This window comes from Hetaerina americana, unplaced genomic scaffold, assembly GCF_022747635.1.
Source record: "Hetaerina americana unplaced genomic scaffold, ioHetAmer1.1.p SCAF_8, whole genome shotgun sequence".
Taxonomy (NCBI): domain Eukaryota; kingdom Metazoa; phylum Arthropoda; class Insecta; order Odonata; family Calopterygidae; genus Hetaerina; species Hetaerina americana.
Window position 1 is genome coordinate 18708381 of NW_027287427.1, and position 72089 is coordinate 18780469.

General features: G+C 36.8%; 1 protein-coding gene and 2 long non-coding RNA genes across 3 annotated transcripts; 1 reads left to right on the forward strand and 2 right to left on the reverse strand.

Moving 5' to 3' along the window:
* Positions 1 to 11974: 11974 nt before the first annotated feature.
* On the reverse strand, positions 11975 to 20653 carry LOC139697724 (uncharacterized). The gene is made up of 4 exons (XM_071596548.1): positions 20414 to 20653; positions 17495 to 17702; positions 14242 to 14412; positions 11975 to 12756 (listed from the first exon to the last, which is right to left on the reverse strand). The coding sequence occupies exons 2-4, from the start codon at positions 17609 to 17611 to the stop codon at positions 12655 to 12657; spliced, it is 390 nt and encodes a 129-aa protein (XP_071452649.1). The 5' UTR covers positions 17612 to 17702; positions 20414 to 20653; the 3' UTR covers positions 11975 to 12654.
* An 8194-nt stretch (positions 20654 to 28847) lies between these two features.
* On the forward strand, positions 28848 to 33047 carry LOC139698037 (uncharacterized). Its single transcript, XR_011702841.1, has 3 exons — positions 28848 to 28956; positions 29343 to 29429; positions 32111 to 33047. It is a non-coding gene; the product is annotated as an uncharacterized lncRNA (long non-coding RNA).
* A 2264-nt stretch (positions 33048 to 35311) lies between these two features.
* LOC139698110 (uncharacterized) lies at positions 35312 to 38477 on the reverse strand. The gene is made up of 3 exons (XR_011702851.1): positions 38384 to 38477; positions 36688 to 36828; positions 35312 to 35482 (listed from the first exon to the last, which is right to left on the reverse strand). It is a non-coding gene; the product is annotated as an uncharacterized lncRNA (long non-coding RNA).
* Between the last annotated feature and the right edge of the window lie 33612 nt (positions 38478 to 72089).

Below are 72089 nucleotides of genomic sequence, written 5' to 3' on the forward strand. Positions count from 1 at the left end.
AGAAACCAAGGCACAAACACACTCGCAGCCAGGCCTCAGCTCTTTCAAGGCAAGATGCCAAGCATTCGAAAGCTGCGTAGCATAATTTCCTAGTTTCACACCGAGTTCTTTTCCTTAGGCATGTATTTACGTATCCTTTTTTTATCCCCCCCCCCGAAGATTCGTTTCTGGATGAACTTTAAAGGTTGATTGCTCGCAGCCTCAGGTACTTTCTATAGCAAGATTTCTGATCAGTCATCGAGTAAGGAAGATTACTCTTATTGGTGCGGGAATATGCGTTTAACTTTCTCCCGTGAAATGCATTTGCCTGTGCTACAGCGGGAGGCAGTTCGCAGATGCTGATGGGTGAACGTACCAGCAGATAAACGGGGGAGTGGTATCATTAACCGCAGAAGCTCAAATAATAGTTTGCCATTATTTTTACGTCCATTGTAGTTTTTTGTTGTAAATTTTTTTTCTCTAAATGTACTGGTCGAGCACCCTTTTGGAACTAGTATGACAAGAAATAACTTTCACCGCGTAGTATTTTTTTGAGAAAAATTTTAAACCGTCTAGAATAAAAACCTGTTAATGATTCATATACTGCTAACATTTAGTTCGCTTATTTAGAATACAACCAGCAATTTTCAGGAAATAAACTGCAGTTTACTTATAACTAATATTTAGGTCAAATTAATAGAAAATTTACGCTTGCACGCTGCCTCGTTGGCATTTATCATTTTTTCGTTTCCACTGCTGAATCATTCGTGCACTTGATCGTATTACACGCAAATTGAATCTAAACCACACAATAAAACAACTGTTTCCAGCGAGCGAGAGGACTTTATTCTCATGGTCATGAAGTTCACTGGGGAGCACTCCAACCACATGGGCAATCCAGCAGCTTGCTACTACCGTAGATTGTTGCTTCCAATTTATATTATTCCGTTTACTTAATCAACTTCTAATTGTTCCGTAACTATGCAGTTCGTTTCAATTTCATTCATTTAAGAGCAACATTTTTTTTTGAATTACTATTCGGAAAAGATGCATAGCGAAGATTTTTTTCGGCATCCGAGACACCTGTGGGATCATCTCAACGCTAATTTTTCTTGTCACTTGCCAAGTGAAAAGTCCGCTGCCGCTGGTGAAACAGTGACTACATGGCTACATCGGAGGTGAATCCTGGGCACTGCATTACCTACCTGATTTTCCGGTAACGTGTTTCCGGCGGGTAAAGCCAATGCCGCTCCGAACAGGAATCCTCCGACGAGCAGCATCAGCAGCGTTAGCGTCCTCATGGCTTTCCTCTCGAGGCACCGAGCAAACAACCGAATCCGCCCCGCAAAAAAAATACGGCACACTCCCTCTGCTGCAGCCTCCGATCCCTGCGATGGGTAAAAGTCCCCGGTCTTGGTCCTGACTTGGAAGACTGTCCCCGATTCTGCACGGCGCTCGCGTATTTATAGAAAAGAGAGAGGGTGTTTGGAAAAAGTGGCGGTTTTTGCCCCTCCCCACACCCCTCCCCCCTCACCCTCAACTTCTCTCTCTTTCGGAGGCGCACCAGAGGGGGGCGCGACGGGTCTGCCTGGGCGTGGGACAGCGAGGACAATCCCTGGGCAAAACCGGCGCTCTTCTGCACACTTTGTTTATTTTTTCCTGCTTTGCTTCCGTCCGCTTGCAATTTTCTCCTTTCCCTTTCTTTTCTCTTCTCCTCCGTGACCCCTTGCCGCTCAGCTGGAGAAAAAAAAATATGAAGGCCTCGACGAGCATCCCACCACTTTCTAATAAGCTCATGCATGCGAGTTAAGCTAGGAGTCAGACAAGAATAAATACTGCGAATCTATGGGACTTTTATAATTCAGGTTTTTCTCGACATTGTGAAATATATTTTTTCCTGTGCTGGACTACTTTGTAGACGTGTCCAAGACTATCGAAATGGTTCGTTAAGTTTTCCGAAAGTTCACTCGTGCTCTTTGATATTAGGCGAGTGGTTAGAACGTATACCTATGTAGGCATCGCCAGTTCGCGGTCTCTCGAGTTTATTAAATGTTTTATGTAAGATTAACTGATTTGGATACACCATGCATCAGTCGCTCCCTCTCTATTATATCTAAAGTTTAATATGTGAAAGGTGATTGATTACAAATTTTGGAAAATAAAATTTCGGCTTCGAAGAATGAAATTTTTTATCTCTCGCATCAGAGGTGTGCTTTACCTTTAATTTATTTGAATGTTATTGCTCTAAACTCTTGTAAGTAAATCATGGTTCACATTTTCATTATTCTACTGAATATATTTTTTCCTTCTCAAAATTATAATATTTGAAATATGGTTTGTTGTGGCTGAAAGGATTTGGGCTGTCGCATTATCAGAATAATGTCAACATTTATTGGACATACGTACTGGAAACAATATTGGCAGAATTTCGTCAATAGCTTTTCCGTGTACACTAAAAATACATATTAAATTTGTAGCTAATACATTTTATGAAACTTTCTGTCTAATAAAACTCATAATAATTTGATTGTGAAAATGCATCCATAAAAAGATGAATTAATAATAACATGATATGCCATGAATTTTTGAAAAAGTGTGTCAGAATTTTCATTAAATGCTAATTACTGTTAATTGAATCTAACAAAAAGACATGCTGGCCTAATTAAATAAAGAATAACACCTCCGATCGAAGTTAAAACAGATTTTACAATTATTGTTTCAAAAGGAGAATATAATTCAACCCACTAATGATAATACACAGTGCGTATGACCTCATTTAAAACTAGGTAACGCCCAGAGTAATAGTATAGGTACCTGGTCGTTTTTGTCCAGAAGTAAGGAAAAGAAGATGCGCTCAGATGTGCATTATCAATTTCGAAAGAACATGGCGTATACTTCTCGACTCAGATTCTTTCATACTTTTCTGTTCTGTGTTCCATTCCACCAAATGCCAAAGTGAGACAACTGACTTCATGATTGCCGAAAGAACCCAACTTATGAAAGAAGCTTCAGTTATCAAATTATTTTTGCTCCATTTGTATAACCTTAAGGGCATTTTTATATTTCATTATCTTATTTTTATGTTATCGTGGTTTAAATGAAATAATCAATGGAACGTTCACTTATCATCCGTTATTCACCGTTCAGATGTTCATGGAGGGAGTGCGATTTACCTAATTATCGTGGAAACAAAGTGGTCGTCCTCTAGATTTTTCCTGTGTGAAAAGGTATCGGAGGAGCCAGTACCTGTAGCAAACCATCGAATTCATGTCACTCATACGAGGGTATTTTTTAGACTGTGTGCTCAATTGTCTTTTCTTGAAAAACCAAAGGATCTAGAAATAATTTTGGTGGTATAAAGACTGAGATCGAGTTTCGGATTGAGAAGGTATCATTTAAAACTGCTGATAAGACGAGGTAGAGCACACCTAGTAATAAGTCCAACATCGTGTAAAATTCACCCAACAGAGGAGGGGGGTCAGTTCCCCTCCTTGCGCCGACCTTCGGGTTGATGACCTACTGTCTTTTTTCATTTTAAATTAAAGTTCAACAAAGTTGGTTGATCCGCCTATCTCGCATTCTAAGACAGTGTCCCTGTCAGCAGTTTCATTAATTCTGAATGAGATGACCATGATTATTAGTGCCTAAGGTGACATGATTGACCTCATTGAGGCGACGGCCACTTAAAATGGTAGCGACTCGTGCGTTTTTATGAAAAATAATGACCACAATTATTTTATGACACACTTTTATTGCTCGTCATCTTCTTCTCAACTTAGTGCTTCGACTTATGATTTTCTTGGTTAGATTTTTTCGAACTGCCATTAGTATTAGGTGTATTTAATTTAATTATTATTTCTTCTTTACATAATCCATGAATTAATAGTCATCTTATCATAAGTATCATTTTCACTGTGACAGGTGTTTGCTATTCATATTTTCCAACAAATAATGTAATATTTCTTATCTTCCTCTAATAGCGCCAATATTGCCGACCATTCTTCACACGAAAAATGGCATCCACATGAATGCTGGCTCCTTACCATTGTCATGATTAATGTATTTATACACCGATTTGTTAGGTTTAAAGGAATTTCTTATAGGGCTTTCAACTCAAATTTGCTGACTTCAGTTCTCCACTTGAAGGAACGATATCGAGGTAAAAATCTTCGGATCATTTGCGCAATAGCATCGGCCGCAGCTTGTTCGACCGAGGCAGTCGCTAAGGGCAGACCGAATCTAGTGCTCCCTCTGGGCTAGGTGTCAGGGGGGCAGACTGGGCCCCGGCCAGCGGCGGGGAACGGCAACCATGACCTCGCTCCAAGCTGGAGCCGTTACGCAAGCTGCGGAGCCCGATAGATGGGAGCGGGACCTGCGTTAGAAAGGTAGCAGGTCACCAACCAGATTCAGCAAAAAGGGATGGCGAAACGCTACTTGTGTCGCCGTTGAAAAATCAGTCTCGGACTGGCGAACTTCGAACAGTTTTGGCGTGAAAATAGAGGAAAACTTCGCGAATGGCAAAAGATGGATCTCCTTACATATCGAGAGATGCGACATTCTGCACGTACATTGATCAAGACTCTCCGTTGGGCTTGGTGGGACCATGGATAGTCTTTGGACTCATTGGCTGCTAATCTATTGCTAATCCTTTGCATTAGTTACTTGATTTCCAATATTTGATTATGTGTCGTACCTAGGGCACACCCTTAATTTTTGGTGATGAAATGGTTTATGATTAAATAAATCGATACGTTAACCACTTAAATGTTTTACAAAACTAGATGAAAATTCTTAGAATGATTTCCTTGTAAATGGTAATGTGCAAATGGTGAATCAAGGGCAGGCTGGGATAATTGTTATTACATGTAGGTGTGAAACTTCGATATGTTATGCATTGTATGGTGCCTTTTATGAAATTAAAGTTAAATATTGCAGTACTGAAGAAGTAATTTCTAGTTCCTATTGTAGAACGAAAAATTTATGCGTTGTAAGATTATTATCTCGTTGGAAATATTCGTTTGGCGAATTTTGCTTAGACAGAATACTAGGAGTCAAAGCAGTTGCAACGACGACCTTTGCTTTCGGAACGGATCGTGAGTTCCTTATAACGGAACAGGAAGCTATCATTCTTCCTCCCAACCGTGGCTCTCTTTTTCCAAATTGTTTTCTCGCCGACATACGCCCCTCTTTTCATTGACTTTGCACCTGCACGTGGGCGATGAAATGTTGTTTTGATGCCCCGAACTCTCATCATGCCTCCCTGGCCCTCCATCCGCGTATCCGCATTCCGGAGAGCTGTGGTTGTATATTCATCTTGAACTCTTGTGTTTGGTTTATTCTTCTGCTCATACATCTCAAATTCAGACGAGAAATTCATTGATTTTTCCAGCTATTAGGCATATTTCTTAGTATTTTTTAGCATTATCGCGCCTTTTTTCCTGCATTTGATATTATTTTGTGGACTATCAATTCCCATGCAAATATAGGACATGAAATTAGTAAGGCATTAGTGCAATATACATAAAGGTAACGACTTGGAGTTCTTTTAAATGAATGCACATACAAGAAACACATCAGTCGGTTTGAAATTATTAATTAGTCAAAGTGGTGTGATTTTCTGGATACCAGAACCTTACGGGATATCCATGAGTCAAAGGCAAAGGGACTGTACTTCTACTCCGAATTTTTCAATTCGTAAATCTCATTGGTGTAAATGAATCTCGATTATATTGAATTCGGTTTTCTGATTTATTCCTGTGGTATCGTTATTAAAATAGTAAAAATTATCATCTAAAAGTCCCTGGATATGGAAATATGTAGATTATTTCGTTAGTGAATCATGTCATTTAAAAAAATATGGTTTTGCCTCTACTACAAGGTTTATTAAAATAGAATCAGCTCTGTTTTGTGCCCAACCCTTATTTGACGGCGGATTCCCAGTCGTATTTTGTCGTATTTGCAGTCGTATTTTGAGGCATGATGAATTTTAAAATAGTCTGTGAATTTCCCGCTGGCCCATAATCGTAATGCTACAACTGAGTAGCTTAGCGAGAGTATTGACGCACTCCACTTAACTCGAGTTTATAGAACGAGTAAGCGCCTTGCAAATGGCAGCTTTGCGTAATTCTTCCACGCTAAATTGAAGTTGAGGAGTCTCGCAGGATCTTGCACGTCTCTTCCCAGCGGTGAGGAGTCGATCATCCTCTCGCTGGTGAAAGTGGATATTTTTGTGATTTAAAGAGACGGAGTGAGATAAGTCGTGCGGAAAGTCAAATGGAACATGCGCGTCAAGAAAAAGATTGTTAAAGATTTTCAATGGGTGCTCTCAATCTTAACAAGGGAACTGAAAAGAGGGACTTGGGAGTGATTGTGAGAAAGGATTACAAGTTAACATGTGAAATAATAATGAAAATAATATGTTGCCCTCCTATTTTTCTGAGGATTTCTGAGGAGAAAATCGTTAAATGATATCGACAGAAAGGATAAAAGAAATTTAGTTTCATCCCGTTCTCATATGAAATATTTTTGTAAACAACTGTAAAAATCTCTAAATTTACTGCTTTCACTTATTTAACTTTGTAGTTTTAAAATACGGTTCCCTATCTGGTTCCTAATCCCTCGTTGGACTTCCGTTCTTAATGTTTAACGACGGATTCTATGGACGAGCAAACCGAAGCACTTCCAGAAATTTATTATTGTTTTTTCTATATCCACTCAAGCGAAAAAAAACAATATTTGGAAAAGAAGTGAAAATAAATATTGGTATGGGGTATATTAATGGCAGTATTGACAGAAAAATAGGTCGTCGAAGACTAAAGAATGAAGAATTTGGATACTTGGGAAGCCGGAAAAAAAGAGGAAAACACCAATTTAAGTGATTATGATGAATGAAACAACTTTGGAGAATATCTATGGCGGCAATCTGACATTAAGAAATTTTATCAGCGGATAATTACAAGAAAGTGACCGTAAAAAATTAGCAAGACTTTAAAATAACCTTATCAGCATTAAAATCTAAATAATATTTATCATACCTGTATTCATCTTGGAATTGAGCTACTGGCGACTTAATTCATGACCTTGTATAATTTAGTATCAATATATACAACAATTTCAGAGTGTAAAAATCATTCGCCTTGACTGGGATCCCTCAATATCCGGTCGAGTGCTTTAGCCACTTAAGCTACCGAGGCGTCCTCTTAAACTCTGAAATTTTGGGGCTCATCTGGGTTCGCATCCCAGTCAAGGCGAATGATTTTTACACTCTGAAATTGTTGCATTGAAATGCACATTAGCGGATGACTCCGTTAAAATTTACTGTTGCGGCATCTCCCGCAGTTTCTTTGGAATCAATATATAGTTGTTTACCACCTGCCATTTGCAATGTTGTTTAGTTTTCCAGCGATTGATTCACGTGGGTGCATGAAACATAGCAATCGCTATAGTGTTCAAATTGTGCTCTCATTCTTTATGAATTTTTTTAATTTTGTAAAGTTTTATTTATTTTAATATTTTTCTCCTGAACCTTAATGGCTTCTACCTGAGCATAGTGTGCAAATTCAAACAGAAATCTCAATGTTCTATTTCTTTACCCCACTTTCACTTTTTCAAACGGAGTGCTCTTGTGAGAGCTGAAAAAGATAAGCGACGCCATATCAGGCGTTTTAAGTGTTTGCTAACAAGTGAGCAGTTTTTTACGCCAACATAAAACTGAAGAATGTTTCAGTCAATGGGCAATTAAAATTTTCAAATCAATTCAGTGCATCAAAAGGTTTACCTTACGTGCTGAGAAATTAATTCCTAAATTTATAATAAATGTAGACATATGCCTTAAAATATGATATAATATGATCACATTTAAAAAGATAGTTGAAATGCTACTTAAAAGGCACTCCCATTCATCAATTCATAAACACTTTTCTGGGAAGCATTCCTACTGTTGTGAAATTTCGATCGAACAGCTTTCACAGACGAAAAGAAATCATTGTAACTAATTCTTTTTTAAGGTTTCAGTGAAATTCTTCACGTATGGATATAATATTTCATCGTACCATACTTAAAAAGGCTTATGATGTATCGAACAAAATTAGAAAGTTTCGCAATGTAAATTTTTTTGAAATGGAACGCGTTTCTATATCTCTGGCAATGGAATTAAAAAAACAACACAACTTCTACATAAATTACTATGCCACCCACGGTTTTCATTAATCCGATTGAAAAATCCAAGTGAGAAAATATTATCAAATTATACGGAGACTGATAACAGATTTTGTGCGTTGTAATAAATGTTATTCAGGAGTTAACAACGCATACCATCGTCGCTACTTCATACACCAATACTATTACGGCTTCACGCAATGCGCAGGGCAATGAGTCCGAATCTAATTGCACTCTCCTTTCATCACTGTAGTAGTATATGACCGCCTTCAATCGAGGGCACGCTGTTTATTTTACCGCCCCTTCCCGTCCATGACGAACACTTTCGCAACGTGTATTCTCAGGATCAACAGACGCGTTTGTATTATTTAGCCGCTTTTATCAATATTCACAATAATACTCGAGCACCCGGGGTGTTGAACTCAGCGCTTATAGTAAATGCAATAATGAAAAGGATAATTAGATCTTCATATAGGCAAACTCTTAATATTTATGTTCCTTAACACTTACAGTTTTGTATATTTTTCAGTTGTGCATCTTTAAATCCGTGTTTAAATGCGTTTCTTCAATAAAAAGATTCATTTCAATGCATTTGGCCCTTCTGTGGGTTATATTTTTCAAGTTGTGCGAATAATTCCCGGAATTTATCTTGCATTAGTTTCGACGATTTATGCTAGCCTTGTGATATAATTTCTTCCTAGATTAGTACCTATGTATTTTCTAGTCATGCGTGTTTATGATGAAGTAAGAATCAAAAATATCTATGGCACTACAACACAAAGTAACTTATTACTTCAATTTGTAATTAATAGTGCCATGTGGCATTTAGTTGTGCGTTTGCTATTAATTAAATTGATCTTGTAGGCTTGCATTGATTAAGAACTAGCGTTGCTTCGCTTTTTTATCTTTATGTTAAAATTAGCCTGTGAGGAATGTATTTTTGTATGCTTAAATATTTGTTAGAAGTTATTTTAATATGATTAGGAAATATGTTAAAACTAGGTTAGTGTTGGAATTATATATGAAAATGAGCCATCCACCTCGTTAGTGATATTGCTCGATCAACAACGATATTCCATCAATGAATTGGAAAGTTATCTCTTTTTTAAATATGATATTTCAAATAACTATTGTCCACAATGAAACAGTAGAAAGGGGAGAGCACACCTACTCTGGAAGTGAGCTCATTTATAATTCCTCATGTGAAAGTCATTTACGCATAAAAACTAGGCAACAGTTAAAAATATTTTTTAAAGTCACTGACGTGAGACTTATTCTCATTTTACATCGCAGTTTATGAAAATATCTTGGACTAGTAAACGCAGCAGCAGTGAAGCATTTAATTAATGCAAATGTTTAGTGAAGCGAAAAATAAAACGACATAGTGAGAGTATAGGCGTATATTGAGCAATGAGTGCCATTTGAATGCCTTTCTCCTTAAATGGGTGATATTATCCTTTGGCGTAGTGACGATACAATGTATGACGACTTCATCTAAGCTTCGAATACTATATTACAATAAATTTTCGATGTTTTTCATAATTGTTCTTACCCAATGAGCCACACACTATTTTAAGTCTTATATAAAACACTGAAAACATAATATAATTTTATGTTTGGGTGTCATTCTAGCAGACATGAACGTAAGCGTACATAAAATTTTGGAGTGGAGTTCGATGAATGATGGGTGGGGAGTTGTATAATTGTAATTGTAAATCCATAAATTGTTTCTTAATTTTAATTAGTTTTTGCCAGTTACTTTGAACATTAAAAGCTGATGACTGCTGGCACATTTCTGATCGCCTTCGAGTTTAAACACCGCTCTATTAACGAAGCCATCAAAATTTCATTGTAAAAATATTTCAGTATTCCTTTCTTGAGGACCTTTGGTAGGAAAAGGTGTTAAATATAAAAATAAGTGAAATAACTAACACACTGTAGTATTCGCTTCAGTGGGTAGTAGAAGAAGTTCTCTCGCAATTCAAACCCTTCCTTTCAAGCTTGTTATCGTGTTCTACCAATGAAGATATTTTAATTTCGGAATTCAAGCAAGAAAGTACTGAGCTACAAAGTTTTATTATAAACATTTTTGGTGATATGAATAGCGAAGGGCTAATAGTTTATCGATATTTTGGAGGTATACACGTGTATTTTTCCACTTTCTCTTCTCTCTCTCGCCGCTATGAAGTGCTTAATCACTTCATCTGAGATTCTTGCGTTTCCTGATGATTTTTCTTCGAACTACCAAGTTTTGGTGCAAAGTGAATGCGCCGAATGCTATGCCAGTTAATTTTTTAATTTAGATTTGAGAATGGATTTAATATTTGAATGCCTCTTGTTCCATCCGATAAACTGCAGCCTATTGACAATGCTTGCACTAATGCTTCATTATCCAATTTAAGTTGAGCGTATTAAAAATATAGTTCCTAAAATAACATTAACTTGACTTTAGTGTTTGAAAACGTAGTGAAAATGGCTCTGTTTTTAAATTAGGCTAAAGTCTTAGCTTAAGCTTAGCTGTTCTTAGCTTAAGTACTAAATGTTTTGCTTACGCAATAATTCTGTGGCTGTAAATATCTACGGGGCCACATTTAATGAGCCAACCGTCACGTAATGGAGTTCAAGTGCTTCGACGATGTTTTCTGTTTACTATTTTCGACTTACATGGAATTGCTGGGCTAACAAACCGCCGAATAAATTCCAATGCCTCCCAATGGGAAATAACTAGAATTAAAATATTTTTGTTAATGGTTAATAAAATTCGGATTCGAGACACCCACAATATATTATGCGTCTGATTATTTCTCGAATGTAAACATACCCATAATACAATTTTCCTATGGGTCGGGCCTGCTTTATTTGATAAAGTCACCCTGAGATAATTTTGTATTGTAATAAAGTAAGCAAGAAATAGGTAATGAGGGGTGAACTCCTACAGATTTTCTAATGGTTATATCTTTATCCGGACTTGTTCTGGCACCGATTACTTACCATCTTTTGATAGAATTGTACTCTTTCAAAACCCGAAATTATCTTTGGTTGCATCAACGGTGAAATTTGGTTTGGTCCGAGGTGTTTAAATTGCAAAGAAATGAGCAAAATTGCTCCTTATGCCGGAAGTTGCCATTTTTCACAATTGCTGTTAGTTGTAGCAGCCCTGTTGATCCGAAACTGGAGAGGTCATTTTGTCGTAATGCGTTGGGGAAAACGTTATTTAGCAATGCATACTCACCTTTTATATGTTTTTATGTTTGGACGAGGTCACGAATTTTTGTGCAAATTTTATGCCTTTACTACAGGAGGAATAATCGACTTTAAAACATGGACATATCGATTTAACCGCTGGGGAGTCATATAAATTCCTTTTTCTCGGAACGAAAGCTCCAGACACGATTGCTAAGAATCATTCATTCGGAATTAAATTGATGCAAATATCCTTTTGATGAATGCATGGAGAAGTATTCTGTGATTTTTTTATCTTCATAAAATAATTCTAAAATGCAAGTGAGTATTTCCTTGTCTATTTGAATACCGTATTGAATGTTTCCATTTCTTTTCTTTATCCATGCTTTACAGCTAATTTCATAAATTAAGTCATTAAATAAAGAGTAGACAGCAAATACCTTCAAGTTATACATATAATTGATTCTTGAAACTAAGTCCTTTTTTTGTATACGGCATTTAAGGATTTAGAACGGCAAAACTTTGCATTGGATATACGATATCTTCCAAGATTGTCACATATTTTGAGGCGATACTCCGTAATTTATATATTGGTACATATCAACACAATATCAGTGTATATAAATACAAATTATGCTCCATTTTATCAGAAGTATTATAATAATTTATTGTTCTTACATATTTACATAGTTTGTATGAGTATTTAGATGAAAAGGCGAAAATATGTCGTGATGATGAATGAATGCATGGAGTCGAACTACAATTCGAATTTCATGCAAATGGATTCTGTTCCTCCTACATGGAACAATGATTATACAAGATTCTACATTCAGAGCTTTCATTGAAGAAGCAATAAATTACTTGAAAAATGCCAAAGAGAAAAAAATTGTCTTCGATTGCTGGTATATGTTAATAATTTACATTTGCAATAGACTAATAGAAAGCTTGGATTGTTACCGATACAATTAAGGCGCATTTACATTGACGTTCCGTTAAATTACTAATTTTGGTGAATTTTTCAAGAATTATAGAAGCGACTTCAGCGTATCCCTGTTAGTAAAATTTCTGCCGCCAGGTGCAAAGATGGCAATTTAATGTTAGCTACAGCTATCTGAGGTTATCCTCTACTCTATCGCGATTAGCAAGTTAACTGAGTGGCGAAAAATGCCCAGTGTAAAAAGTTCGTTCACCGAATTAATTGGCGCGCTTTAATCATTTTTACGAGTATTTTCCCCACGGGTCCGTCACGAATTGGTGCCATTTTAACTAACAGCAGTATTAGCCGCTGTATACGCCATTGACTTATTTGTCTGCGCATCAGTGCACATAACACGCTCAACTAAAATCGCCGTTTTCCGCGGGCTTTGCTCCTTTGAAGAGACCGCCAACGACGCCGTTCATCAGGCCCTCAACCCCAGTTGCCACCGTTCCACGAATCTGAAATGATTTTTGAAGAAAGAATCTTTTTAGCTCTTCCATGAAAAAAATATCAAATAATTGAAAGACAGTAGTTATTTCATGAAATAAAAATTAAAGGTTGGAAATATTATTGGTGCTCTCTATCTACAAATTTTTCTCAAACACTGGAAACTAAGCTTTGATTTAATCCACTACAAAGGGAAAACCCCTTGGTGGAATATGGACTTTGGTTATTTTGCATTAATTAGACCGTAATCATTGGTAATTTACTCTTAAAGAGAGGAAAATTACTACGTTCCGCTGGCATTCATACTCATTTCATTTCAAGTGACCGCTATCTCTTTAGGAGTTAGTAAATCGATGTCTGCCTTTCATAGGGTTTTCACTCTATTGTGTAAATAAGACAATTCTCACTTACTAATTGATTGCCATACATTCATTTTTCAAAGACCATCGATTCATTACCTGGGGTTATAATTTCAGATGTGAATAAAAATGCATCGAATAGCATTTCCAAGAAAATGGGACACAATAACCATATAGTTTGAATGCACACTTATTGGAACGGTAGACTTCACCGACGAAAAATTCAAACAATAAAATCCGGGAAGTATAGATGGGAAAATTGACGCAGTAATTAAAGTGAGTATTCCAACGTGTGTGGGTAATGTTTTTTTTATATCTGTCTTGGCAATATCGCTCCACTCGGGAAATTTTTTAATGAGTAAATAAGATAAAATAAAGTACTTACAATATACAGGTTTGTATGTTTACCACCTAAGCGAATTGAGCATGGCTAACCCATGACTCCAATAGCTGCATACCATTCTATTATTAGCAATGGATAACTTTTTCCTATTATTATTAGGAAAATGACGTGGTTTGGTAATGAATTTAACCAATGTAATCAGCATCATTTGTTAATAGCTTATTATTGGTACTCTTAATAAAATAATATGAATGTAAACGCTTGATTTGGGAGTAAATTTCGGTAAATTAAGAAGTAGTAGTATTTAGGGGAGGCAACCGACAGCTGAGGTCATTTGCGCCATTATGGATTGGCAGGAAAGGATGAAGGGTGGAGAGAAACCCGGCGTCGGCGTTAGCCTACTCTTGTCGAAAGGCGCCGAGGGGTCCGCAGTTTAACGTCCCATCCGACGGACGGTATGCTCACTCAAAGTGCCCTCCATAAAGCATCTCAAGTAGGGATCAAGATACCACTGAAAAATATCTCTGGGTGGGAAACCAGCACGTTAGCTACCGCACCATCTCTATCCCCTTGGCAAATGAATCAATCAAGCTATAGCAGTTCTGCCTAAAGTTACTATCGCATGGCAGTACCTATAATATGTGCATGGTACAGTTAAAGCAGTCACACGCTATAAAAATGTATTGAAGAAAAATTTCGAAGCAAGCGATTCAATGCATCATTGTTTTTATATGTACGCAATTTTGTTACCAGGTGATATTTTTGAGAATAGAGTCTATTAAAGTGTCATTTACCGCTAATACTGTTTCCAGAAATGCTCCCAATCCTCTTTTTTCTTCAGTTCTTTTTATAATCCGTCTCTCCTTCCATGCGTCTCCAGTGTTTGGTTCATTTTTGGACTTATCTGTTGTTAAAACCACTCCTGATATCAGTATCGAAGGCCCGTCTTCTTTTTCCTTGATTTTCTGTATCAAATAAAAATAGAATTTAGTGAACTATCTCACTCACATTGATTGCATTTATAGTTAAACAATATTGTGTACTAAAATAAAATATATTAAATATAGTGCTATTTTCAATAAAAATTTCAAATTACCTATTATTTTACGATTAAAGCAGTAAGTATTTTATTTATAAACATCATTTATTAGTTTAGTAATTGATAAATAATTATTTGACAATAATCGCTGGGCAGAAGTAGTAATACTGAAGGGTTATTGTTGGGAATATTAAACCACGTAGATTACGCAAGTAGATAGTGTTACACATGTTTATTAATTACACTAAGACCATTCAAGAAGTTCTCTCGTTTACGTCGGTGTACTGCAACCGGGTCAGGTTGCAGTACACCGACGTTTCGATAGCTGACTCTGCCATCGTCTTCAGGGTGAAGTGATATTCCCTACAAGTGACTTCACCCTGAAGACGATGACAGAGTTAGCTATCGAAACGTAGGGAAAGTCACTTGTAGGGAATATCACTTCACCCTGAAGACGATGGCAGAGTCAGCTATCGAAACGTCGGTGTACTGCAACCTGACCCGGTGGGAAACCCGAGAGAACTTCTTGAATACCATACGCCGGGAAAACCTGAAATCCTACACCAAGATCATTATTTTTTGACACAAACCAACGAATTAGATATTAGAATAGAATATTTCGTTTGCATTTATCCTCTTGCGTTCACGTTTATGGCAATTGTGTATATCTTTGTTTGAAAATGTTCATTTAAAACTGGATTAATGTCATATTCTGAGGACCAAGGAAAGGAATGGCATAATCTATTGCTCACATATACATAGTATTAATTAAGCTGCATATGGAACATTTTATGTGAATAGATTTGGATCGCCTATTAATATATACTAAGTTAGCAAAATAAGGGCTTTTTAAGTCTTGATTTTACGTGTTTATGAGTAGAACTTTCCGAGGCCCTTTTAATCCGATGCTTTCTCTCTGTTGAGAGCCAGGAAAACAACCTTATTTGTTTTTAAAACCAAAAACAAATCAAAAGATAAAGATATTTATTAATCCTGCATCAATTTACAAATATTTACAAAATGAACGAAACTACGGGAACAAAGTCTCCCAGGTTGCGGGATACACTGTCAGGGAGTTCATTTATTTAAGACTAGCCCATATTAATAATTTGATACTAAGATATCTTTGTGAAATACATATGCTCGGATTTCATTAATTCATGCAGCAGAATTGGTTGTTTTTCGAGTGAACAATGATCACTCGGCGTTCGCCCTCGGTTAAGAAAAATTCGCCAAACCGTCAGGACTCCGATGACCTGTCTTCGCTAGTTTTACTTCGCTCCTTAAAAATTCTCACATTTACTCAACTTTCTTCATCATCCTCACTATTCTCTTTCCTATAAAAATAATGTCTAAATACTTCGAGTAAAACTTATTTACCAGTTTTGATATTTCAAGAGTATACATTCAAGTCTTGTCTATTACTGCACGTATCAACTTCTGAAGGTGAAGTTGGACGGAGAAAAACCTTCGTGCTCAAGGACTTTTGGTAGAGATACTAAGAGATGGATCAACTTTTATATTATCAATTTCATTTACTTTTGGAGAGGTATTGTGAGGAAATGGAACCCGTTCACTTTGGTGGAATAAAACACGTTCAGGTTTTCTTGTTGCTGATAACGAGGAATCATTCCAAATAAAAGACCCTTCCCATTCCCAAAAATTGTTTTTTCCCTGACTTTTTATTTGGCTCACTCTATTTTACAGAGCAAATTATATTGCTCCACTCTTTATGCACAACTTTATTTTTATACGCTAAAAGAAAGTGAATAAAACAATTTCTAAAATTATTTTCTCTTGGTCGAGTGGAATTTTCACGGCCATTCTATTTAAGCCGTATATATTATCGAAATCGTTATTAAGGTGTTAGACTTATCATTATTTTTCGAAAACAATAAAAAAACTAATGATGTATTGTAGCGTTAGGGACACGTTTTGGCATTTGGGGTGAGTTCACACATCGCAGGGGAAGGGTTGAGGAGTAATACGCAAGGAGTATGTTTTTCAGCACATCAGTAGACATCCAGAGGAGACGTCCGACGACTGACATCAATAGGAATTAGTTGGAAATTGGTATGGTAGATAGGTCTTTTAGGGAAATGGGGAAAGGGGAGAGAAACCCGGTATCGGAATTGAGACTTCTCTGAACGAAAGGTACCAATTGGTTGGCATATATTAAACGGACGATTTGCTTGCCTATGCGACGGGAGGAGTGGGAATTGAACTTGTGAACGGTCAAGGCGAGATCGGAATATTGCTGAGCTAATCATACGCCGCTGAGATACGAACTAGAGCCCTCAGAATGAATGGTAAATACTTTAACCTACCTTACCCACCAAATTCTTAAGTATTTTCCTCAGAGCAACAAAAATACTCGTCAGCCAGAATAAACACTTCGATGGAGTTCAGGAAAAATAATATCTTTGCTCTCTACAAAATAAACTTTATTCGTTGACTAGTTTCGTTTACAGTGTAACATCATCAGTACTAGATGTTACAGTGTAAACGAAACTAGTCGACGAATTAAGGTTTTTGTAGAAAGCAAAGATATTATTTTTCCTAAGTTAAAAATGGAATTCTACAAAGTTGAGGCCTCAACCATTCAGTGCATCAACTTCGATGGAGCTTTTTTACCTGCCCTCGGCTTCGCCAACTTCGCGATATTCATGCTATTTTCTCGCATTAACATATGCCATCCAGCAAATGGAAAAATAACAAAACAATTTGACGCCGAATATATTCACCCTCGAAAAGTCAGTTTTGGTATCTATAAGAGGCGTGGGTGATTAAAAAAAATATAACTACTCAGATATAGGGAAAAGGATGTGGGATCAGTGAGGGTGGATCTTAGTGAGGTGCGAGGAAGGTCTTTCGGACCCTTTTGGACCAGGTAGCCACGCAAGATCTCTACTCGCTCCAGCCTTGGGAGTGGGGTCGCGTGGTGCGTCATCATACCGCCACGCTCACCCGCGTCATCGAGCAGGCAGCGACGCGGCTGGTTCACTAACCTTCTCGTCCGCCGCCGCGGGTGGCGTCCCTAGGGCGCCCCCGAGTGACGCGGCGAAAACTGTCGGGATGATGAGGCAAGAGAGCGCGAGGAGAGCAATGGATGACTTGGGGGTCATTTCTTTCCCGATCTCTTTCTCGCTCAGCGATCCAACTCGGAGTGGCGATCGGTGACTGCTGACCTCAGGTCTGATTGGCGTCGTGGCCTGACTGTGGATTAAATATATCAAAATAACTGTGATAATTTTATAAGATATATTCAACCAAAGGCACTCAGGTAGTGAAACTTGCGCAGTGTCAGGATTCTGTCAGCGCTTGTAAGAGCTGCGTCATATTAAGTAAATATTTGTCGCCACTTGCATTATTGTAAACCATGGTTTAAATCTGCATGTTCACCTTTTCCATTCACGCCTGAAATTTACCTCCTTATTATGCAGGTAACCCAGCGTTCACCTCACTATATCATATTCTTCAGCACCCCGTCTGTCACAGAATGTCCTTCATCCCATTTTCTTTCCTTCCAACTTTTCCCGCGTCCAGCTCCTTTCCCCTATCCAATGGTAGGACTTTTTCCGTTTGCCTTCTTTTCATTTCACACATGTCATTTACGATATATAATTGATATATATATATATATATATATATATATATATATATATATATATATATAATTGATTATATTTAGTAAATATGACTAAAAATAGCCTCATTACAATAGGTATGCGCATGACGCAATTTTTACCGTCACTTATTGCACGCAGAAAATTGTGTTCTCAAAAGTAGATCTAGCATCTAGCACTCCAATGCTATGTGCGAATTGAGATCAGAAATTATAATTTCAGTTGCTAATAATTGGTTGCCGGTGTTGGAAGTAAAAGAAGGAAGGAAGAAGGAAGAAATTCTCTTCGTATCGAGGTTGATGCCTATGTTTCTGTAGTCCCTCTCGCAAAAATCGAAATCACGAAAATATTTTTCGAGCGTTCAGGCGCACTCTTTCAGGTTAATCTGACTGGCATTCTCAGCACAGCCTTTCTCTTCTGGAGATCCCCCAAGTGAAACAGCGTGCGTGTAATATTCTTATTTTTAATAATTTAATGTTGCCAATACATTTGTGTTAGTAACAACCTTGAAGTTGTCAAGATGTTTATTATTCTTGGAGTTGCTATGGACTGGAGTGGTCGATTACCTATTATTTTCAAACTCTCAGAGTATTCCACAATTAAATTTCCAATACCTCTCCGATAAGTCACCTTTTTAAAAATCACTGAAACTAGTAACTTTTTAATTATTTGTTGGTGTTGAAAAGTGTAATTTGTCGTTGCATTGTGAGGAGCGCCGGTGCAGTGATTAAACTGCTCAGCCCCGAGCGTTACATATCATCATACTGACTTATTTCTAAAATAAAAATATTTGAAGTATAAAGGAATTCCAAACCATTCCATATTAAACAGTCCATGACGTTGGTCTTACTCTAGAAATAATACCAACCCCAAACGTTAATGCAAGTGCCACAGACGCGTAACTCATCACGTGGAATATATATATATATATATATATATATATATATATATATATATATATATATATATATATATATTTTTTTTTTTTAAGGTAATCTACCGGTTAAGGTAGGTTTTTGGATGGACACAACTACCAAACAAATATTTTATAACTCCTAACAAAACACAAAACCCATCATCCTACTCTATAGCAGGTCCCTCTTCATCTCTGAGTACTTTCTTCCTCCCTTCATCCCGTGCAACATCCCTATCCTGTTCCTTCCCTTTCCTCTTTTGCCCAAAATTCTACCCTCTATCACAGTCTTCAACATCCCATTGCCGGTCAGCACCCCCTTCATCCACTTTTCCTGCCTCCATAGGATTGCTCCCAGCAAACCCCTCTCTTCGCCCACCATACCAAGTACTTCCTCGTTTGTTTTCTTTTCTGTCCATTTCACCTTCTCCATTCTTCTCCACACCCACATTTCAAAAGCCTCCAGTCTACGTCTATCCTCCTGCTTCAATGACCACGTTTCCGCACCGTACATAGCTACGCTCCATATCAAAGTTTTTACGAGTCTTTTCTTAACATCCTTACTCAAAGTCCCTGTCATCAACTCCCTCCTCCTTGTGAAAGCCTCTTTGCCTAGCGCAATTCTTCTCCTTACGTCCCTACTACTTTGACCGTGTTGGTCGAAAACACTACCGAGATACGTAAACTGTTCTACCTACTCTAGTTTTTGCCCTCCTATTTTAATGTTAAGCTTGGCCTTTTTCTTTCTAGAAAATCGCATAACCTTTGTTTTATTAATATTGATTCTCATCCCATACCTGTCGCACTGAATTTCCAATTCACTCAGCAATGCTTGCAGCCCCTTGGCTGACTGACAAACTAAAGGGTGGTCATCAGCAAACCTAACTGATTTTAAGAATTCCCCGCCCACTTTCGTTCCTACCTCTAGTTCTTCCCATGCCTCTTTGATCATTTCCTCCACATATACATTGAACAGCAACGGTGATAATGGGCAACCTTGCCTTACACCCCTTCCTAACACTGCCCATCCTGACTCCCCGTTTCCCACCCGCACCTGAGCAGTCTGAGACATATACAGGTTGCGGATTAGCCTCCTTTCCCTCCAATCTATTCCTATTTTCTGCAATATACTCATTAGTTTTTCCCAATTCACTCTATCAAACGCTTTATATATATATATATATATATATATATATATATATATATATATATATATATATATATATATATATATATATATAAGCCTGCATTGGTTCACGATGATGGGTAATATTTCAATTTTTTGGAACAAAAATTAAATGCCCAAGTGCGGGCTAACAACACAGTTTAATTTTAAATGTGATATTTTAGGTTTAAAGCACATTACAAACCTGACAGTGACAGCGTACCTGATGTTCCAGATCCCTCAATCCTTTGTTCGGCAGCTGCAGCCCGTACTCTTAAATTTTCTCCCGTGTTTCTTCACACTGTCCTATTGTTCTCCCCCGTTCCCTCGAGCAGACTCAACTGCTGCTGCAGTCTCCTTCTTTTAAAATTATGAAGCAGCTTCCTTTCAGTCTACTGTTCTTGTGAAAACTTCGGTTAAGAATATCGCGAACGTCCTCCCGCTTTTAACGCCAATCGGAGGGAGTCTTAATGACGCCGACGGTTCCCCGCCCACTTTTTGAGAATCCTCCCCCTTCGTGAAGCCTTTTTCTAAGAAATATAGGGCTTCCGCTGAGCCGCTTGCATTTTTTTTCACTGTAAAAAAGGAGTCCTCCCTGTAACCTGATCCTGCTACGCCCACTTTGCTCCTCATATGAGTCATACCCTGGGGAGTCCCACAACACATGTTTGAGAATCACCTTGTACCATGCCCGGGGAGGTATTTATATTTACTTCAGGTAGCATCTCTTAATTCTGGTCTAAAGGTGATATCTTCTGGTTAAATTTACTCAAGATTACTTTTCAAAGATGATGAAGGATACAAACATCGCAAAATGCGATTCTTTGCACATACTTCAATAACATTTATAATGCGTATAAGAGAGCGATGCAGCTGGTGTAGTTGATCGGTATACTGTCCTGAAACAGGTTTTTTTTCGACGTTTAAGAAATTTTAATTACTATCCACCGTTGCAACAGCGTGCTCTTAAATAGAGGGAATGTGAGTATACGTAAAAATTATAATCTTCAATAGTTGCAAAAATTTCATTATTCCCTATAGCGCGCACATATTCATGCATTGACCTGTAGAGAATGCTCCGATTGCAGATACCTTGCATCCCACGATTATTATTGCCTTTTCTATCGCCTATCTGTTATCTTTGGACTGTCTATACTTTCTGGGTCGTAAAGTGCTACTTCATTTTCGTTCTAAATAACCTCTTCCTTTGATTGATAAATGTGAATAAACACTATGCTATTTCTGTCTATTTTTTCCTTAATGTTTTAACATGTAGGTTGACGTATTAATTATATGATCAAAGAAGGATTATCGGATCGTGTAGCTTAATGTTTAGATACTTAATATATCCCTATAATTCAAACAGGTCTAACCGAATACATACGCTCATGAATTTTGACCAGTTCTCGTGAACACATGCAATGGTTAAAAGAATGGTCTTCTCTATTTGCGATTCTTTTTTCATCGTATAAACATATGAAGTGTAAATCATCTTCCATGATGCTCAAATTCATACGGGCTGTTCTTTGCTCATGTAGCGCAGAAATACGTAGGCATGATGGTAATAACCACATCGACTATTACGTCAAATTATTTTGCTCTGCCCGTTAAATACTCATGCTCCTGACCAGAAGTTAAGAATTTTTCAAGGTTTATTGTACATCTACCAATGTATATGCATTAAATTCCGATTACTAGTTGAGGGCCTATTCATTTTTATCCAACATTAAAAAGAATAATTGTAAAAAGACATTAATTATTTGCTAAATTTACAACTCTCCTATTTATGTGGAAGTCGAGGCGAGATAGATGGGTTAACATTTTTTGCTAATATCATTTCAAGAGTTTAGAGCTATAGGAATTTCAAACGGCGAGTGCTAAAACCGCCCACATTTCTTTATCTCTGACATTACTCGTGCGGGTAAATCTTTACTCGTCTATCACTTTTCACAACTTGGATTCGGTAATCATCCGAGTTGGATTAGCATGCAGGAACAGCTTACGTCAGATAAATGTTGCACTTCACTCCCGGCGCTCCCATTGCAGGCAGGCGGAGTCTAAATGTACTCACTACGATGGGGTCGATATCCTCAAGGTTTCTGATCAAGGAATTATCATCTTCAAACTGGTGACGACTGTTATCAAGCAGTAGGGCGCGAGCTGTTGACCTATCCACCACGCGATGGGTCACGCCACTAATCGTTAATAAGAAACCAATAGGAACGTTTTCCCTCGGGTAACAAGAATACGCTCACTATCACGAGTGGATCACTTGGGTGCGGTCAATAGTGCGACCGCACTTGCGATGGAAATTCCGAATGCTGGAAAACAGTCGCCCAATGGAATTCGTTGTGTGTATTACTCATGCACCAACTTGGAGGCTCCGTGGCAAGTTTTGAGAGAGAAACGCAGTATCTGAAGTCATTATCTCGGAAAAACAGAACGCTTTCCAATTGGGAAACGTGTTTTTCTTGTATTAAATATTGAGGTTTTCTGTTTTCGTGGATTTTGTACTTTCTGCTTGGAATAGCGAGCTGGTGTCCGTAGAGTGTGAAAATCTCCCAAATCAAGATTTTTTTAGACATTATTCATCTTCTCCAAAAAAACTTTTATCGTATACAAATGATGATCGACTTAAATATTATGGCTAAAATATTTTTGATTGCTGAAATTAAATATGTTTCAAACGTTCCCTGTGACATGATCGTAGAAATCACCGTTATATTAGCTCCACACTCCACTCTGACCTATTGCAGTCAATCTGAAGGGTGGAAAAGTAAATATAATGCGTGCGTATTGTGAATGCGGCCGACTCCCAAATATCAGATTACATTTTTTGGAGTAATTATTGGTGATTTTTTGACGCTGGGATTCCCATGGATTCGTTGAAAAACTATTGAATTGATTGAATCAAACGATTTAACAGGAAAAAAAATGGAAATAGATGCAAGTGACAATATTGAATGTCATATTATTGGCATACCTGTATTTCGTCGATGCAAAAAGATATCATAAGTTTGCGAGGCTTTCTTCTTACGAGAAAATTTATTTTTTCAAAACCCTTACCCTGCCGTCTAAGGACATTTATGGCTGTGTGAAAGAAAAGCCTGTATAGGATAGATGATAAGTATAGATGAGCGATAGTGAAGAGGATTAAAAGAACGTACCTATTTGAAAAGGATGCAAAAGTTTCCCGAAGTACGCGACCGTAATTTATGTAAGTGAATGGCTAAGGCCTTTAGAAATGCCTAAGACCCGAGAAAATGACCATAAATAACTACTGAAACTATCAACGACGATATGCAAACCTCACAAATAGGCAGTATAAGTATACTTTTGCGTAAAATCATTGAAAAAATATGGGTCGAAAAGAAAGAAGACGAATAAAATTTAATAAGAACGGTAAATGGGAAACATTTAATGATTACATATATAGTCCTTTATTACATGCATCATAGGTAAAAACTTCGGATGTAGCCACACACCATTTAGGTGGTATTCAGTGACAATTATTTTGGATCAAAGTGCTGATTATTTTCAAATAAAAATTCGAAATTATTATAATTAAGGCTTTTATTCTACCAATTCTATTTTATACTCTCATTTATTATGTAGGTCAAATACTAGGAACGGTTAGTAACAATTGTTGCCGTTTTTTATCAGTATATGTGTTTGAGGAATTGATTTCGATTTTGAGTGGCTGCCATTGTTGCTTCTTTGCAGAATTGGTTTTAAATGTTTTTATTAGATGAGTAACTGCTTGGATGCAATGCAGTCGTAAACCACGACCGAAATCTACAATAAGTCGTCATTATTTTTCAACAACTGCCTAAATTACCCTAAACGAGCCAATAAATTATTTACTGCTGCAAGGGCTGCTCGAGGAATCTGAAAATAAAGTAAGCATGTATTAATAACGAAAATTCATCATCGGAATAAGTTAATTAGTATTCTTATGTATTCTCAACTTGATTTATTTGGGATTATCTGAAAACTTTAACTACAGTCTTTTAAATATGGGTCAGAATAGGAAATAGCGATGGACTTTTGGGATTGAATACAGTACTTACATTTACTTCATAGCATGAAGTAAGTTGAAAATCGTTAGCGAAATTATTTAATATGCAAAGCTTGTTGAAAACTTAATGAGGATATTGCAATATTTTATTCATAATTAATTTTGCAATTATTTTATTCAGGAGAAATGTGACCTTAAAAATTTATTTTTCGCATTCTAATTGCCGTTTATACCAGTTTTATTCGGTAACTATTTAAATTTATTGGCAAAAAGAAGTTTAAAATGCAATTTCTGTGGGATGGTTTGCTTACAGCCAGAGCATTGTCAGCCGCTGTTTGTGAGTATATTTCAGTGGCCGGGATTACTAGGATGGGGCTTTGTGGAGCAGCCATTGCCATCAGTAAGATGGAGGCTAAAACAAATATCACCGCAAACTTGGGAGCCATTTTCATCTTTCCTCCAACTGTAAAAGAAGTTTTGAACCCAATTTTTAATGATTTTCACAAAAAGAAATTACAATCTCCGGGAAAAGGAAAATAATGAGTCAGGCCATGAGGACCAGGCCACTCCATGGTCACATTAGGACAATAGCCACCACTGACCGTTCCAGAAAAGGAATGGTCCGCTCAAATTAAGTGATCAGCATTATACGCTATAGATATCTCTGAATCAGATAGTCAGATGCAGTAAAAGTGAAGAAAAATAAAGGATTGGAGTGATTGCTAGATAGGAAGAGATGCCAAGAACAAATAATAAAATTGAAGATTTTAATTTGGGTGAAATAGTTGCTAAACCTTGAAATTTAATAATCTATCTTTCCTCAAGCTCAGGCTTTGTGTGAGATTTTTGTGATCCATCATCCAATATAGTGGCCGCGGAATGATTGGTACCGCTATATGACATATACTATTAAACCTACTGGCATGCTTGCTATATTAAGTTATTGTAACACATGCATAAAACTGTTTCTTTGATCGTTCTATTGGAACAGAATTGTTTACTTCCGTATTGTCCCCTTTGTGACCAATTGGTTCATTAATAATCGCCTTTGAAGTTCACATTGCTTCGGGAAGTATGCCGTGGACCAAAAACATTTTTTCGTTTAAAGAGAATATAGCCCTTCAAGCGTTATAGTACCCTGTGCTATAATCGAAGAAAATTTTTCATCGTAAGACAGTAATTCGTCATCCTCGTCGGCGGAAATGTTTCTGAAACTCATTAGCAGTATCCTCAAACACAATGAGCAAAACATTCAATAAATATGAGTGTGGAAATCATTCTCCATAGGAGGGACCCGGCATGTGTAGGTAAATTGTCAAATTTTGATTAAACCGGAAAGCATCAACGAGGTTGAGTCAAAAATGGTAGAAGGGGAAGGCGAATTTCTCCCCATTTGTTCGCCAACAAATTCAACTGTAAAACTTGTGTTTTCTCCCTGCGCCTGGCTTACGGGTGCCAACTATGTTAATCTTCCTAAATCTCCCCTTTGTCTTTTGAAAATACGATTGCCATGAATTTTCAAACTGACCACGGAATTTGCAGGAGCTCTATGATGTTTAAATATGTATTTTTCCTCTAGTACAGCATAATTAGTATCATTAATGCAGATCAAAATACATTTATCTTGAAGTAAAGTTAGTATGTATTGTTACTGTATCAAAAATTTAGCACTTGATGAGGTTCACGCATTCAAGGCTCAATTGGTTCCACTGTGAATAGAGGGTATTGATGGTGATACCATTCCTCGGCATTGAGTTCTGAGTACTGATTAATCCGCAGTGGCTGTGTACACATATGACCTAAGGTCGATGAGTTAAAAAAAAAGATTACTAAAGGTCGTATTTGTACGGTGGCTGTTTTCGTGGCCTCTTTTTGAAACAGAGTTGACAGTGTTGTATTATATTTCAACGAACAGAAAGCAATTATTTGCGCGATAACATATGCGTATCTGTGCTTAGCATCTTTCGTTTGCGTAGGCTAATGCGATGTCGAATTTCACTCAGTTCACTCACACCACCTTATTTCAACGTTTTCTCCACGATTCTTCCCCTCTAATTGATGGCGTGGCACCCTAATCGTAGGTAATTAAGCCTCTGTTCACATAGATAACCTGCGCGTTGTCTAAATAATTGAACAAAATCAAATTAGAGGAGACAAATGTTTGCCATAATATCAACCGTTCTCATTAGTGAGACACTGACGGAGGAACTTGTCAAATTAATAAAATCAAACTCAATCATGTTTTTCCGCGAGTGGAGAGTATGTCTAATTTTATTTTTACTGCTCTAATATGTTAATCAAAGAGAAATTAAGAATGTGGAACTTTCCCATATTGTCTTTTTTGATTGAAGGAAATAAGGAAAGTACTTACCCGTACAGAGGATGGTAAGTCCCGTGGATGTGCTCTCTGACTGGCTCCTTTCAAAAACCGAAATCAACTACGACCTAAAATGTTTAGAGTCCAGTATTTATTTCCCTTCTCCTTGTCCGATGCTTGCTAATGCGTCTGTTAGGACTTTCCTCGCTCGTAGTTATTTCCCCTCGAGCTAGTTCTGAGGTGGGCCAGACAGTGGGTGATACGTTCTATATTTGAGTTTAATTTTACTCTGAGGTCATCCCGTAGCTTGCTAACCGTTTTCATCCTTTTGTTTTGTTCTAGATGCTGGAATAAAATACATTTATTTTATTAAATTATCGGCTATGAGTGACGCTTTCTTCGTGTAAATTATCATTCAGGCAAATTTTGACGCACTAGCAGGTGTTTTTCGGCTGGACCATCACCCAGAGCTTCCTAAAATTTCCACAAATAAGGAAAATCTGGACTTTACAGGTATAGGGAGACATATGACCTTTAACTGATTTTCTCGTGGAGAATTGTGCCAGTTGATTTTTCGGGAATTCTAATTACTTCAGAAGTTTAAGGAATTCATGAATCACCAAAATATTTCCTTGTTAACATGTTTTCCCAATAACCTGATTCACGTTATGGTGTTGTGATGTCAGATTTTGATGCTAAATGGTAAGTATTCATGGCGATGGTCTAAATTCTATCGAAGCAAAACAATCTACTAAAGCTTACAAAATGGCTGCACCATAAAAGCTTGACGAAGGCTTCAGGCTTTACAGCCTTCAAGTTCATCATCAATGAATGTATCTGTCAGCACTCACTTAATGCTCAGCTTTTCATTAATGTTATCTTAATCAAGTAGCGACCATGGAATGTTACATCAGAATAGTTTGCATTCACGAATTTTAAATTAAGGATTACCGCCCTTACTTTGCATTTCATCTTAGTAGGGTATTTAAAAATGAATTTATAAGATTCATATCTTACATACTTGTTTTATAGTTCCTAAGAATTCGTAAAATTAAAGCAAATGTTTTCATACTACGGAAGAAATAATGATAGGATCTGCTGATGGACGTCGCCTTTGAGAAATAATACAAAAAATGCAGAAGGATAAATATTGCTTATGATGCCATTTTACAGATGTGTTCTAATATATTTTTGAGGTATGTTTCACCTTAAGGTACGTTAAAATTGAATGGATCTCTTATGAAATATAATCTAAGTATTTTATGAGACCTTTTGTTCGAGACTGGTAAACGGCAGTAACTGAATATCAGTTATTAATTCCCGCCGGATATCTTGAGAGTCACTGAGGTGAAAGAAAAGAGTTCCTTATCATCATTGACTTTTTATTGAGCTGCGAATAACTTAGATTGCATATATTTAGTCTTATCGACACGGAATAGAAGGTTTAACGAACCAAACTATTGCTGCTATGGTGAAAAGTTGATCGACACAATGATGCATATGCATACTGCTTTATTCGATTTTCTATTAGCGTGCACTTTTTGACCCTTTTCTTGGAAATTCCCGATTGGGAACAGGTTGTCAAAGGTTCATGTCTACGGCAGCTAAAAAGGCTATTAATTTCATTGACACACACTGTAAAGTTGATGCCTTTAAAAATTTTGAAATCTGATTAGAATTTTGTTGGAATCGAGCATCCGAAAGTGAATATTAAATGGATGTTGAACGATTTTGTTTCCTTACAGATTTTCTTGTTTCAAACTGCAGAGGTGTTAACATTTTTTTATATTTAACTGAGAAATAGTTATGGCAGTGCTTTACCGAACAACTTATTTGCCGTTCGTTTTTAGGTAAATCTTTAGGATCTATTTTTCTCTCTTCAACGAAATGCGAGAGGAAGAAGTAACGGAGGAAAAGTGGATGTAGCGTCAGCTAGATGATTACATATTTGTGTCAAGATTTTTTTCGTCACTTAAACGTAGTTATTATAGGTTAAGCCTTTAAATTCAGGAGCAATCGGCGTGAAACTATTCGCGATGTAAAACAATTTCAAATGCTTGTCTTTGGAGCAATTTCTATATTCTTCACTGACAATGGCCTCGCGGTCCACCACAGTATCCTCATATTTCCTGCATCGCGAGTCGCTTGGAAATTCAAGGCCATTGCCACGGACCGACTCCAGCTGGATACTCGATTGGAACTGGTTTAAGGATTGCCTTCAGCCGTGATTTTGGTGGCATCCCTCTCTTTGAGGAGTAATTGACCGTTCATATAAAGAGGGCGAGGACAGGCATCGATTGCATTAAAGCACATCCTCTAGGAAGAAGAGGACATGCCTTCGACGTTCCTGGTGTTTGTGGTCACAATGGCAGCGCTTGCGTATTTGGCGCAAACGGCTCCGGTGCTGCTGATTCGAAAGGATCCTAGTGTGGCAAGTTGAATTAGTTATTATTTTTAACATTTTTCCGCCAATTTATTATTAAACGCATTAAATCTCATAGCTTAAAAAATACTAGTTTACCATAATTTATTTTGAAGAAAAAGCTATCGATAAATCATTTTTTTATTTTTAATTTGTTGAATGTAACTGTATATTTTATCTGAAGAAGGTTTCATGCAACGAAATAGAAATATGTTTTTATTAATGCATACAGGAATCTGGAAATAAATGTTTTTGATTTCCTTGATAAACAACATTCCTTCCAAGCAATCTTGTTTACTTGTATTTTTTTCCGCGTACGGTTTAAAGGAAAACTTTCTCCAAATCTTGTATCACGATGTAGAAAGTGAGTTTTGTTTTATTTCTGGAAATTTCAGGTTTATTTAAGCCAGAACGAAGACCTCCCTGTACAAGTGCAAGGGAAGCAAATTCCAGTAGACTTCATTATAAATCAATCGCTCTCAGTAAGTATTTGATTACATTTCAAAGTATTTTTAAGCGGGTCATAGATTGTGCATTAAGATTTACCATCAGTGGACTCTGATAGCGGTCAGGAGAAAATGACTCAAGTGAATCAATTAGTGATATCGCTTCGTCCAATATGAAATTTGTGCATTAACACTTCTCAAGGCGCCGCATATTTGCGTAATTGCGCAGTTTGTAAATATTTGTCCTTGCAAGTGGTTTTGATACAAAACTATTGTGGTGTGTTTTCTTTTGGGTTAACCTGGGTCATTTGGCGCTGTGAAAAGTCTAGTGTGTTTCTTATGAAATATTCTTGGATTCAAGTGGAGTTGGTGTTTATATCTTATGTTAAATATTCCAGTGGGAAATCTGAGATCGCTTTTAATGTAACACTTTCAATTCAAACCCTTTCACTTCGCCCCTTTTATACTGTGTGGCTTGAATAAAATCTTTTAATTCATGGGGCTTCAGTCATGTTTTTGAATAGCCTCGACATTGAGGTCAACTCAAGCTTCAGTTAACTTTCATTACTCGTGCATGGAATCGAATTATTCTTCCAAGATTTACACCATTTTTTGTCAATCGTTTGCTCAAATGTCCCTGTAGAATAAAAGTTATTGAATATCATAATTTTAGTAAGACTACCGTTCTTTCCGTGCGTAAATGTATTAAAACTAAGGCAAGAAAAAATATCGCGAAAGAAAAAATGTATAAGTGAAAGACAGTGTTTAACAGAAGGAAAACAGAAGTTTTATATGACTTGAGTAAGTGGTTTATTCTTGGGTTTACGTTATCAATGAACTGTTTATGGTAACCAATTTTGTAAGACCTTAAAAGTAATTGGATGGCAATGAAGTGAATAAAGATATTAAATAGGATTATATAACATGACAGGATTATTTTGATTATGCGACTCATATGACGAAATTCTTTGGGTGATTCATTTTTACCGAAATACAGGACAGTCTGACCACCAACCCGTAGACGGTCTATTTCCTAATAATCGACTCATATTTTATAATTTGATCTACACGTGCTAAAAATTAAGTTTTATGCAATTAGCCTGCTTCTATGGAGTTATCGCATGGGCTTAAAGAATGTTGCTGAAACAAGAAGAAATTACGCGTCTGTCGCTCTAATTGATTTATTTTATTTTAATGTTTAAAAGAAAATGGGGAGATATAAATGTGAAAGCATTTTAATTCGGAGAATTTTCTACGAAAATGACTATGGTGTTCTGCAGGAGAAATCATGCACGTTGAAATGCCGTCATGTACCTTAGGTTTAAGGATGATCTATGGAAATTCGTCATTATTCATGTGGATGGAAATACTTTTGATGAGCAGTAATGATCTTACTTTAAATTCTCAACCACCTTACCATATACCTCCGGGTTCTGTTATCATGCCTACGCATTGCAGTTAGTACCGGGTGTCTAGGTGAAACCTTCTCCGCACATTGGAATTAAAAACATTCCCAAGAAAGTATGATTTCAAATAGAACATCAGCATAGTATGAGTTTTCCATAGAATGTTACGAAGAGGTCCAAAGCATCGTAATCTTTGTGTTACTAGGTACTTTAATTCCAAGCCATACAAGAACAATGAGTTCTAAATCCAATTATCTGTAGCTTTTACTAATTTACTGTAATTTTCATTATTTACCGGAGTTAGTGAAGCTCGAAGTCGTTTCGGAATGCAGAAAATTCGTCTTGGAGTATGCAACATTGCTTTGCCATTAGACGTCAGGATGAAATATCAAGCATACAGTTCGTCTTCCTCCCAGCCGTGGGCAATATGAGAAACGTAGAGACTATTTCTGATAGAATCGAATACTATCCTATGGAAAGTAAAGTTTTCACCGGACGGAACGATGAATAAATTCCAACGCCACTTGTATGGCTAGAGACTCGGCACACGGCTCGACACTGATAACGCCTAAAGAGAGTGAACATGATCCCGTTTTAACAACTGTAATTTCTATCAGGTGCTTGCCATCCCCACATATCGTGAGATACTTGCTAAATGAGATATACTTTTGCTTGCACGTAAGTTTTCTTGACACTTTTTGGCGTGTCTGTTGTGCCTTGAACGATTTACAGAATGAGAAATGGTGCAATCGAATAAATTTAGCACCTCGTGCAAGGTTTAGCCATTCTAAAAGACTCACGAGTGCATTCCAGCGTTAAACCTGTTTCCAAAATAAATAAAAATATTTTCTCCCATGATAATTTTATTCACTTCACGTTTATTTCTTCTTCCCATTTAATGCAAAAAAATAATTAAAGTACGTAAAAGCTATTAACGGATTATTCCTCTTATTTCACTAACATTCTATCATCAGTCCCTGAAAGATAGAAGGTGACTACCCCAGTAAATCCCTTCAAATTTAAGTGTGACTGGTGAGTCAATTGACGATTTAGTATATAAATATTAACCGATTTGTTTTAAATTTTATTCGCCTTATTAATGTGATGGAAAAATGTCCAAGGCATCCCTAATTTCAGTAAAAATAAATCATCCTAATTGGTATCCACGATGCCGATGTAAAACTTTTAATATGATATTCGCAAAAACTTCATTTTTTAGGGCATGTAAATTTTCAAACAACTTAGAATGATCTAAATTTATTGTATTTTTAATAATTGAGTCATTGATTATTTTTTATTATCTTTTTTCAGATACCGATTGCAATTTTGCAATCACTACAAGTATATCTCACCAACATCACAAAATCAACGTCTGCTCATGCCGAGAGTAACCGCCCGCCGTTTATGTTATAATAAAACATTTCCAAAGATATTTTACATCAACTTTATTTCGTCAACTAAATATTTTTGGTATCATCAGCATGGAAAGTGTGTTTTCTGTATTTGAACTTTGACTGCTGTTAATTTGGAATATTTTTCATTTTTCTCTAACTCCCACAAAATCCGTGATTTCACAAGCATTGCGTGGTATGAAGTGTCACAGTAAGAAGTCATCGGGCGCTATTAATGAATCCGCTGGGTAGCACCAATGGCCATCTGGTAGCGTGAAAATTAATCGATACGAGAATTTCTCTCACCCATGTGTGTTACTCGTAGGAGGGGTTTCATCTCACTCAGTTTCATCTCACCACGAGATTCGTCACTCCCCGATGGGCCTCTGTAGCGAAAGGCTCACAAAGAGGTTGAGCTTTCGATTCGATTTTTTCTTGATGACCATTCGTGACGAAGGCGTCGGGAGCGAGTGGTAGAGAACGTGAGCAGCTTTTTGACTTGAGACAGGGAATTTCTTTCAATGCCATCTCGGTTGGCAAAGCATCCTTCTCAATGGCTTCGTCTGATTAGAAAAAATTCTCTTGCGAAAAAGGTTATCATGGAACACATTTAATTATTTGTCTTGATGTTTTTTTGCAATTCTAGTTTATACAGAGATGCTTATTCTGTTAGGAAATTTGTTTTCACACTTGTATCGAGGCCGCGATTAATGTATTATCTTCTTGCTTAGTCTTTAGTTATCTTCATTATATCTAAGTCACTTGAAGCATTTGGCGTGTGAAGGCAGAGACGTTTCGTTGGAAGCAAACTCAAGTGTCATTGTTCCAATACAATCAATGCAATAATCTATAAAATAATTCAAGCACCCTAGATAGATATTGGAGGTATGAGTTCGCTGCTTATCTCTATTGTGTCCGTGAGAAGTGAAAATACCTGACGTATTTGATGAACTAGTCAGTTGACACAACATTTTTATCGGCGCACTATGACATTTATTTTTTCGATGTCATTTCCAACAATAAAAAATGCCTAAGGTGCATCTTTAATCAGGACCGATGGTTTATATAATCCGTTATGTGATCAGTGGTACATATAACGTCATATTATCTAAGTACTGAGCCAAAAAAACGTCTACTGTAACCTCAACAATTAAACTTCATAGAGATTGCTTATATAAAAATGTATTTTAAAATCCTGGGACTACAACGGCCAATGACCTGAACAAATTTTAAGCCTTTGATATGGAGAATGATCTGGTACTTTCCCGGCGAATAATGTTTTCCAAGATTATTCGGGTCTCCCACCGGGTCCACGAACGAACCCTACGAACGTGGACCCGGTGGGAGACCCGAATAATCTTGGAAAACTTTGATATGGAGAGTAACGTTGAGCTGCTGAATTAGTTCCTGAGAGAAAAGTGTGAGCCTAAATTGTGTATATATGTTATGGTAAACGTAGCAAAAAATGAGATAGGCTGAAAAGAAGTGAGAGAGTAAATGTATGTATGAGTTAATATTGGAGAGATAGAGGAATTTGTGGGTGAAGCGTTTAGGGGTATCTGGATGCTGAAGGCTGTGACGGGAGGGAAAATATGAAGAGAGAAGGATCTGGAAAATGATCATTCCAGTTGAGTGATGACAGTATAAATTATTGAGAACTAAAAAAGGTAAACTTAAGATAATGTTTTTTTATTAACCAGAACTTCTTCAAAACCCCTCAAAGAAGCGTTCATGCAACTTAAATTTCAGATAAATTCCAAAACCAACCTTCTCCTTGGTAGGTTACCTGTATTGATTATGCTTGACATTATTATTTACCTTCATTATTTGATTAATTTAATTTTAATACGTTTGGTGATACTTTAAGAATTGTCAATTGAAATATATTGCAGAGATATATGAAAAATTCAAAATGCGTCCTTGAATAATAATAGACAAATATCATTTTCAATCGAGTTATTTGCACTAAATAGATATATTGAGTTTGGTTTACTTACCCTCTCTTCATCTCCGTTTTATGCATATTCTGAAACTATTGTAATCATTGTACTGGAAAAAAATCTTATGGAACGCAGAATCAAATCAGTAATGAGAGGCGAGGAGATACATTCGTTATTCTCCTCACCCCTCAATACACTCACTCAGAATGAAATCAAGACGCTGATTTTCTTTCTGAATGAATCCGTCCCTATCTATTCCATCTCTTACCCCTCGCTTTGTTTGATTATTCGAAAAATATTTTGACTTAGAGTGTATGTGAAAAGTAATGTTACATTGTGTTATTTCCCTTTTCAGCCATGGCTTTAGCAATCTGTTTCTATATTTTAAGCGTAGCTTAATTTCAAATTTATCTTTTTCTGTTACATATAGTAGTAGCCTGACCAAGATCTAAAAGGTGTGATAGTTGTTTTTTCCGAAATTTCAGCACTCGTAGGTGACCTTAGATTTGTTATTATTAATTGAAGAATGCGACTGTCATTTAGCAAATTTAGTCGCATCCTTCCAATATTAATTAATTTCCTCTAAGATGCATAAATTATTTGTTAAAGTTACCGTAGTAGACGATGTAATTTTTATGGAATATCGAATACCAATTAAATAAAAAGATACGAATTTCAATTAAATGGCATGATATTAGTTATTTAATGAATATCTGTTGTTGAATTTAAAAGGAAACAGAGACAGTTACTTTAAACAAAAACCCTCGAGACTGGGAACTATGCATATTTTTTAAATAGACTCTCTCTGTCACTTTCCAGTTTAATTTTCAAACACTCCGATGTCTTAAATTATTGATCTTACGCATTGATACTCCAGTGCGTGGTATGACCAATTGACGTTGTAAAATGGTTCATGGGTTTATATTTTTCTTAATGAAAACATATCTATATAATTTTCCACATATGTGATTAATTCTCCACTAGATCAGTTTAGAAAAAAAATAAATAGAGCGTGGAGAAGTAAACGAATAAAAAAAATTAAATTTCAAATGATCAGTATTTTCCTAGTTTAATTCCAACGGATTTGGCACAAGACAATTTATCGTAATGAGCTGAATTATCCAATAAAACAATGGCTAAAAATTATTATTTAATGATTCTTAAAAAAAGAACTGTACAAATTGATATTAAATAGCAATGCTGGCATTGATAAACCTAAGCCGTACTCATATCTCTGCTCCGCAGTCGACTCTCCAACATCCATACTTTCTTCCACCATTTCTTTTTCAATATTTTGGAGAAACCAGTTTTTGTAGAGACTGCTGAAGTGATTGTAGGATGCCTATCGGTATCTGCAAGAAAAATGTTTATGGATCACAGTTTTGCTGTAATTAATTCGGGTGTACTCTCTATTAATGTACTAAATTCTTAGACATTAAATCACAGCATATATTCATTGCAAAATCAAGTTATTTTTGTCATTTCAATATTGAGGAACGCAAATTATTTTTCTTAATTACATTTTAATGTTTTTAGTACTGTCATCGAATAAATCTTTACTCGTTTAGACTTTCAAAAACATGTTTGACGTATAATTTGATTTAAAAGTTACATGGAAATCAGTTCAATCGGAACTAATTTTCATGCGGTGAACTCAGTACGGTGCGGTACACTCCTGAAACAATTAAAAAAACAAGAATAGGAATGAAGTATCTAATGGAGAATGGTGATCATCACAGATAGCAAGGAAGAATGTGTATTAATATGGAAGTTATCTTCAGTCGAAAGAATGCGGGAAATTGCGATTAAAAAGGCGTGATATAATTCAGATAAGATTGCAAAGATACAGTCTAGTGAATGACCTCCTATGAAAGATATAAAATTAAAGTACAATAGATAGATAACGACCACTTGAAACATATTTAGGCGAGCACCGAGCCATTTCAAGAGTAAAACGGGCATGGTATGACCCCCACCATTGTTATTTTCATGTAATTAAATAAGTGGTGCAGTAATAACCAACTGCTAAGCAAATATGACCTTTATCGTAAAAAATTCACGTTTATAAATCGGTGTGTTCAATACTTTTATAAAAAATAAATATTTACACTGCTGTAATTTTTTTCAATTTCATTATGGAGTATTCCATGACATCCATGCATGAAAAAACACTGCGCATTCGTAACTATTTCAATAAATTTTACTTTAAGCGATATTTGAGTTTAAATTATAATTTGAGATCCGCTAATAATGAACCACACTTAATGCTCATTAAAGTCATTTTTTTAGCTGAATATGCTGTTAGTTTGTCATTTAATGAATTGGTTTGATTTTATATTCAACTCGTAAAGAACTGGAATAATTTTGGCTGAAGGGTACATCATCATGGATTTTTTTCTTTTAGTGATCATTAATTTATTTCATTCAGTTCAACTTGCTTGTTTTATGAAATAATGTGAGACAAATTTGCATTCTATTTTTTTCGACCACTTATGAGAGAGAAAATCACTCAAAAAGTTCACTCAATGGACCAGCCCTAGTGGACCGTGATACTTACGGCAAGTGCAGATCTCACGATGCTTCCTACTGGGTTACTTTCGTCGTGTCCCGCAGTTGGGTACTCTGGGTTATTCTCTGGGTAGACGGGCCCCGGCGGGTATCGATTTGTGGGATCGGAAGGGTTAAACTCCCTTGGGACCTGCAAAAGTGCATTTCATGAGGAAATCAGCAGGCCTTCAAGTTTAGCCTTCGAATGGCCTTTAAGTAGTTTTTGAAAGCGCTTAATGCAAGAGCACCTCTCCAAGGCAGTGCGATATAAGTGAACCACATAAAATGAAACACGAACATTGGTATATAATGTGATGAACTATTTCATTTTTAGAGGAGTTTTATGTTCTATTTCAATAGTATTAAACCGAACTTGTTTCTTGCCATGTCCGACTTCATCCCATCTGTGAAACGTCAAGAAAAGTGTTGTTGATATGGAAATTGTCGTCGGTAAATATTCCTAACTGTGACGACGTCAATTGAGAGTTTTGGGAGTATTTTATCGAGATATATTTTTATTTAGTAGCCTACCAGTGCTTATCCGTGGATTTATTTTCATAACTATGTAGTTACGTCCTATAGCGTGGAGTGGAGCGTCATTCCAGTTTAGAGAACTCAACACTCGACTTTCCTGCCTAGAATTGTTTATAAGCACAGGCATCGTGCTCGTTATTGGTTAGGAAAAAGCAATGAATTTATGTATCTATTCATAATTAAAATTTAAATAATTCAGTGCCTGAAATATAGATTTAGAATTAAAGAACATGATGAAATACGGAATAGAATTAATGCATTTTTATTAATATGATTATAATAAGATGATAGCGAGAAAAAAATTTTAACTGTTCAATTTCTCAAAAAATATTCATTCTTGCAGTGGCTCATCAAGACTTGTTCAAGCGTATTTCGTGAAAGTCGGAATAGCAAATTATTCCCCAATATGCTGCAAATACCTATTGGTACATCAAATAGTTGCAAAGAAGGGTGAAGACAGAGTTTTCCCTTTCTCCTACTTATGGGAATGCTCCTGTGCGTTTGGAACGCATAATAATACCGGGAAATTCAAATGATTAAATTACGCTGGATTTAGAATGGAAGAAAACTTAATTTTCTCTCTTATTTACTCGATGAGTCGCTTAGTGTACTCGGTAAAAGGCAAGTCTTTAGAAAATGTCTTTTTAATGATTGCTGATTGTTAGTGGTTGCAAAGTCCTAGTGCTCAGTCTTAAATGACGTATTCTTTAAGAAAGAAAACAATGGCTACTGATGTATACTTCAAATTATTTACCAAGAACTTAAGAACTATGTTTTGGGACTCCTTTTCACTGACGAAGTTTTTCTTGGCATGTAAACGTATCATGATGTTGTGGTAACGGTGTATTTTGAATAATTTCTGAGATTCCAGATAAGAATTTCCAAAATAATTTGAGTCAAAGTTTTGCGACGGTATACGGATGTTTTCGCGCATACTTTGCTATAATAATGCGGCAAAGAACGTCAACCTTCGAATGTAAATTTTGTCTGGACATCACTATGTTTTCACGAGGTTTTATCAAGAATAAAATCCAATTCCGGTCTCAAACAACAAACAAATCCGTCGGAATTGATCCGAAGGCTAAAAAGCTTCACTCTTAACACTCCCCTCCTTCCAATACGCTCAGCGAATTAAAGTTTATTTATATATCCCACTGTTCAGGAATACTCACCGCGTTTAAGTCCTCGACCGGTGTAGATTCAACGTGCATTAAGGCGACCGCCACCACCACAAGTAGCAACGCGAACTTCGGAGACATGTCTTCTTCTTTCAGGAGTAGGCCCGTCAGTGGATTAAATCCTGGGCTGTTCCTTATATATTCTCTGGGACTCACCAAATAGACTGCAGGGGCAGAGTGATCGAGGTAGTGTTCAAAATCATCGGAGCACAAAAAATATTAAACCTGTTCTTGAGCGAACTTGAGGTCCGTTGTTGGCCTTGACTGTCAAACGCCGCTGGTTCAGAAGCCCACGGAGGTGACGGAAGATTAAGGAGGAAGTCTTTGTAAATCTTGAATTTATATCGTCTCATGTACCAATTAAATGAAATCATTGTGAGATTTTGGTTAGTTCGGGTTCTTAATTCTGATAATGATTGTACCAGTTGCCCTTGTTCAAGTAAAAGTAAATAGTTTTCCCTAAATAATTGGAATAATCACTGAACCACGAAAGTCTGACAAGTTTGCGTGGTTCTCACACATTTGTACTACTTATCGCGTGAGTTCTATCTTAATTAACTACTTTCTGTGACATTTAAATTGCCCCTGGGTGAGAGGCACTGGATTATCACAATGATCATTCTAGAGAACTGATTTGTATCGTTATAATCCTCTCTTCCCAAAAATTCGTACAAAGGTTTTCGTAGCGTTGAACCGCTTGTCTCTGCATGTCCTTCTCCCTTTCCTAGTATATTTATTTTCGAATGTATTGATTAATTGGTTTATTACTGACTCCCCTTAAAATAATTGATTCTATGCCCAGGACATCCAGAGGCATCTTTACATATTATTGGTGCGTCTCAATGCAACAAATAAAATAAGTAGATGACATCCTTGGTATTTCGCAGATCTGGTACGCAGAAGAATTAAATAGTGTGCTCATGTATGTACTCTTTTGTGCTATATTTGGTATCTTCCATATTAAAATTACCTTTTTGTGAATACTTCCATGTCAATTATTGTTCTATCCGGATAGTTAACGGTGAAAGAATAAGGAAATAGTTGGAATGCATTGGGCTTTGATCTCGATGACTGGTGTTGGTGAATCTTAATTAGCGAAAACTTTTGCGCATCTTGTATCAATTTTTAGATGAATATTAGACACAACATCGAGGAAAATTCTTTTTTAGTGGGACTTACTTCACTACGAATTGACTTATAAATATTTAATGACATATACCTATTCTTGTATTAAAACTTGATTCTTTGCTTTGAAAGAGGGTTGAAAAAAGTCAAAACGAATGGATAATCCAACTTGAGACTTGTTTACTGTTCTTGTCGGCGAGCAATGTCACATACGCACAAACAATGATGCTCGTAAGCCATAGTTACCCTTAAAGATAGTGTTTGGAACGAGTGAAAATTCCAAGAGAAATTGCGTTATTTCGCTATTTATTCCAAAGTTTTAACTTTTGCTTACATTCTCCGCCGTTTCTATGTTCATGTTTCCACCCCTTCTTGGGGGAATACTTGTTCACCCCTTCTCCCAATCTTCCCGACCCCCTCGCCCCCGCAGACAACCTTACAATCCTCAACGCAGCAATTTCGCATTCCATCTTTTCTCTTCTTCATCCCTCTCCCCCTCCTCCTCTCCCTATCCATCGGAATGCCGAGTCATGGGACGGAAAAACCCAAAACCCTTTCTGCACTCCCTCCCCTCTGCATCCGGTAAACACGCTGCACTGTGTGGTCTCACCACAGCGGCGTAGAAGACGGGTTAATCACCCGAGCAAGCGCTGTGCGAGTTTCTTTCGTTTTGTTTACGTTTCTCGCTCTCTGCCCATAAGACGCTTGTGTATTGCCGCACCGCCGTCTGATACTTTATTTTTTTATTTATTTATTTTACACAATTACGTTGCAATTAGGCAAATTTCCCGGTGGCAACGGTCAGGTTAGGTCAAAGATAACTTTAACAACGAAAATTACATACAAACACATAAAAACAGTAAGAGACAAAATATTTTTACATAATGACACTTCCACATCACATACGAAATGCCGTCCACATCACATACAAACAATATTTTCATAACTACAATGAAGTTTATTACCCAGTGGCTGCTTTACATTTCAACTTAAAACTTCTAAAAGTACTTACTTCAACGGTCCATGTAAGACCAGGTCTTCTCTCACCTAGGTCTCAAGACCACCATCAGGACAATAAAAATAACCATGAACATTATCTTCACGTTGCTCTCTCAACCGCATCGATACGTGTATATTGCAGAATACTGAATATTTTTCTGAAACTTACTTTCTCCAACTGAAGCGCAACATACGATCCTTTATTTAAAATCAGTATTCATCTATCCATTTCTTACCATTTTTAATTTAACTTGTATTGTTACTTCATATCGTTAACTTTGACGGTTAACTTGAGAAATCTATGTAATCTGTCTGACTGCATTCGGGTTCATTCTTTTCTTTAGCTTTTTTAAATGGAGGTGGCACTTCATTAGCAGAGCTTTGGAACTGCCCTCGGATACCTTTTCCAGTCCTTTATTCGGATTCCTAATTCTCTGTTTCAAAGGAATATGATACATATTGTCTTGCATCTCTCGGCATATTCGACGCATCGTTTCCGTGGGTTGTTCTGAAAGTGTCGGTGGCTGCGGCCAATATTCGCTGTTCTCAGAATTACAAATATTTCTCGTCCTTCATTTCGCTTGCCTTGAGCGTATATTCCTAAAAATATTTTTATTTATAATATACGTATATTTCATAAATATATATAAATGCTTATTAGGTAGGGTGCGTTCCGAAAGAAATGCAATCATTTTTAAAGATTAATTTATTGAAAATATTTCCACAAACGCATAACATTATTCAAAGCACTGTCCTTACACTGGGCCTCTACACATTTTTTCCAGCGACTCTGCCATGCAAGAATTTCATAATTGTGGGTACGCATAGGATGAAATCACCAAGTAGACGAAGTAAATATTCCATGCTCCGTTCCCTGTCACTAAACGGATTCAAAATTTATACTTTCCCACTAATTAATTGGCCAATTAGCGTTTGGATGAAACTCTTATTCCAACTGTAAGCGCTCCACCGATGAATTTTTTAAAATCTTGAGATTTTTCAAACAGCATCTAATGAATCGGCCTGTCTTCGCCTCATTGATGTATCTATGTTATTAAGTTAGTGAATTTCTGATGAATTGAACGGGGAAGTTTGGCTCTACAAAGGAATCTAAGTTTATAACCTCTACCAAATACGAAGTTGATTCAACGGTTCTATGGATTCATAGACTCAGTTGGTCTATCTGATTCCTAAAATGTTTGGTGCATAAAAGGTTTTCTCATGGGGGATTCCTGCGTGAAACTCGAGCTTCGTAGAGACTCTTTCAGATTTATCGCTCTGTGATACACGAACCTAATTCATATCCCTGTCTCCTCTGGCCAATATTGTATGCCTGTATATTTATTTCCTAAATAATATTTTCCCCTTGGATTTATACGAAATTTGAATTACAATCTCCAAGATTAATTAAATTTTCTTGCCACTTTACATATTTCATTACCTTGGCGATATCGTCACATCGTACATCTCCTCCACTTCGCCGGGTAAAATTTACCCCTTCAGTATTCATGGGTTTTGATGCCATCTTCACCATAAAGAGTGATTCATTGCGTCGTAGGAAGCTCTTCACTCTCAACCCAATATTCTTCCGCAGTATTATGCCTAATCGCTAATTTCCATTAATGGAGTCTACGTGAATGATCCTGTATCTACCGAAGACCCCATTATATATGCGTTTCTTTCCTTTATTTTTCTAGCCGCTGCTCCAATTCTGAGTTTGTTGACACCTTTGACTGGTGTACTCTTTCGAGTAGTCCCCGCCCAAGATCAAAAGATCTAGGAATATAATAATATTATCTCCAGAAAAATTTAAATGGTGTGCTTTTGCGTTTATTATTTAAGTCAATAACAGAAAAAGAACTTACGAGCTGCTGCTCTTCGAGATATTTATCTGTCGGTGGTCTGTTGCCGCTCACATCACTACACTGCAGTCGATAAAGAAAATGAAGGGTGGAATTTACAAAGGGACTAAGCGCCAAAACTGGTAAAATGAATATTGCCTTACAAAAATATTCACGTGTTCATTGTTAAGTAGACAAAAATCATCGGTCTTCACACAGTGATATGAGGAAAGGTACTTTATAGCACAGCTACTTTAATTGAACCAGTGCGAGTATTAGTCATTTGTAAAATAAAGCAAAGAGAAATTCAAATAGGGGCTAAATATCCTCTCTCTTCAGACGTAAATAGAAGACTTTATCTCATAATAATACGGGTAAAGCAAAACGATTCCCGCAATCATATCATCATTAAAATCATATTTTAACATAGTGAAAGCAGTATTAGTTGCAAAAAATTTAACCATACTATATATCTCAGTATATGTCAGTGATTCCCGAAGGACATAGGACGTCGAAATTATTGAACTCGTCAACTGACCCCTTTTGGAAGTTCTCATTCCCGTGGAGATAGCATCAACACCATTTTTAGATCTTGATATCCAACTAATCAGGATAGGTTGGCACTTACATCCTTATCTGGCACTATTAGACATTGGCCTTGGTCCGTAGCTCCCACGCACATGAGGAAACGCTATAATTTTCAAGAAATGACATTTTGGAATTTTCACCTTTCAGTTGTAATCACATCTATAGTGAAATTATTGCTGCCGCACCGACCACTGTCATTACCAGTTTAACTCATATAAAATAGGGTTGCTGCCCATCTTCGAGGTAATTAGCGGCATCCCCGTCACGGAGCACTAGTACCCGACAATGTACTGCAGCCCTTAAAGAATGAACAATTTAGTCGGGAGAGGTGGCAGGATTTCAAAAGATATGTAAATGCAAGCTAGCTCTAGGGCCCTTAATTAGATATGTGGCTGTTGGTGGGAGGGAGGAAATACTAGATACTTTGTACCAATGGTCGACATTTTTGCTGTAGTTAGCTGCGTGTCTGGGAACTGGGTGGGAGGCGGATGGTGAGGATAGGTTACAGGATACTCAGTGGTTATTAATTCTAATATATAAGGGCGTGGTGCATTGACAAATATAAAAATCTGGGCAGAGTGTACATTGTAGGGGGTTATGATTTTTTAGAAATGCAGTAAGAAGTCGGAAGGGTCGGGAGATATTTGAGCAGGTTTTTTGCGGAAGGAACTTTGTTACAGCGATGTAGCAGGTTTTACATCTGGCCTGATTGTACGGAGTTGGAGTGGTTTTGCTAATTGGAATGATTTTAGAAAGAGACCCGGCGGATTTGAGAATATTAGAAAGATTTGTTGAACGTTTAAATGTTAGAGTTGGGTATTTGGAGGTTAGGTTTGCGGTGGTTTTGCTGTTGGGGAGGATGGGAAAAAAAACCCTTTTGGGAAATGGGAAATTTTTATTTTTTAGTAACATTTAAACGCCCATAAAATATTTAAAGGTCTTCAATTTACCAAATAACCTCGTCATATATCTGTTCGAAGACATAGAGCGGGTTTGAAAATAAGCAATATGACGGATTCTTTGCATATATCAATTTCCGAAATTTAATTTTTATACTCTGATTTCTTGGAAGAATCTTTTTATTCGCTGTAGAATGGTGGACGGTAGTGAATCCTAAGTCATAAAATATGTGATTTCTTATTCTTTTTTGAAAAATCCTTTTTGGTGAGTACTTTCCTGACCTATTTGTTAACTTCTGGCTGTTTAAATACCAGGTATACATTTCTTCGGCTTAGGATTTTTTCTTCCCGTGTGTATTTTTCGTTATATTTTCTTCATGTATTTTTCCGTGAATCTCATTAGTGTCATTTTCAATTTTCATATTTAGGAGTTATTCTATTTTTTCATGTACGACGTTCATTTTACATGTACGACAATGCTATCTTCCTCCAGAGCGGTAGTCTAAGAAACTACAATAGAATGGGATAAGGTGGAGAACAAATTTATCAAAATTTGACGATGATACATGGGACCGTAATGAAATGATTAAATGACGTAAATAATAAATATGTTTTCAAAAGTTGTTTTTATGTAAAATATTTCATAACTGAAAATACAATGTGGAAATGGTAATGTGAATCTAAATGAAGTTTATATGGAAATGCATTAACGTTGTGATATCATTACTGATATATCTTTGGAGTACATGTGTATTAAACTGGTGATATCGTTTCCTTTCATTCCTTCTTCACGTCGACCATGGTCCTCGATGAAAAGAGGTTATTCAGCAAGCGCTGAACAGCTTCAAGTGCAGCAATAGGAATCTGTGAAAGGAATAAAATCATTGTGATTGTAAATTTCGTCGGACATCCGTGAGTACCCAATTCGTTTGAAAAGTCAGATGATTTCGCTACTTATCTAATTGCATGCCTAGTAAGAATGTCGAATAATCTATTCCCAAAACAATTTTTATTTAGTTTTATTTTCATTATGTCAGCAGTTTGAATTTATTATGCCATGACCCTAGAATGTGAAAGTTATAAATGTGTGCTATGCAATGTAAGTTTGTCAATTTTTTTGACGTTCAAACATATACTACAAGTCTATCGAGATTAAAGCAATTATTTTGAATAGCGTAAGAGCGGAGCTAGTGTTACGACATACGTGAATATTAGTTTTAAAAATTTAATTGCAATGTCTCTCTAGTTACTTTTGTCACGCATTAAGTTTATAAAATTACAAAATATTAGTATAGCAATTGAAAAGAATGCTGGCCGAAGAAATAACGATACCTCTCGTTTACTCCCGCCTTGATTCAACTTGCTTGTCCTGAATTTGGCGAATGAATCTTGCCCTTACTCTTAAATTATAGTTATCATAACTAGAAGAATTGTTGTATCGCTAAAGAACCTACTTTTTCAAGTCATTAACCACTTTCTGAGATATTGAATTTCTTGGAGTTCATTCTGACTCAAATTAAAATTTTATGTTGCATAATGTCTGAATTTACCCATGTTTATGTATATATTCATTTGATATAATTCATCACAAAGAAATTAACTTACATTCAAGGCATCCTCCACAGTCTGTCCATTGTCAGCTCTCTTTTGAATTTTACGCAAATCAGTCTGGAAAGAAAATATTTTATTTTAGTCATTATCAGAATAAAATATTCATTCTTGCATTTGCAAATTCATAATGTTCAATTTCAATGTCTGAATGTCTTGACATTCACTAAATGAGGAGTGAAATTACAGCCGTAATTTCCGTATTTTACAAAGGCAATAAAATCATCTCCCTGGATAGTTTGAATATTTATGGCTATCCTCCCTCATAAGAATTGGAAGAATTAAGATGGGGGTACTGGTTGACCGTAGGTTTAAATACACGTTACATATTCTGCTAAAATTTGAGGCAAGTCATCTATCCAAGGATGTTAAAGACATATTAGAGGCCGCGACTTACTTTGGGAGAACAAATCACGTACGTAAAATCTGGGAGATAGATAGTGCAATAGAACGAATGCATTAACAATGTCATTTTTTCATCGTGCGATTGGAGAACAAAATATGTATGACTGCAGACGCGAAGATATAATTAGTATTTGCAGTGATTAAATTTTGTCGATATCCTCCATTTGTTTTAATAGACCCATCGTTAAGGATTATTCCCGCACGATTTTAATACATCTTGTTATTGAATATGCTAGCATGTAAGTACCTTCTTTCGTGTGAGTAACTTTGTTCGAGTGCATGATCGAGTGTAGAGGTTTAATGATTGTGATTGTGCATGCATGGCTAACACGCCCTCGCGGCGGCTTGCGGTGTATTAAGTATGCATAGATGTAGATGAGTATGGTCGTTTACGTTGATATATCTGGTTCCAGAATTTTTTTTGCTTTGCATATATTATTTGATACTTTTAAATGTTGTTTTAAAATCACAAATACACCGCTTGCTGTGGTAATAGAGGGAAACAGCTGTAAAGGGGTTTAATATATATATATATATATATATATATATATATATATATATATATATATATATATATATATATATATAGGGTTTTATACCGGAAGGGCGTCTATTCCATATGAAGTTCACTTCATTTTAGTTCAATGACTAAAAGTAAAGATCTCATATAACATTAGGTCAATACCTTTTTTTTGGATTTTAGTTTGAATTCCTCAAAATTTATTGTGGCTATTGGTATGAATCCCTATGTACGAGCTGTCACATTTTATATGCATTCAAAAAAGCTGCAAAAATATTGTTTCGGATATTGTCCTGAGAATTCAATTTGAAATTTAACGGTAGGTACGAGGAAAAATTTGAAGGTCTGCGAAAAAATAAAGAGGATGGATTCATATTGCTTGTTTGTAATAGTTTGTATTTTTCCAAGAAAATCCCATAAACGGTGTAGAGAAATTAAATTTTCTTAGGATTGTACAGAACAAAATATCTGTTGCTCGCCATTAGTGGCCTCCTTCTGGCGTTTTACTTTTACAGTTCCTTTTAACTTTCTCTCTTGTTCAATATAAATGCAAGGGAAATTGAGTTTTATTAGAATGTCAAAAGTTTTTGTCTTAATTTTTTTATTTATATACAATAATTGTTTTGTTAGCAATAACAAAAATTTTTTCTTGGTAGTTTTGTCCATCCAAAACCTACCTTAACCGGTAGATTACCTAATAATAATAATAATACAATAATTATCTGTTTTTTATCAATATCTTTTAAGGACATGTCGTTGCTTGATATGATTTTTCCGATAAGCTAGGTGTTCAAGTACCTTGATTTTTTTGTACGAATTTGAGATTCTTATTTTTACTGTCAACATTCTACATCTTTATGTAATATTAAAAATTCTGTGGATCGATAAAATCATACCGGTTACTATTTTTAAATCGTGTAATTTTTTTACTTTATATTTCATCTACATATTTCCCGAGTTACTACCACGGACTCACAGAGAATAAATTACTTCCGAAGTATTTAATTGCATTCTTCCTGCAAAACGTTCGCAGTGTCACTATTTATGCTCGCTGAATTCCTTTAAGGAAGCTCGCAGAATTACAATAAGGTTGTTTATGAACAGAAAAAGGACCGTTTTAAACTCTTCCAATTCGTAACCCTTAAGATTTATAAAAAATTGGTTTGCTGGCTACTTCGTAGAGCTCTTTTCGATAATCATAATCGACTAAAATTGTTGGAAAAAGTGCTTTATTTAACTCTCATTCCTACGTCAGTGATAAAAACCAGACTATTAGGAAAGAAGTAAATTGAAGGAGTGGTTTGGCTGAGGTTTATAGTTGACTTATGATAGCTCATTCTTGCGGAAATAAACCAGTTATTCTCAATCTAATGAAATGTCCGGCTCTTTACGTAACTGGTTCTGTTGAGTATGCAAATTGGTTTAAAAAAAATGGAATCAAGAATGGTCGCGGAGATGCGACCTTCGTACTCTCGGCGCATATGATCAGCGACTCACGACTCCTTCCGTTGTTTAATGGTCTAACTCTACATCACGCTTCGTTCTCCGGAAATATCGTGAGTGCATTTCAAGGATATGCAGAATTATATTCTTCGAACTCATTTCAAATGAGCATGCTAGATGCGGAAGAATGGAGTAGGTTGGCGTGAAGGTCGCTGCCGTGAGAAATTTTCTGGCAAGCCTCCGTCTAAGCTGCGAATTCAAGATTCCTCAACAATAAAAGATTTACCGTATTCATCTAGTGTCATTTTTTGTCTTAAATTCTTATTAATTGATGGGTAATTAGGTTAAGGATGAAAGAATGAAGGGACTGCGGTTTCTTAATTTCAAAGTATTAAGTTAAAGGGCTAGTAAATGGATGTGCTCCGACGATATCATTATTAAATATTATTATTTAATGGTATAATCTGAAATAATCCTATTTCCATGCGTGGAATTTGAATAGGTGGGTAGGCCAGTACTTTTTTATATGTGGTCTTCCTCCAAAGTTTGCTTATTAATTGAATTCCAATTTACATACGTTAAATGCGATGACATTGCACGTATAATTTCTTAATTTTTCTATATTTGAAAACGTCTCTTTAAGGTTTGAAGGTAAAAATATGGATAAAATTACTTTCGAGGTAGGAATATAATTCATGTTGTACAATCGAGGTTAATATTTTGGTAGATTGCGCTTATTATTAGGGTATTTTGCCTCCATTTTTAATTGGAACATGAAATTTAAACTTTTTAAGAAATAAATAGGGGAACCAATGTAAATTAAGTCATCGTGAAAAATTGATTTCAGCGAGAGCAGTTAGTTTTTTTCCTGCTCATTCTATTCCATTATATCTACTGATTGTGAGTTGTAACGCAGGGCGCACGAGTCAGTTGCCAAAAGGATAAATGTTGATTTATTTCCGCCTGTAGTTTTACCGTTCCAAGCTAAAGAGAACTGATCATTTTCGATGTTTAAATATTTATGCTAATCTTAACCTGCACGGTGTCAAAATCTATTGTTCTTTATTACACGAAATATTGATTGCTGGCTGGCCTATATTTGGGGAGAGAGCTGAACTTCCCAGCGCTCAAAGACCGTTGTCACACCTTGTGTGGAAGGTTCCTGATGAAATAATTCCAAGGAGTGAACATGGTAGTGAGAGGTGAAAACTGGGTCATCATCTCCAATGTTTTTTGTGCATTACCGACATCGCTATCCGTAACGCGATTTTCTTTTGTAGCACAGTTTGGGACCACGGATTTCTTGATGATCAGCTCCGATGTTTCGTGATAGCGCCAAAAACGGTGATATATGTTGGGTATCGCAGCGCGAAATTTGAAGAACAGTGAAACCGCAATCGTGTGTGTCCAAGACGATTTAAACTATGACACACGCACGTTATGAAGATCCTTGATCACTCCCTTGCTTCGGCACAGGCTGCTCTCCATAAGTAAACAAATCTGCCTGTTTCAACGGATGAAATAATGCCCAGCGGAGAATGCGTGAATTCGTCCACTGTAACTGACCAAAGACTCGGTTTTTATCCAAAATCCTGAGAGTCACGATCAGAGGTATCTCGATCCCTACTTGAGGTGCTTTGTGGAGGGCACTTTGAGTGAGTACGCCGTCCGTCGGATGGGACGTTAAACTGCGGACCCTTTGGCGCCTTTCGTAAAGAGCAGGCTAATGCCGACGCCGGGTTTCTCTCCACCCTTCATCCTTTCCTGTCCATCCCCTATGGCGCAAATGACCTTAGCTGTCGGTCGCCTCCCCTTAAAACTACTACTACTACTGAGAGTCACGAGATGGTGAAGCGGGTATGCGCACCAAGAATGAGTAAATCTACAATGCTGCACAGTGACATTCAAAAATAGCATAAACCATAATTATGCACGCACTCACGCCTGATGTCTATAACCCCTCCAACTGGCTCTCGATCCAAAATGCCACGAAAGAACGCGGATAATACGGCATGAAAGCCTCAAACACTGTAACTTGATTAAATCGAGCGTAATCGTTTACTTACCATTGCGTCCGAGCTCAGTTCTTCTTCTGCGAGAGGCGCTCCTTGGGTGCAAACCAGAAGCACTCCCAGCACGAAAAGAAAAATGCACAACCTGAGATTCATTCTCACTGTCGCGCGAACTCGAATGTTCAGGCTAGGACTCGACGGCTTGAAATGATCTTCCACCTGCACCTCCTACTCCTATATAAAGTCCCATATATATATTTACTGTCCATATATACGCCGTTGGGACTCGGGAGTGGGGTTGCTATAAGACAGGGAAGTGACGCATATGATGCCCTCGAGCCATGGGAATTTCTCTTCAGTTTTTGCGTCGTTTCCTCAGGTCTTTGTTTCGACTCACCCCACCTGCCTTAGGATGTTTCTCAGAGCACCCTTCACTTCCATTTCTTGTCGTCTGCGACCTCGGGTTCACGATTGGCATCGACTTCCAGACGTGAACGCCATCTGAAAAAAAAATCTCCCATGATGCAACGCCCATGCCTGTAAAGAGATGGGCGTGAGTTACTTCGGAGATCAAGCCTTCGATCGATCGGCTGTGCTGATGATTCGTTTCCGGGGTATCAATGGACACGGAAGTACGTGTAAATTATCGTTCCGAGTGACCACGATTTCATGCTATGCCCGTATTTCACCCGAATTCTGAACGAAGCAAGGAGTGTGAAGTTTCGGACTCGATAGCGTTCCTTCGTTTCATTATAATTTCCGTGGAATTTTGGGAGTATCTTAGACTTTTAGTCCCCTGTACGCCTAGCTAGAATAAATAGGAATAAATAGGCCGAAAATCCTTAAAATAAGAGAAATTTTCAATATTATTATGGATTTTCTGTGCAAGTAGAGTGTATGGATTATTATTTAAGAATGTAGTTGCATAAATTATTACTTTTGGAAGTTTTCCTGTTTCATTCTATGCCTAATTGTATAGCAAATTAAAACTTCTTGAGCGGGGATAAGACAGAATTACGATTGATCCAATTAATTCTGAGTATTTCATCTCGCCCGGTCATTTTATTTAAAGCTACTGCAAATCACGGACCTCTTTTGGCATTGCTTAAGCATGGTTAAAGTTATGCATCAAAGAAATCGCCTGCTTCTTTCTTTTCAACTTCATTTTTGTTAGAAATTGATCCTTCCGCTGACGACTTTTCTCAGAGGGCATTTAAATTGATTCTTTGAAATGCAATGAGTAAGGGCAACGGAATTGCGAGCAGCATTACTCACACACGTTCCATAACGTGATAAATTATGAACTTGCCATTTGTTGTACATTATAGAAGAATTTATGTAATAAAAACGAGGTTATTATCTCATAAATTTGAATTTAATGCTACATGTAATAATTATGTTGTTATAAAGTATGAACTAAATTCTCAGTGCCAAGGCTTGTAACGCCAGAGCTAATTCGAGGTCTTCCAAATTAAACTCATGTTAGATAAGAGTTATTTTCTATTTTGAAAAAGTTATTTAAAAGTTTTGGCGGAGAAGTATGTATCTAATTCTAAACCAATAAATGGTTAGTATTTCCTGAGTTTTATGCTCATTTGCCATTTCAAGTTGTTGTTTATACTGATTGAAAACCTCCTTCCTTTCGCTATTATGTTTCTACTTCTTCCATAGTTTCCGTGTAATTGTAGGGACGCATTCATCCTGTGCGGTCTAATCAGAATAAGGGTAATTAGATTATGTCGTTGAACCCACGTTCTAGCCAATGAAAATCTTTCACCTTTTTCGAGTGCGTCTTCACTCTGTTAGGTCTTGAGATCATATTGTTTGCTTCGGATGTATAGTATATCATTATCTTCGTTGAACATTGTTTATTTTGAACTTTTGATTTTCAGTTGCTTTTCCATCTATGCCAGATTTACGATCTTCTTCTCCAATGGCCATCTCATTTGCTAACTCCGGGATGCAAACTTTTCTCGTTTCTCGTGCTCTCAACCATCTCTTTAAACCTTTATTTAAACGTGTATTACTGTCTTTCATATTATTTTTGTAGATATTTCAGTGCCCCATTTTACATGAACATATTGCAATGAATAATATTTTCAAATGGGCATTGCGGTCATTACTGAATATTGCTGACTAAAAATAATATTCCCACTTTATCAAAAGCAGAAGTCCTTTTTGACAACTATCATTCATGATTTGAACCAATTGCATAGGAGATATCTCTGTATTCCTTCGATGTTTAGTCAAACGTTTTAAAGAAGGCCGTTCATGTTAATATTAGGCTGAGGATCCAAAGTATTGATGAGGATGACTACTGAATATCTACCAACAATCCGGTTCATAGTCACGACTTCCCGTCTATGATTACTTTGACAGACTAAAAATGACCGCAGCCTCAATTATATTATTTGATATAACCTCTCTCAGAATTATGTTCAGAAAATACATTAATGATGGGTGTTCTGCATTACTCTTTTAAACACAATGATACGAGGAATGTATGTTTTATTTCGTAATTTGCTTTAATCTACCTTCCAGAGTAATAAATGAATGTTGTTAATCGAAAGATTTTAATGGTACTATGAACAAATTTAACTCGTATGAGAGTACATTTTCGTTTCTTCAGTTTCGATGAGCAAAGACCAACCTTCGATGCATAAAATCGTTGCACGACAGGCCAGTGTGACTTGAATATAAAATGCTAAATCGTTCCCATCTCATAAAAATATTCGTTAGAGATTCGTGATGGAAGAGCTGATTACTTTTTTCTTTTAGTATCTCGATCATCTAACTCATCCTCAAGCATCATGATTGCCCATTGTACTTACCTAATGGTAGCGCCATCGATGTCGGCTCTTGAGCCGAGTTTGAACTGCAAATCGCATACCTTCACCTACTTAAATGGCTCATTGTGGTCTCGCATGGGCCTTGAAGCTAAAACCACAGCCGATCCTTGCCACATATAGTAACTTCCCTACCCTGCGTGCTAACCTTCAATTTTATTTCACTTGGCTGTTTCAGTAGTATCAAGTAACTTATTCGAAACTGGTTATTAATTATGGCATTGATATTAATTGGAAAATATTTGTACTGAAATTGAAATTCTAATAACCAGGATTAAATTTCGAAATTATAAAGGAAGATTCACCATGAAACTGAAATTCACAAAATAATGAATTTAACTGTTAACAAGTACAATCATGAGGGACTTGAACGATTGATTGGAAAAATTGGGATAGATTAGATAGGAATAGATTGGAGGGACAGGAGGCTAATCCGTAACCTGAACATGACTCAGACTGCTCAAGTGTAAGTGGGGAACGGAGAGTCCGAATGGGCAGTGTTAGGAAGAGGTGTAAGGCAGGGTTGCCCGTCATCACCGTTGCTGTTCAATGTATATGTGGAGGAAATGATCAAAGAGGCATGGGAAGAACTAGAGGTAGGAACGAAAGTGGGCGGGGAATTCTTAAAATGAGTTAGGTTCGCTGATGACCAAGCTTTAGTGTGTCAGTCAGCCAAGGGGTTGCAAGCATTGCTGAGTGAATTGGAAACTCAGCGCGAGAGATATGGGCTGAGAATCAATACTAATAAAACAAAGGTTATGCGATTTTCCAGAAAGAAAAAGGCTAAGCTTAACGTTACAATAGCAGAGCAAAAACTAGAGGAGGTAGAACAGTTTACGTATCTCGGAAGTGTTTTGGCCCAACGCAGTCAAAGTAGTAGGGACGTAAGGAGAAGAGTTGCGCTAGGCAAAGAGGTTTTCAGAAGGAGGAGGGAGTTGATGACAGGGACATTGAGTAAGGATATTTAGAAAAGACTCGTAAAAACTTTAACATGTAGCGTAGCTATGCACGGCGCGGAAACGTGGTCATTGAACGTGGTTATGCAGTAGGATACAGGTATTTCAACAAAACGTTAGTTCTTTCATCTTACTGTCGAATGAAAAGGTATTTATTTAATAACTCGGAGAAATCAGTCACGCGAAATTTGATAACTGGCAATAATTAATTTACAAAATAACATCACACTGTACTATATATAGATATATATAGTAGATATAATTATTATTACATATATATATATATATACATACGAGGGTCACCGGAAAGTAGTACCCGTTCGTGAAATAAAGACACAAAAGTAAATATTAACAAACATAAAAAATTTTATTTGAAAGAGGATACTTTAAACTACTTCTCAACATAATCTCCAAGCAAATTAAGGCATTTGTCATAACGTGTGACAAGTTTCTGTATTCCTGCTGCATAGTCCTTCGCCGCCAGCTCATTGAGATACGCGAGGGACCCATCTTGCACAAATTTTTGCATAATGCAGATGGTGTTTAACAATTTCATGAACAATTGTTCGAGAAACATTGGGAAAATGCTCACAGATGTCATCAATTGTGACGCGCCGATCGTTCCTCACGAATTCGTCAACTGAGCTCACCAGTTGGTCTGTAATGACAGACGGTCTCCCCGAACGCTCATCGTCGTGTGTGTTCCCCCTCCCCATGTTGAAGTTGCGACACCACCGCCGAACAGACGACTCGTCCATTACATTGTCTCCATACACCTCCTTTAATTGGCGATGAATATCACATGGGCGAACGTTTCTTGCATTGAGGAATTTAATCACTGCCCTCACTTCACAACTGGCGGCGTTCTCAATTTTTTTAAACATTGTAAACAATCACAGAAACAACACAGGCAATGCTAGCGTCACGCAACTTGGCTCAGAGAAGGCAGACAAGCCACTGAAGCTATCTGACCTCGTCCAGCGGCTACTCGCGTCGTCAGCACTTCATGCGGCACGAACGGGTACTACTTTCCGGATGACCCTCGTATGTATATATATATATATATATATATATATATATATATATATATATATATATATATATATATATATATATATATATATATATATATATATATATATATATATATAGGTAATAATATTGTGAATATTAATACATCGGGTGTGTATATAGGCATATATCTGTGATAATACAGATATGCATGCATATATTACTATTATAGGTAATCTACCGGTTAAGGTAGGTTTTGCATGGACACAACTACCAAATAAACATTTTGTTTCTCCTAACCAAACACAATCCAACATCCTACTCTACAACAAGATCCCCTTCATCTCTGTGTACGTCCTTCCTCCGTTCATTCCGTCCAACATTCTTATCCTATTCCTGCAACTTCCTTGTTTCCTTAACATTCTCCCCTCTGTCACAGTCTTCAACATCTCATGCCAATCAATACGCTTTTCATCCTTTTCCCTGCCTCCTTATAATTCCTCCCAATAAGCCCCTCTCTTCGCCCACTAGCACTTCCTCATTTGTTTTACTTTCGGTCCATTTCGCCTTCTGCATCCGTCTCCACAACCACATTGCAAAAAGCCTCCAATTTATGTCCATCATCTTTCTTGAGTGACCATATTTCCACCCCGTACGTCACTACGCTCCATATCAAAGTTTTGGCGACTCTTTTCTTAATTTTTTAATTTTTGCGTTATTTAAGATACATATATAGTATATTTAAGATACATGTATTAAATAAACTTCTCTAGGCACAGTTTTTCCTCCACATTCTACGTTATAGATAAATTAGATACATTAGATAAATGTGAATTCTTGAATTCAGTGATACCGAAGAATGATGTTGTGTATGATGGCATTTAAGGAAATGTTTTTTCATCTCGGCACAAATGGCGGCAGGCTACTGAACCCGAAGTCGATAGGAGAACACCGATGAATCTAAGGTCGGAGTCTTGAAGACTATGATTAGCTCTGTACTCTGATAAGGCGCCGAATGATGGCCAACTGAAGCTACTACCACGAATAGCTACTACCTGCCATTGAAATTCGTATCTAACGATGGATCAGTGAAGTTAGTAGACTGGGAAAAATGCGCAATGAGTTTTTTAAGGGGAAGCTTTAAAAGTGCTCCCCATAGCTGGGAAAGTCTAAGAAAGTAGACTTCGAGGGTATGGCCAGGTCCTGAGACACGGAGAAAACTACGTAGTTTTAAAAGGACTAAATGGTAGGGTGGAAGGTGGACATATTAGAGGAAGGACTTGAATGGATTATGCAAGAAATGATACGAGAAAGTGTGGAGTATACGAATAAATGGCCGTGGACTGGAAGAAATGGAAGAAAATCCTGCGAGCTGACCCTAAGATAAATTGGAATAGAGCCAGGAAGTTCCTCTCCATGACTGCTTCTCAATTTAAAGGTCATCATATGCTTCCTTATAATTTTCAATTTATACCACATCTTAATGTTTTTTTCGGTGACAATTTCCAAAATTCTGAGGACTGCTAAGTGCTCACTTTCAAAATGTTCTTCCTCATTAATTCATAGTCAGGATTCGAAAAATATCAGGTTAAGCTGGTTTAAATGATTGCGTTGGAATTAATTGAGTTTATTGAAAAGTCCCTTAGAGTGATACACGTTCGTTGATAAGAATGTTCATAATTGTGACTGTTCTTCATAACTGTGAATAGTCTCATTATGCTTGTCATAATTGATTAATGCTCTCAGCACTTGCATTTCCACGTGTATTGTTTACTTTGAGTGTCGCCTGATTATTGCAGATATTTCTGTATCAAAAAATATTCGATACTTATAGATATTCTGGAAACTGAGGTCATTTTGCTTTACGATAGGTACTTCTTCATATTAATAGATTACATGTAAATCTCCTTCAGTGTTGGTAGGAATCCCTTTCCTGGATTTAACTTATTGTTAGTAAATGAATAGAAATTTAAGTATTAAAAGAATCAGTAATGTACACTAAATATTATCAACCAACTTTAATTCTTTGTGCATTCTTGTTTTTCTCCTTTGAAATTACCTGGTGGTCCTAAATATCAAGTGTTAAAATTATTGGAATAAAAAAGGGCGAACTCTGCTGGAATTTCGTATTAAATCTCTGCAAAATTTTCTATTAGTTGCAACCGATTATAAACTAATTAGCCTCTTATTAAATAAATTACCGTGTTTAGCGCGCTCAACAACTCCTTCGGCATACAGAATAGCGAAGTAATAAATAGAGCTAGTTTAAATTTGAAAATTATTTAATTAATTCCAAAAAAATATGCATATTCATTAAATGTGAATGTGACTGGTCAACAGAGGCATTTGTTTCACTGCTTTAGGAGAACGGTGTCCAGTGGCATTTTTCCAAGCTTTTCTATCCTATAGAGGGAAATAGGAGTCTAGAAATCGATCAGTAACTTTTCTGTCTCAGTGTAAATTCATTAGCATTTAATCATTGATACTGTAAATTTATTCATCAAAGGCTTCCGCAATGGGCTTTCAGCTCTGGGGATTTTTGTATATCACTTTAAAACCATGTGACTTTCATCATTGATTGCGGGAATGCATTCAGGCACTTTCAAGTACGGAAAAAGAGCTTAGAGTATGATGCGTCAAGTGTATCGCCGTTATTTTTTGTTCAAAGGTAACCCTTAAAAGATTAAATGGTGAAATGTGAAGTAGAACGTCATATCTGAAGGTCTCAATGAATAAGCTTTTATCGTTGCGATAGTAACAGTTTTCTTTATAGCTTCTGGATTTAAAAAAATGAGTTATAGAATTTTTGGATGAAATTACAAATTTCAATTATTGGCCTTGGTTTCTGCTGTGATGATGCCACCGGTTACTTTCTTTACGCGTAATTAGTTAAAATAAAACATTATCAAATTCAGTACCAAAAGCTATACACGTAGGTTTCTGTGAATCGAAGTCTAACTTATGGATCAAGCAATTCTACGAAGAAAACAAAATACATGAAATTATTGAATGCTGGGAATTAGCTGTATTTTATTGTGCTGGATCTTTTCATGCTTGTAAGAAAAGCACAAGTCAAGCAAGGCGCGACGAAAGTTCCAATAATCAATGAAAAGAATTCTTATTTTTTACAACGAATAACGAGACTTGAGTCTGCAGTTTTTAACTGTCTTGCAAATGAAACTGATGCTAATGCTTTAATGGGCTTTGGGCTTTTTCTGTTTACTGTCAAGGGTACTACACAATAATAGTCCTTAGTAACTTGTCAATACTTAAAATAGACCAATATTTTACCATTGGATGGAACAAAGTAATGTGATGGTGACAAAAACGTGTGAGCTATGCTAAGAGATATGTGAACGAACTATTTTGTCAACGAGACGGATTCTTATATACCGTACTGGTCACTGCGGTTTTCGTCCGGAACGATTCATAAGCATCCTTACCTCACTTGTGCGTCGGTAAAAATCGTATTCGAAGATAACGGGGTTCGATTATTGACCTCGAAGTGTTCAACATTTAGGTTTTATCCTCGAGCGTCCTACAACCACCCAGCGTGCTGTGCAAGAATCGCCTCTGCTAATTATGCCATTGAGATTTATTTTTTGTGAAGGAGGCGCCAATTGAATGCCACAGAGATAGGATTCAAGACTTCACAAGAAGAAATATGTGTGCATGTTTTCGTGCATACCAACGATCCTGAATTGTTAATTCGCAGCGTCTCACCCAATGGCATTTGCAGGGATGTGCGGGAATGCTGGGAACGCGGAACGGTCTGCGCACACCAATGTAAACTCGAGTCTTATGCGTCGAAATTTATTCAAAACTGTATGTAAATGTATACTCACGGTTTCCACGGCTACAATAAGAGCTCATTATGTATTACGAATCGAAGGACGCGATCAAAGATCTTTGTGACGCGCGTGAGTTATGAAGTGGGTTTTCTAACCTATGGACAACGAATATTCTTTTATTTTTTCTTCACATTACGCAATACGAAAGTATGCTACGATTATTTGGAGCTGGGGTCGTAAGATCCATGATCGGAAGCTGTGTTTCAGATTAAAATCACGTTCTAAATAGCGATGACGCTTGAAAATTTTATCATCGCACAACAGATCTGTCCCATTTCATTTAATTAATAGTAATCTAGGTTGGTTTTTTATCGACCCAGGGACTAAGAGCTGCCACATCTGTAAGCTCTGTCTACCGGAATACTCTATTAAGAGAAACTACTTTTTAACTCTTCATGATTTCTATCATACTACCATTTTTAGTGCTATTTCATTTTACCCAAGGACGAGGGGCTGTTGGCCGCACGCCTTGGCCCCCAACTTGGAGGACCAGGTTAATTTTTCGCCAAGGCTGTCTACTATTATACCTAGAGCCTCCCAGGGCATGAACGGTCAGTCTTATTTGTCATAAGTGGTTCTTCTCCTTTGAGGATCATTGAATATTGATTTATATCTCATTTGCTCCATCCGCTGCTAACATTTTACCTCTAATCCTAGGCGCTTATACGGTGCTCTCATCGGGGCCAGATAAACCCTGATTTATTCACGAGGTTCTTACTCCTCACCTCCATTTTAATCCGGGATTGGGGGCGGAAACAGTGGAATTAAGAAATAATATATAAAACAAATGTGGAGAGTATCGCCAATTGTATTTCGAAAATTTGAGAAACTACAGATCACATGAAAAATAGGCTATAGGTATTGGAGACAGGGTATTGGTGAAGGGGTTACAGGAGTTGCGGTGCGGGGCAGAGTTAGAACAAGGTTAAATGAGTATAGGAATGAGTATAGCCGATACAACTGATGAACATCACATGTCCAACTTAACACGTGATAGTGAGGAAATAATCCAAGTCCTACGCTACATTAGTAGGTCGAACGATAATGGCAAAATTGGAGGGGCATGCCGTTGAACGTGAAGATTTAAGAACACGTTTCCGCCTCGCAAAATCCACGGTCAGGACCAAAAAAATCTCGTGATCTAAAATCCCCTTCAAAAATATTCTTCGGCCGCTTGTTAAGTACGATGTAGGTGTAGGCATGCATTGGTGTTCTGTGCCTGATGCTGTTCCTGGTGCCTCTTCTTTCTCTCTCTCTCTGTCCTGCGAAGTCCTCTCCATATCAGTATATTCTCTTTGAAATCGCCATTCATTTCTCTCCTTCCTTTCCTCTTGTTCATTTCGACGGGTTTCCCGTTACCGTGCCCTCCAGTACCCTCCCTTTGCTGACAGCCTTTCCATACTCAGCAAGTTTCCAATCGGATTTTCTTTCCAGTCTCATATTTTATTCATATCCCTATTTTTCTCTCTGACTTTTCTACTTACCTCATGATTTCGTACTTAATTCTTCGATCTAAGGTCTTTCAAGTGTACATCTAAAAACTATGCTCTCACCATGTCTTTCTACTAATTTCCATCTTGTAAATTCATTGAGGAAAACTTAAAGCGAAGGAATTTGCCATCCTTTTTCTTAGTTTTAGTCTGAAGAACTAATGTACATCCTGCTTTTTTTATAAAGCCTTCCTTTGCCATGCCAATTCTTGCTGTTCATTTTTATTACTGTTTTACTTGCTATCCCTATTTACTTGCTACGATTTTACTCCAGACGTTCTTCCTTCTTGTAACTGATCGTCTCTACCTTTCCATCTTTCATTATTCATGCTTTCATTTGGTTTGTTATTAATCCATGTTCGCCATCTACTTCTATGAGGCGTTTCAAAAATCCTTTAATGTCGTCCACACTCTCTAAGTATCATCGTGAAAAACCTGGTATATTTTTTTCGTACGCATGCTCACTGTACTGTCCGTCTCCCAATATCCTCTTACCGTTTCTTTAGAATGGGCATTATAAATGTTGAAAGATAAACTCCATTATAGCCTTCTCCTCTCCCTATTTCACACCACTACGCCCTGCTGACAACTTCACGGTTTTATCGCGGTTTTCCGACTGTACTACAAATACCTTTCTCCACATTTGGCCACAATGTCTTATTTGTATTATCAGCGACAATTTTCTCCGTGGTACTTATTCAAAGATTTCAACCAAATCTATGAAACATAAGGTTCTACTTCTAGCTGTTCCATCTATCTCTCTACAACAGATTTTACCAGCCCAATCGAATTATCGTCTAATTAATGGTATTGACTATAGTCCTCGTTTTAATCTACCCTGAAGTATAACTAAATTATTTGTGATGTCGTTCAAACTTTGCTCCCAATAATTCCTTGAAGTATTCAGTCTTAACAAGGCTTCCCCCATCCCTAATTATGAAATGTAATTTTTATATTTAAGAAAAGTAGCTCTAGTTTTTAAGGCAAATGTATCGTTGTTGGTCTTTGTTGTCCTATTAAAGTAGATTAGTTTCCATCAATTTGGGAATAAATTGGGGAGAAATCTCTCCGAATTTGGTTATGAATGACAACTTTAGTTCTTAGTATTATAAATCTCTAGCTTTATTTAATGATGATTTTGTATTTTATTTCAAATCTACTGGTCTGAATGGTTAGAGTATGGCTACCTTCTTTCCTATTCTCATTAAACTCTTCCTGCTGTTCTCCATAATATGACAATGCGCTTCCCCACGAGCGACGATCGTTTTGATGTTGAATTAATGTTTAAATATTTAGATTACACTCCATCGTTTGCCTCATTCTTTCATGGGCCTTGAGTATTTTTCTGCCACTCAGTATTAACCGGAAACCATTTCAGAACCTGTTAGTAGGTGTGCAAGAGGCATTATGCCTAAGATATATTGAAGGCCTTCGTCGAAACTGGTTTCAGTATAGTAGAGATGAGAATAATTTTTTCCTTCTGTCACACAAATTTAAAAATGTGTTGAGAGTAAAATGATTTAAATGCTTCCTCAAAGAAGGGTATTTCTATGTTGGTTCCATTAATTTTTCTTTACCGCCACAACTACTGTTCTTAAGTTGCAGGATTTTAGGCAATAATATCAGTAGAATGGCGGCAATAAAGTTTTTTTTTCTTCGATAGGTAAAAAATGACTAAATGAGAACGCTTAAAGTAATTTTCTGGCAGAGCTTCAAGCAAAATCTTTTGAGAAATACCGAAATGCGGTAATTATCATAAGAGTGGTTTTTGTTTCTGAACTGTTTATGACATCTAGTTACTTAAAGCAATCGTTATTTCGGCAGTCAAAGGACAATTTTGATCTTTAGCAACCCCATAATTGGTATCTTAGCTAATTAAAGTAATTAGCGGATCGAGAAAAGGAAGCAAGATAATTTGATAAACAGCATCGGTAGGGCTTGGCTCAGGACTCCCAAAAGTTTAGGGTTAAAATCTTCAGAATCCTTAAGCGGGCGTCATGCGGTCCGCTTGTTGCAGAACAGGACCAGGTAAAACGACAACATTGCGCCGTAAATTTATTTTAGTGATTCGTACTTACCGGAATACGTGTACGAGTAAGATACCAGACCCCTACGTTCCTTCTCTCTCTTTAGGGAAACGGCAGATGGATGACACCTCATCCAATCCACAAGAGTTGACCCCATCGAAGGACTAGTTAGATGAGAACGTAGTGGTCTGTCAACGCAAAGCACGGCAAGGTCTGGGGGTGGGCGGGGAGTTGGGGAGGGGGGCTGGTTAAGTCACCAGCCATTCACCCGTAATCCACCGATGTTCTAGGCTTTGCCAGGCCTCACACACCGAGAATATTCTAGATTGGTAGCCAGGAGACACTCGGAGATGCCCTAGAAATCCTATCTATCTCTAGAAACAAACCCCGACCTCGGGTATCGGAGTTCACTCCACCCTGAGATTCTTACTTCAGATATATAGTATTTCTCGTGGTGATTACTCAGCAGCATAAAAATATGGAATGCAAGACACTTTTGTCAAAAACATTTGCTGGAACAAGCTTTCCCTTCCCTGTCAGTCCTCAAGGTTATCTGCCCACCTGCTTCCGATGAACGACCCGGTTTTTCCACTGAATAAGATGACGGAGCCGTTCCTTGTCGGTGGAGGTCTATAAAAAAATAAGTGCGTAGGATCTTATTTCGTAAGTTTTCGCGCCTTCCAGAGCGCTCTAAATGTTAAGACTCCCACTCCTTACTTTTAGAAATAGGTACTTGCAAATTGTGAATTGATAATGGCCTAAACATCTTTACTATACTTCGTATTCACCACAGAGTACCCAACTTACTCGGCCGTTTCCATATTTTTTCCCGGAGGCCATTATTTTCCTTCAGCCATTTAAAGGGGATAATTTAAGATGCATATTTCGCCGAGTTAAGGTGCTGAGAAGTAGCTCAAATGTTTGTGTTATACATACCCTTCTGTATTTTCGTAGTATTATCATTATAAATTCAACAGAGAGATGTATACATACATGTGCTATGTGGAATATTATGAACTTGGCTGGTATTTTCCATGTGCTCTGAGGGAGAAAAATCTACCGTGGTGAATGATGGAAAATCCCCAATGACTTTTGTGTTACGGACAGAGAAAAAGTTTATTGCGTTATTTTACACATGACGCATAGCATTGACCTAAGTAATGATACACGTTATCAAAGTGCATGTTATAGATTCCTCATTTTGATATGGATATATGTTACTGTGGGCGAAATAATCAGTCTCCGAGCAAAAGGAATAATAAAACCATTATATCATCAATTATACTATATCATTAAAACCTTTCCTTGGCGCATTTATTTTTTGCCGAGTTGCGTAAAACCAATATATATTGACAACCAACAAATTAAATTGCGTTTAATGTTCTAAAATAATAATTTAATTTCAGAAAGAATCTAACCTCACATCCCAAAGAAACTGCGGGAGATGCCGCAACGGTAACTTTTTAACGGAGTCATCCGCTAATATGCATTTCAATGCAATTATTTCGGTCAAGGTGCATGCTTTTTACACTCTAAAATTATTACATCAAACCTCACACCTTATTGGCTTAAAATATTACTTTAGCGATAGATCGTACACAGTTTATATTTAAAGAATAGATATTTTTAATGGGACCTCTGAACGATTTAGCAATGGTGGTATTCAAAATTTCCCTCAGCTAAGCAACTCCATAAGATGAGCGGATTTCAAAATTGTCAATTCAAACATTATTTTATCGCATCACCCGTAGTTTGGATCTGTCACATTCGATTGGGTCATCGGCCGATAAAATGTTTTTATAAAAAATCAATTGAATTTTCTTCAAGAAGAGGAGTTCATTCAAAGAACTTCAAGAGATGTCGCAACCGTAATTATAACGGAGTCCTTCACTAATGCGCATTGAAATGCAACAATTTTAGGATGTAAAAATCATTCGCCTCAAACGGGATCGTCTTGATCGGGAGTTAACTCTAAAAAACCTCAGTCGTTCATTATATCCTTGACGCTCAGAATATAGTACTCCCAAGGTCGCAAATATCGTGATACCAGCATAAAACTGTTCACGATTTTGCCAGACTTCACACGGGCCTGTTTTGGCTATTTTCTCAACTAGGTAACCCTAAATAAATTTTGGAAAAATAGAAACGACTTCTTTAGGCTGCCTTTTCTGTTGACTGCCAATTACTACTATAAAATCGTCACGTGTTACCGTGTTATGCACATGGACAGCATAACTTTTAATAGGAGGTTGCACGATTAAAGGAAATTGCTTCCACGCTCGGGTGTTTCTTTCGGAAAAAATTGTGATCCGTGGCTTGATGAGATAAAACCACGAAGGCAAAATATAATGCCTGGGAACCTTGGAAAATAGGTAAACAAATTCCACGTGTCGAAATGTGAGACTTTTGTACGCAGTGATTACATGAATCAGGAATTTTCCTCGAGATGTCTTACGGTAATTGGCTTATGTTTTTGCATATAAAATTGTTACTGTAATAACGAGTATCATTTTACTTTTACATTTCTCTAAGAGCACCATGCCATACCTCCGCACACTTTTTCTTCAATTTTTTTAAGAAATGTAATTATCTGATTCCAATTGGCAATGCTTCTTTAAAAAATGGTAATTTTCAAAAGTTTTAATCATTATGGCTAATTACACGTTTTTGAACATTACCAATAGAACATTACATTATGGGATGCATGAAGATAGTCCGAGCGAGACCCGATAGAAAATGGCGACAGAAAGAGCAGTTGTGAAAGTGTTCATGGCTGAAAATATATCCATTGAAGTAGTTTTAAATCGTCTTCCGCGGCAAATTTTCTTATATGCCGATAATTATAGTTACGTTTCATGATAAGGCTACCCAATAATTTACTATCTTTGTTTGTGGACATTTCAATTTAGTGTATATCCGTTTCAGTCGAGAAAAATGAACTGCTTGCTCAGTATTTTGGACCGAAAAGATAAAAATATATCGGACGGAAACTATGAGGATGTGTGCGCCCGATACCTGTTGTTTTGGGCGTAAAATCGGGGTTGAGAGTATTTTCCAACCCCGTGGCGAATGCCAGGGGAGAGAGCAAGGTGGAGCAAAATCTGGGAACCATCCGCCAAAAAAGAACAGATTTCGGTGAAAACAATGACATGAATTTCGGTGCCAACTGTTTGGCTTGGCGTATCAACTAAAAATATGGCCTGAAAAATAAAGTGACCTTAGAAACTTAATATTCTATTTAATTCGCTAGTCAATTTACTCAGGAGGGGAATGGAAATATACAGGAAACTGATTCCAAAAATGACTCATATTTCGCTGAAAACAATAAGAGGAATTTTTAAGTCAGCTGCATATTTTTCTATTCGCCGACACTTCTCTTGCTCCATGCATCCTTGGGAGCTCGGCAAGTCTTCGCTTGAAACCATCCTTCGGGTTAATATCTGTGGTCGTGGTAAATAGTGAATTAAATTTAATACTACGTAAACAGGGTATCGTGTTTTGATATTATTGAACAAATGCCATTTAAAGTACAATACAAAGCTATAATTTAATAATACGTTTTCAACTAAACACCCGTAGCGTAGTACATACGATTTTGCACTCTTCAGTTTATAACATGGCATAAAATAGGCAAAAGCAATGTATTGAGGCCAATTTTACGGGAATTTTATGATTGTTCCAGTTACGTACGTAGGTAACTAATAATAATTCTGCTCCCCGAAGATCCAAAATGTTTTCACGCCTTTGGATATGAGAATCATAAAGGCCAAATATCATCTCAATTGGATATTATTTTACTTTGCCTGAGATTTTAGTTTATACATTTTTTATAAAAATTAGAGTGACTCTAAATTGAACCAGCATAAAAATCAGTTATTAATGTGATGTCAATTATTTATTTTGATTCATTGCAGGAAGAATCCCATTTTCAATATCTGCATGCGTATTCTGGATCTATTTATAGCACATATTTATTTTCATTCCGTTTAAGACATCATTAGAATAATAACTTAACTTTCCCGTTTTTATTTGGTCAATCTTTCATCAAATAATGAGTGCGAAAATTTAATTATTACGTAATGTCTACTTTCCACTAAGTTACCAGGCCTACCTTCAGTTTCATTCTGATGATTACTAGTGCTTACCATTTATTAATTGTGGTGCCACCAGTTTCTATAGGCCGCGTGTGTATTTTTTTACTCTGGACGATTACATTAGTCGTCCCAGTTTATTTATGATAGGAGCCAAGAGACTGAAATTCCGAGAACTAATACCATAAGAGTAGATACGTACTTTTCCGTTTTCGTCTTGAAGTTTCATACAAGCAATAACTTTCCGACTGTCATGAAGTACCAAAATAATCACCATACAGACCTCAGATCTTTTAGGTTGAGTACCGTACCTATTCTTTTTCCTTCTTTACTGCGTGTTTGTTTATTTAAGGTGATGGAACATTTTTGATGAACATTTCAAGTCATTTCAAGGCCAATCAAGATGGCGGGCACTAGCGCCACAGTGGCGGCGTTATAGAAAATGCAGGATCAATTGCACGCAGATGCAAATATCGGTTAATCAAATGCGTTCCGGGGCCGCGACTCTATTTTTTCCATGAAATCGTATTCAATGGTGTCGTCTCACTCTTTCCCAAGGATTGATTCATTTCTTCTCTTTCTAAACGTATTTTACACCTTGCTGCACAAAAAGCATATTCGATTCTTTTAATTAAGGGCTGAGCTCTATTTTCGGTATCTTTTCACTTTTTTGCTACAAATGAGATGCTGAAGGGTGAAACAGAAGGAAAAATGCTTCGGAATTCATTGGCCAAGCGAGAGAGAGGAAGGGAATACGCTCTTTGGCCGCATGTAGGAAATACGTGGACCAGCAGGATGTGGGGCGAGTTAGAGAAAGTTCAAGCGTTATGGAGATCATAATAGCTGTTAGAAACCATTCAAAACTTACCTTTAATAAGTATACGACCTGGAATGATAATGAAAATATAGTTCAATTCATCGTAACAGTATTTTCTCCTCTGACTTCTGCCTTTGGAGAAATTCTGACTTAAGGATTGGCCTCTTGTGCATAAAATCAAAAGTATGAACTTTGCAATCGAGACATTTTATTAGATCTTATTGTTATTAGGTAGTATTCCGTTTAAGGTAGGTTTCGAATGAGCATAAACTGCAAAACTATATATTTATTGCCACTGCTAACCAAACACAACCTGACACCCGACACTACGCTAAACCCTTCTTCAATTCCGCGCGCGTGTATGATGTTATATCATAAAATGAGCGGGTGTCGTCGGGAAATCCATCTTTAGGATCTGCTAAATTTTGCATCTTATTTAGTTACCAAAATCGAAGCTCTTTTTCAACTTTTCCTTTGAAAGGTTTTCATGTTTTCCAACAATTGGGTTTCAAAAGATCCAAAAACGATATTACAAATGTATTTTCTCTCACATAGGCCTTCACAGACAGATACTGATACTGCAACTCCAGTGAACTTATCTGACGCTCCTAACAGCTGGTAGTGCACTATTTCTTTCCTTTGTATATCTCTAGACTACTTTTAACTTTCGAAACCAAAAAGACTCGTGGTTCGTGTGTCAATAAACTCGAAAAAGTAATTACACGTAATTAACTTATATTTTGTCACACATGTTTTTCGCCACGGGTGTGTCATCTTAATGGCTCTATTACTATATCTTCATTGATTTTTAATGCCTTAACCAAGAGGAACTTAACTGTACTCTGCTTACTTTGCATAATCCCTGGCTTAAAGGGACTGCCACCGACACGTCCACTTCGTTGTTTCCTAAAAAAAGTCTTAGATGTCAGAGAAAATTTCACTCTCGAGCACTACTATGGTAACTATTCCAATATTTCAGGAGAGGCAGCTTGTGAAACTTGATGGGCAAACACGATCTCTCATTTATCATGAGTTTTCATGAAGTGCGGTTGGTTAAAGAATAGTGTGAAGAATGGAGCCAATTTTTAAAATATTTATATTCTCCAATCAGTATCATGTATATTTCTTGGGGACGGCTGCCATGTTTACGACAATATTTTTTAAAATTAAAGTTTCCGGCGTCTGAGACTTAAAATTGGACAGCCGCGTTTTTGCGGCCTAGTGAGTCAATTTATGATTAGGCCTTTCCTCCAAAAAATTTGCAGAAAGTATTTTGTTTAAAAAAATATGGTGTGCAATGACACCGTGATCCATTTGGAATCGTTCCGCGTACTAAATAGTGTGTTTTTGCGTGCCTCTGGAGGTGGGTGAATTCTCTGATTTAGGGAACTGTGTTTTATCGCATGGATGCTTAAGTTTTAAGGTATTTTTGGCACTTATATGGGTATCCATTCTGAAAGTAGTGTCCACAATTTATATCTAGGTCCAGCTTGGACTTTCGAGAATATTTTGGCTTTAGGGCTAAATGCTTCCCGATTTTGAAAAAATATCGAATGAAATATTCTCTTCTAAATACTCTAACACGTACAAATATTTCGAAAATCGATTGATGGAATAAAATTTTTTTAAGCCGAACCGATTGCCTGAGCCTTACTTACTACTTTCCTTTGTCTCACTGACGGTCAAAATTGTTTCACTATATTGGATGTTATTACTGCCCTCCGTGTTCTGTATCTTTCATCCTCTCCAAATTCCCAGATCTCCTTTCATCCCCCTGAAATCAAGTATTTTAGGGTAGTATTCCTTTATATGACCTTCTATTAGTAAGGTATACACAAGTATTGGGAGTTGACTTCCCTGCAAAACTTCTCAGAAAGTGGCAGAAATATAATATTTCCGGTTAATTTTTTTCAAACTTTCAGTGCGCATGTGTGGAAGTTTCTATATTAGTGACATTTCCTGGAGACTTTGTATAGTGACGGGGCCACATTTGTTCTTAAGGATTCAAGAGTTATATGATGAAATCTGCAAGAAAACATGTGGAGGTTCAAAGCCGAAAACGTTACGGGGCGAATACTCTCCATATACTAGTATTCCTACGTCCTATCGAGTAATGACTCTTTCAATCAAGTTCAATCTTCAACATCGAGAATTTGACCGAGTCATTGTCCACTAATCGGTCACATATTTTATTATCAAGACCAATGAGATAAGCGAACGTGATATTCGCTTATTTTTTTTGATAAATATAATAATCCCTTGCCCTGATGTCAGAATATGTCCTTCAGGCACTATCTTGATATGCGTGAGGTGAGTTCATATTTCTTAAATCGTAATGCAGTGAATTATTTTTTAGTACTTGTATTTTCTTGAATAGTCATTTCTCATTCTGCCTAAAGGTTATCTTTGAATATTGAGAAGCAATTAATAGACAAAGAATAGGATTGGTAAATATATAGAGTGGTTTTGGTAATCCAGTTGCTTCTGCAGCATCCCAGGTTGTTCAAGATCTTCAAACTGAATCTAAAATTATGATTTTTTGTGGGCGATAGTTCTTTCCATAAAAATGAAGGTAGCACATGTAAAGTTAATCCCTTATCTGAATATGTGAATTCCATGTACTGTAGGACTTATATTAGTATGAGCCCCCTTCAAAAAGACCTCGTTACATTATTATAGGTAATTTACCGGTTAAGGTAGTTTTGGATGGACACAATTACCAAATAAATATCTAATTACTCCTAACAAAACACAACCCAACATCCTAACCGGTTGGAAATGTGTATTAATTTAAATTCAATTCGTTTACCAATATTATAGTTAGGATATAATCCGTCCAAAGTGACTGAAGAAATTAAAAGATTAAATTTTTCGAGTGGTTTACATTGTACTTTTTTTTCAATTAGTGCAGCAAAATTTAATTTTTTATTTATGCAACTTTAGTCTTAACTCAAAAGATAATTCTTCCTTGGTGTGAAATTCCGAATTTTCTGGATTTCGATCTACAGTTCGACGAAGTAAATTTAAATATTAGGCTCTGGAAGAAGCGCGCCATCTAATTGAAAAGATTTTCCCTGTATTATATAAATAGTCAATCAAATGTGATTGGAAATTTACCCCGTCGCATGTCTAAGATATGTGTGTGTGGATGTAACCTGTATCCTGTAACTGTCTCCTCTTTCGATACATTTATACCGGGGGCGCACACCCAGCTACGCTGCTTTCTGCGCGGTCCGCACTACTGATGTTTTTTAACTAAACCATATTTGAAATTTCACATTATAAATTATTTCTATGCATTGAAATAATGAGCAACTTGATTTTATTTCGCTTAATTCAATCCAAATTGCCAGTTTCTCAGTTCCTTCATTTGCTTAGCAATGAATGAGTGTATATAGTATATTCCAGTGCTGTGTGTAACTGAAATTAGTACCTGATGGTGTAACAAGCCATTGAAACGCGTTTTACCCTAAAATAAAGTGTGAAAAATTACAAAATCTCTAAAATGAATACTAAATACTTTCACGAAGTGAAGCCTGAAACGGTAGATTATACTTACTAATGTAATAAAATAATTACTAATAAAAGAACTAATTTCTATATTTACTAGTTAGCGAACTATTTCATATGTTTTGCATCATGATTTTACAGAAATTATTTAAACTAGGAAATCGTTCATGTATGCGTTGGCAACTCCAGTTTTCTCCCTGTAACTATTTAATTCGGAATCTGAGAGAGAGATCACCTTTCATCTTACATTTTTCGGCCATCTGAAAGCAAAGCAGTCGATTCAGAAGTTTTCTGCTTACCATGTTTTGGGGGATCGTGTGGAATTAATTTAAGATTTGTCTGCTGACCCATATTTTAGAATCGCCTCGGCAAAACTGGATTATATAATCGGGGACCGCGATTTTTGCTAATTGAATACTTGTACATCATGGCTTTGAGACATCTAATTAAAAGTAGTATCTACTAATTCTAGCTAGTACCAATATTATTGTATAAAATTTCGGCTAAAATGTCTTTAAAAAAAAACATTTTGGTCCGGGCTCCTTCAACATCCTCGTGCTCCGTTCAACGAGCAATGTTCTCCGCCTAAGATGCGGTATTACGGAATAACTCGAGCTTATCGCCTTCATGATCCATCTAATCAAATCGTTAAGATTGTACAGGGAAGCACTTAATTGCGAGTACCAATGAACCGGAGGTAAACAGTTTTCACTGCGGGATATTGCTCTCGGATATGTTTGCGCTTGAAGAATCGAGTCATCAGAGTTCCTTATTTGCTATCGTGTTTCTGTAAGAGGCTTCCTATTTTTAAAACACTTGAGATAAAAATGCCTTTCCCATCAGATTTTGAGTTGTACGTGAGAGATTTAAGATTCTTATCATAACTTCTTCTTCATAAATGACAGCTGCTACAGACAAAAAAAATGCGTTTGGTTGCTACGGATACTCAACAGTTTGCCTCACACATTCCTCATAATACGTGTATTGTATCATAAAATGTACGCTCTCTTCCCTTAATCGAAAACTTACGTATTAGCTGAATTGATATGCATTTATTTCCAGGGTGAAGGGGCCTTTTTCTTGACCATTGTATTAGGGTTAAACTCCTCCGTCATACAGCAAATAGTTTATCGTCCTCTAATTTTGTTACAACTGTTTTATTCGCTTATTGTGCAATGGCACCGAGTTAGTCACAAATTAATTGGATATTCGGTCTCGTTCACACGCTCCTACTCCTTCGAGTCGCGTTGATGGTACGAAAAAATTTTCTCTCGCCTCTCTCGTTCGGAAAATTCGCACCAGCCAATTGGCTTCTCTTCCGCAGGAGAATGAAATGGTCTCATCAAAGTTCGCTGAACTTCAATAGAAAATCTCTTCTATTTTTTCTTCCCATATCATCAAGGCTATTTAAAATCCCGGGGAATAATTGGCGAAGCTGGTATTAAATGCACATTTGACCCGCATTGAGAAAAAAGCAGGCTGCACCACCTGAGATTTTTCCTGTGGGAGAGCAATGTTTCGTAAGGAAAGAGAAAGTTGTGATCATTCCATAGGATATTACTGTCGGCACAAGTTCACCTTGTGGCTGTGACTGATTATTTTTGCCTTAAACCGTTCTAGAGTTTTCCGTTAGATTATTTGATTGTTAGTAAAGAGTATAA

Excerpts from the sequence above, each read along its gene's own strand:
- LOC139697724 (XM_071596548.1), bottom strand. The coding sequence starts at position 17,611 with ATGACCCCCAAGTCATCCATTGCTCTCCTCGCGCTCTCTTGCCTCATC. Across the intron at positions 14,413-17,494 it reads CCGCGGCGGCGGACGAGAAG|AAAATCAAGGAAAAAGAAGA; the intron begins GTTAGTGAACCA and ends TATTTGATACAG. Across the intron at positions 12,757-14,241 it reads TTCTGGAAACAGTATTAGCG|ATTCGTGGAACGGTGGCAAC; the intron begins GTAAATGACACT and ends AAATCATTTCAG.